Genomic DNA, 72,089 nt, shown 5'->3' with positions numbered 1-72,089 from the left:
AAATACCATCCCACCGGCGAGTATGTAAATCGCTGATGGGACAGCATACGCGGAGCCGCGATTTCCCCGAAATTGTGGAAGTTTCCTCTCAAGGCAACTTCGGCGATTTCGGGGAAATCGCAGCGCCACGTATGCATTTCGGGAGATTAGTCGCCTGCGACCAAGGAGATTTGTTGCAGGCAACTAATCTCCCCGTGGGCCACAGCTCTCTAAGCAGTTAGCAGCCAGTAACCAATTGGTGACTTGAGGGGGGTGGCATATGGGACATAACCCTAACGTCAGAGACTAACTAAGGTTAGAAAACTGAAAGTAGGAAGTAGTCTTCTGGCTTTTATGTTAGACAATATTTTTTATTTTGCGCAGTTTATCCATTTTACACAGTTTCACTTTTACACTGAACTGTTCCTTTAAGATAATCTTTAGTATGTTGAAGAATGCCCAGTTCTAAGCAACTTTTCAATTGGTCTTCATTATTTATTTTGTATAGTTTTGTAATTATTTTCCTTCTTCTGATTCTTTCCGGTTTTAAAATGGGGGTCACCGACCCCAGCAGTCAAAGAACTATTGCTCTGTGAGGCAACAATTTCATAACAGTTGCTGACATAGTTTGTTTATAAAATTGATATCTTCATGATGTTTGTACAGATTTCAAAAGAAAAGAGGACTCCACAAGTGCAGTGAGCAAAGTGGAAATTTGAGCAAAGTTGCTGTTTTTTACTCATAGAGCAGCAGTTTCCCCTAAAGTTGCGAGGAGGTGTTCTGTCCAGTTTGCCAATATTAACGCAACTGAACATGCACTTCAGCCCACAATTGAGCTGAAGTTTATCGCCCACCGTTTCTGGTGTTTGGCATGCAAGTGACGTCTGCACCGGAATCTTTAGGCACAAGCGCGCTTTGCCTTTTGATGCTGAAAGCAAAGGGAGCCCAAGGGCTACTGCCTGGTCTAGGGGTGGTGGGTTCCCCTGCATCAGTAGGTCCAACAGCACTTGGTTCAGAACAGAAGGCCACAAGGACTGAGTGGTGCAAAAAGCGCTTCATAGAATGGGGTTTAAGCGCAACTCACTGTGGGGAAAGTGCATCAGTGCTTGATGACCCCTAAGATCTTTTTCATTTTCCTTTATAAGAAGTATCACCCATAATTATTGGGTAATAATGTGTCCCTTGGGTAAAATAAACAGGGGGTAAAGACTGTGTAAAAAGCCTCAACTTGCATGTACCCCTTTCTTTAATAGCTGGAAAGCTCCTGAATTCCACACTTGGCACAGTTAAGCAACGCCTAAAACCGTGATCTCCAACCAACATGTTGCTCACCTACCCCATGGATGTTGCTCCCAGTGGCCTCAAAGTAGGTGCTCATTTTTTAATTCCTGGCTTGGAAGCAAGTTTTGGTTGCATAAAATCCAATGTAATGCCAAACAGAGCCTTCTGCAGGCTGCCAGTGCACATGGGGCCTATTAAATAGCCAATTATTGCTCTTATTGGCACCACCAGGAACCTTTTTTATGCTTGTGTTGCTTTGCAACACTTTTTCCATTTGAATTTGGCTCACAATAAACAATTACCTTTGATGGCAATTACAGTGTTAGGGTTATTATAATATGTACTATGGCTTTCTACACCAAGGATAAGTGGTGAAAGGTTTGGAAATTTTTCAGTATTCTGATTGACTTTTACCTGCTGCTTCCCGAATCAGCTTGAATTCCTCTTCCGTTTTATAACTTGCACCCAGCCCGACTCTCCGTTGATGGTGTTGTAGATGGGTGGGATCAGATGCCACATGGGAGGGGTTGACAAGATTACATCACAGAAGGGAGGGGCCCTGCTTCAACTTGCTTCCTGTAACTGACTAAAGGTGGCCATACATGGTAAGATTCGCTCATTTAAATTACAGAAAGACCCCCTTATTTTGAAAGCCTCAGTTACATCTCATTGTGAAAAACAGAAAACAGGTCCCATACCTGCATACTTTAATAATAGTGATTGTTGGCACTGACTAGTTTTCCAGAGTCGTGAATGGATCTTCCCATAACAGGGAAAACTCCCCTGTAATATCCGGCACAAAGAAATTCCGTGACTCTTGTTTGGTATTAGGCAATCATCTGCACTAAGCGCAGCTCAGCAGGAGAATGCTACTGGATTGTGTCTAGCTCGCTTGAAACAGCCATTTTGATCCCATAATTGCTGTACTTCAGACCGAATGGAAAGTAAAATCTTCTGTACTAGTTCTGTTGTTTAATAAAGCTGTAGATCCTTTTTTTATTTTCTCCAGGCAACGGCTGTACCTACTGCAGAGCTGCTCATTCTTTCTGTTTATAGAGAAAAGAAACAAATTGTAGCTGCCTTTGGGTGAATGAGATACTAAAATGTCATTACATCTGGCAGCCGCATTCCAAACGAAAAAAAAGATATTTAACAAATGGGAAGATGATGATGAATGCTGTTGGGCAGAAAGTAATCTATCAGCTCATTTTCTGTCTTGTATCCTGCATGAAATGTTCCCAGTGCAGGTTTCAGCCCTATTACTGATGGCACTTGGAGAATTAACTTTTCCTTTTTGTTATTTTATTCTTCATTAGGTTACTAGATTTGTTCTCTATTAGTGTATTCTGTTGAATAACGTATAAAGTCAGTAAAATACTTTCCTTCCCGTAGCAGATAATTACTAGAGATTGATTCTTGAGCATGACTGCAATCTGTTGGTCGCTGCTGTACATGTAGAATGTTTTGAGATTAAATGAAACTGGGTAAAATAGGCGATATAGTTAGTTAGGCTAAAATGAAATCTATAAAGGCTGGAGTGGGCAGATGTCTAACATAATAGCCAGAACACTACTTCCTCCTTTACAGCTCTCTAAGCAGTCAGTAACCAATCAGTGACTTGAGGGGGGCCATATGGGACATAACTGTTCGGTTAGTTTGCATTTGAACTGACCCCCAATTTGAAAGCTGGATACAAAGAAAAAATAATTAAAATACATTACAAATATCGATGAGTGAATTTTTTTGCTAGACATGGATTTGCAGCAAATTTTCGCATTTCACCATTGGCGAAACGTTTTGCAAAACTCCGCCGTAGAAGCTTGCACCTTATGAATATAAGCCTTGAGAAACAACTTAATCTTATCTATGCACTGACGCATGTTATACTCCTTGTGTCCTCCTTAAAATTCTTGTCCCGCATTAGCCATTTTTGAAGGCCATCCTTGAAGCTAATGAGGTTCTGCTCCATCTTATTATAATGATCTCTTTGTTACACAAGGGGTATAAAAGCCCTGATCACGTAAGAATAAACTGGACAAGTTTGAACTTCCATTGGAGTTGTGTCGTTCTTGTCCCCGTATACGTCTTGGTCCTGCCAGGAGGTCTCCCTTTGGATTACTAAATTTACAGTCGGCGGTCAGGAACCTTACAGAATTTGTCGCGCGTCAAAAAGTCACTGTTGCGTCAAAATAGGCACGGTCATGTCAAATTGGGCACAGTCGTGTCAAAAAAGACACACAACAAAAAAAGGACGCGGGCGCCAAAAAAAGTCACGCGAAAAACGTGTTTCATGGATTTTGCGCCGTTTCGCGAATTTTCTTGTTTCGGGAATTTTTCTGCGAATCAAAATGGGACAGATTCGCTCATCACTAATTACAAATAATTTCAATTTAATTGCTCATTCTGTAACACAATTAAAAGAGAACTACCCCTTTAAGGGATTAATTTAGCCAAGTACCCGCCCAGACTCTGAACTAAACTCTGGATTTAGTTCATACCTAGAATTTTACGTAAACTGGTCAGCATTAATTTAAAGGAGAACTAAACTGACTCACAACATACAGTTGTATAGAATATAAAAGGCATAATACAAGGCAGATTAGAAATGAATTGGCATTTACATTACATTATGGCAGCTTAGAAACCAGTGTAATTTGCGTCAGAATTTAATAACTGGCCCTGTAGCATCAGTTTCTATGAAATTCAAACCTTATTTTCTGCTTTTTTATATATTTTTTTTTAACAGCTGCCCAGGCCACTCTGAGCATGTGCAGTCACTGACACAAACTCCAAGATGGCAACCCCCATATGCACCAAAGGCCTGAATCATTAATGTTGTTGTAATGTTGTTAATTCTGAAACTTTAGACTGGTGCAGTAAGTTCACTATATAAAATACAGCATTTCTACCCATATTTGTTTTTAAGGTGTAGTTTTCCTTTAAAAATGCATACAAAATCAGAGAGGCTATTTTTTTAAAAAAGCAGATCTGTGGTGCATTTTGGCATCTACTAAAATGTATTTTAAATTACATCAGTATTCCAATTTTCTGTTGCAGTGGGAATAGCTCTCGGAGAATTATTTAAAAAGCAATTGGCGAAAGCCTTTTAATCTTACATTTCCATCATTCTGTCGTTTATATTTAATAAATTAGCATCACAAATAGTCTTCATTTGATCAGTTGCCCTTTATGAGATACGTTATATACTCTGCCAGCCTAGTATTTATTCCAAGAACTTACTGGGTTTTTTTTAGGGACGTTCCAATCAGTGACTTATCCTGGTATCAGCGTGTTGGACCGGGGAAGGCATTGAATGATGCTCTGTCAGACAGTTTTCCCCTGGGGCAGACTACTGATTCATTCTAATTACCGGGCAGTTAGTGCATTTCACCAAGTGAAATGAGTCAAGTTCTGGAAGCTTAATAATATAAATAAAACATTAGTCAAAAAGTAAACAAATAAAGACTTTTTTTCCCTAGTTTAGTGGGATTTGTATTGTTTCAACACTGGTTTCCAGCCTTAAGGTGGCCATACACAGGTTGATTGTAACTGCCGATATCATTCCCTTGGACCGATTCGCCATCTTATCGGCCCGTGTAGGGGCAGGAACGAGGGGCATGTCTGACCGATATCTGGCCTGAAATTGGCCAGGTACCGTATCAATCGGGCAGGTTAAAAGATTTAGTCGGATCGGGGACCACATCGGCTCGTTGATGCGGTCCACGGACCGGCTGCCCCATTGCCGCCTTCATAATTTGATCGTTTGGCCCCAGGGCCAAACAATCGAATTGGCCTACATGTTCCCCAATATTGCCCACCCGTAGGTGGGGATATTGGAAGAAGATCCGCTTGCTTGGCCACCTCGAGCGAGCGGATCTTCACTTGTAATGGGCACCATTACGCACTGTGCAGAGATTTACGATTCACTCCTTGCATATTTATATCCCTTTGGATAATTATGCACCCACAGCTATGTAATACTCTTTTATTATCCTCTAAACAGCGCATCTTTAATGCCTTTTATTCAGATTTCCAGAAGTTTAATTACCCTTTTCATCTCTATTAAATCTGCACTCGCGCTCCGTTGTATAATCTGCCATGCGTTCATTCCTTCGGTTTTATTTCATAAACATATGGAGAATGGAGATCAGGCGTATGCTGCACCCATTAAGAAAGGGAATAGCTGCCAAACGTATAAATGTGGATGGTTATACGTTTGACTTGTTTTATGTAGTTATAGGGAATCTATATGTTTGAACAAAACTGGCAGCAGTTAGTTTATACCTTAATATCAGATTGGCTTGATATGCATAGCAATGCGTATTTATATTTTTACCACCTCTTGGGATGCTCCCCATGCCTAAACTCGGAACATCTGCCAGTAATGCTCAAAAATTAAAAAATGGATGCTAACAGGAACAAGTATGGGGAATACTACGTATCCATTCATCGACTAATAAAGCCATGCAGGCATGATTGGCCTTGGTTTTTTTTTGTAAACCCTGTAGAGATCTGTGTCGGTCTGGCCAGTCCTACACACACTTTCATCTGATTCATTAAGAATTCTACTGCTTCATTAAATATGTTCCACAAGGAGTAAGTTTTTACCTGCAACTTGTTTGCTGGCCAGACCGGGGATGTAGTTGGCCAGCTTGAATATATTGCAATGTATGGACAAACAATCCCTGTTTTGTTTAAAGGGGATGGCATTTTTAGTAGCATAAAGGAGAAGAAAAGGTACTTTACTGCCAATAGATTCACCACATTAGTGCAAGCTAGAATGCTATATTTATTATACAGAAAGCTTTACCATACCTGAGTAAACAGCCCTAAAACCCCTCTGTTTGTTTAAGATAGCAGCTGCCATTTTAGCTCTGTCTTAGTAACTCCTGTGCTGCAGCTCTAGCTGCTGGTAGTTCAGATTGGGAGGGGGAGTAAATTCTTATGGGAGGGGGAGCAAAGACAGGGAGGGAGAGAGCTGCGCAGACTCGTGTCCTTGCATGAAGGAGAGTAAGTCTGATATGTAAGAACATGTTTACGCAAAAGAAGACAATAAATCCTGTGTTTCTTTTGATAGAGAACTCAGTACAGCTTGCTATTAATGAAGATTAAAGGAGAAGGAAAGTCATTTTGGCATTTTACTGCCAATAGATTTGCCACATTAGTGCCACCTAGAACAATATATTTATTCTGCAGAAACCATTACCATACCTGAGTAAACAGCTTTAGAAGCTTTCTCAGTTTGCTTAATATAGCAGTTGCCATTTTAAGTAGCTTTCTTCCTGCTTATAGCTCAGATCACACATTCCTAAGGGAGGGTGAAGGAATTTCTTAGCATTCTAGTGGGAGGGTAGCAGGAGAGGGGAGAGAGAAGAGAACTTTGCAGACTCTGGCCACGGGAATTAAGAGAGAGGAAGTCAGACACTGGAACATCATGTTTACAAAAAAAGAGACAAGAAATCCTATGTTTCTTTTGATAGAGGACTCAGTGCAGCAATTCTGTAAGTGCTTATGGCTGTATTTACCACTGGCTGCTTTACCACCTCTAGGGGGCATCTCTGGGGCATCCGGTTGAATAAATCATTTCTAACGTCTCTCCATTAGCATGTACTTAGCAAAACAAGAGAACACATAAGCAGCATGCTTTTTCATGCAAAAACTCTGTGTAGCTTTTATTCACTGCCTTTAACAAAGGGCTGAATACAGAATGAGATGGGAAAATGGCGAATAAAAACGTCTCGCTGGCAGAGCTTGTCAGGGTCACAGAGGGCTATTTTCCATGACGGAAGCAGGGCATTGTAGATACTGGCCCTGTTATTACATAGAGCCCCAATCAGGTCAAGGCTAACAGATTGTTTTTCCTTTCCTTTAGACTGTGGGTAAATGTGACACTCTGCTTTCACAGCAATTATAACAGTGTCTGTCATTTCGACTCTTTTCTGGGAATTTTGCTTTTTTTTTTGTATGTTTGGAGCTTATCTATTTTGTAACACATCTTCTCTAATATGTACCTTATTTTTTCATCTTTCTGGCTGACACCAATTTTCAGATCAGTTTCTGATTTCCATCTTTAAGGGTAAGGCGTACATCACAGGCCACCGAAACAAGTACATTAAAGAAAAATGACAAGGTGTTTTCTTTCTTGTCGTATTGTGGGACTGTATGGTAAAAAGAAAGCCATGTTTATGCACACTGAGTATGCAGGGACATATTATGTCTATTTATTGTTGGACCCCACTTTTATTCTGCATTAAGTGATGATTCATTTTAGTAGTAGTGTGGCCTACACTGCAACTAATCATTGGTAATTGCCATGAGTTAGGGATAACTATGAATATTGGATAGAATCATTCATTATTATTTGTCCAAACCAAGCATAAAACCCAGCCTATATGGTTAATAAAGAGATTTAGTATTCCATTGCCCTTTCCTCAGTCCCATTGCCTGGGGACTGATGTCTGACAGCCCATTGACATACCAAGAATTAACATACTTTCTCTTCAGCGCGGCTTCCTCTAATAGTTAGTGATTAATCTGAAAATTGGCATGCAGAATGGCACTTTAAATTATAATTCTTTGTAATATTCTCAAGTGGACATTTCCAGATTTGAAAAACTTGAATAAAACCATCTTGTCAGATAATCAAAGCCAATGTTCTATTGTATTTCCGTTAAAATAGATTCATTTTCTAAATGGATTTTACTTCTTTGTGGCCCCAGACCTAATGTGCATGAACTGTACAGTAACAAACCAACTTTTTGCTTCTAAGTTTGGCTATTTGGCTATTTACCCTACTGCTCATATGCACCTGGATTTGCTGTAAAGAGGATCTAGAACACGGGTGTCAAATTCAATCACATAAGGGGGCCAAAATCTAAAACACAGGCTAAGTCGTGGGCCAAATTTTTTATTAATATACTTAGTAAGATACTAAAGGGTATATTTATCACAATGTGTAAAAAGTGGAGTTAGACATTACCGGTGATGGTGCTCATAGCAGCCAATAGATGCTTTGCTACTGTTGAAAGCTGATTACTGATTGGATGCCTTGGGAACATTACTGGTAATGCTTCACTCCACTTTTTAAACAGCATGATAAATATACCCCTTAGTCTTAGTTACTATGTGAGGAAAATGGAAATTGATTAGGCTGGATGGTCAGACACACTAACCAAGGGCCACATAAAACAGCCAGGTGGGCCGGATTTGGTCCCCGGGCCTTGTGTTTGACATATATGATCTAGAAGGAGTAAGATGGCGGCATGTGGGTCCTGCAGGGCCTGGGGTCTCAATAAGTTCTTACAACCACTAGCGGTACCTAATATTTTTGCAGTCTCCCCAGTGATAATACCTCTCCTTTGAGTTTTAACAAGCCCCTTTCCTTACACAAATGATTTCTTCTAGCATAGAAAAGATTCTTTTTGAGCCATAAAACCCCCAACCCACTTAATGATTTGTTGGTGTGTTAGAGCTCCAAGTTCTAACACCCAAGGTCCATTGAGATTTCACAGTTGAAATTTTAAACAAATCTCTACCCAAAGCTTTTCAGTTTGAAAGAGCGTTGATAAGCAGCACCTTGGGTGATATGGATAGGAAAACATAAGCAGAAATGGCACACTCGGATAGTTACTGCAGAATATCGAAATCAGCCATTCGTGGGGAACAGTGTTTATTGCACACACAATATGGATCATCTCTATCCTACTGGCTCTTACTCTGCTATGCTCTGCTGGTTGAAACAGAAGGTATGAATAAGTTCTCAAGGCAAAGGGCTAAACATTATGTAGGAAATATTATACCCCCTGCTGTAAAATATAGGAAGAGGATATAAGCCATTGAGGAGTTCCATGAACATATAAAGGCTGCCAGTTCTGAGAGTACATTACTGTGCTTCTTGCAATACAGCTTTAAAGGAGACATATCATATAAAATTAAGAATGTACCAATGAATTATACTCCTATAAATATTATAAGGATTGTGCTTAAAAAAAGTTGTTTCAGACTGATTTATTAAGCAATTCCCCCCCCAAACCCCAACTAGTCCCGCCCATCTGTTCCACTTCCTGCTGGCTGAATGTGCAGGGGGGATGGCTCTTGTCACCCTGCACTGTAGGATAGGAACCAATCAGCAGCTAGGCTGACCTGATAGGGAACAAAAGCCTGTCTTTGTTTGTGTGACTGCAGGGCTGTGATTGGCTCTCTCCTCCTGCAGTGCTTCTGGCAGGGACTGTTAGGACACACCCACCCCTCATTTGAAACACAGACAGAGACCTGATAGGATCTATAGGGAGCTCCAATAAAGGGGCCATTTTTGCAGACAGTATTCAATTTTATCCCAAAGTGAAACCAGCACCATAAATTATTCATAATAGCCTACAGGATTAGGGTTTTTTTCCATTTATCCAACATGTCTCCTTTAAATAGGTCATGTGACACAAGTGACATCACTAAATATTTGTTTTTCAAGTTATTTGTGACATTTTTCTATGATATAGCTATGATAGAGCTGCCCTCCTCCTTGAATACTGCTCTACTGTAAGTTAGCAGGTCTGTATTTATAAGGGGGCGCTGAGGGGGGCATGTCAGTATCCTTACTCCTCCCCACTATCTAACATGCAATTAGCAATGGGTTTGGCTGGGGGAAAAGACAGGGCTGCCACACACCTCTCCTGCATGAGGTGCAGAAAGGACCCAGGTGTAGGTATCTACCAAACAATCGATGCTCTAGCACTTGCACCCAGATCATTTCTAAATGAAGCCTCCAATATTTGTGAATTTCTATATGCACCTAATGAAAGATACTGTATATAGCTTTTGATGTACACAGCATTAAAGGGGTGGTTCACCTATAAGTAAACTTTTTGTATATTATAGAATAGCCAATTTAAAAAATGTTTCAGTTGGTCTTCATTATTTTTTAGCATTTTTTAACTATTTGCCGCCTTTTAACTCTTGCAGCTTTCAAATGGGGATCACTGACCCCAGCACCCTATCATTGAAACCACTTCCTGGTTGCTAAGGTCATTTGGACCCTAGCAACCAGATAGCTGCTAAAACTCCCAACTGAAGAGCTGCTGAACAAAAAGGGAAATAACTAAAAAAATAAAAATGAAGACCAAATGCAAATTTCTACATACTAAAAGTGAACTCAAAGGCGAACAACCCCTTTAATGTGACTTTCTGCAACCCACTACTCACCTACAACATGTACATATTTCTGTGTTTGTGCGCTTAGGTCAATCTAGGGAGCAATCCGTATCTGTTTACGTTTGTGGCCACCCCGGAGCTGATGCCTTGCTTCGCCTTGCGACATGATGTGGACGCCCTTCTCTGGCAGCCCGTTTCCGAGCAGGCGGATAACCTTTGGGATCACATTGCAACATTCAATGCCCTAGGTAAGCAGAAATTATTAATGGTTACCACTGAAAGCGCGACGTTCTTCATATGCAGGCTTTCCAAGAAAACTGTTTGATGCAGCGTTAAACACAATCCTCAGTAGGCCAGCTGCCAGTTTAGGTTCCTGATCATGTAATAGCTATTTGGCAGTATCCTAGATCAGTGGGTATCATAATTATTTGATTTTTCACTAGAAATGCATCTGGCCTCTTTACTACTTCGCAATAGGGAACTTTATTACTTGATAGTCCTTATACCCTTTCTTGTTGTGATCGTGAAATATTCTGTAACCCCTATTTGGCTGTTGGTCAAAATGTCCAGCTAGGAGAGAGCACGGGGTACAAGTGACCCTGTTTCAACAGAATGGGTCTTTGCAATGTGGAAGTTGCTATATGAAGGGTGTTGTTTAACTAAGCTTATTTAGTAAGAGCAGTTTCTGGCTCCATCCAGGAGGATAGAGGATTAGTTCTCCTTTACAGGCACTGTTGCCTTATTGAGTTTAGATACAGGTCAGAGTAAATCCCTGAACCATCATCGGCCGTTTGGGATCCGGTCCAATAAGAGTGATATCCTAAGGATAAAGAACTACCTTCCCTAGACCTTCCACAGTGGTGCCAAATTGGTCTGCTATATTATCTATACCACCTGTCTTGCTCTAATACCTCATGGTCTGTGAGTATATCTGCTGAGCCCTGTTATTTTTGGATTTGTGTGTAAATAAACCTGTTCTTTAGTTCATAACTAAGAGCTCCTGGGTCCACCTGTTTAAATATTGCACTTCACACATACACGTGGCAGTGGGAGGTGTAGTTATACAACATCCTCCATATAGCACCTTCCACATTGCGAAGGCCCATCCTGTTGAAACAGAGTGACGTGTACCCAGTGCTCTATCCTAGCTGGACATTTTGACTAATACAGCCTAATAAGGGTTACGACTCAAAGAATACGAATGCCAAAAGCACCTTTGGTGCTCAACATCCTAACATAAGTCATGGGGATGCTAACCCCCATATGGAATTAAAGGCACTGAGTTTGCCAAGGAGCAGTAACCCATAACAGCCGATAAGATGTTCTCTTTGAAACAGGTGACCAGTAAATGCTACCTACTAATTGGTTGCTTATGGGTTACTGCTCCTGGGCAAACCTAGTGCCTGTTATTACACAACCCCCTAAGGGCAAAGACACATGGGGCAATTAGTTGCCCATAGACTCCAATGGACGTCACTGCGACCAATCGTGCACGCATTTTCGCTGCGTGGATTAGTCGCACCGACTAATCTCCCCGTGACTAATTGCCCCTAAGAGTTCTAGTCTAGTCTAGTAGAATATATGGTTGGATATCACTGTGATAGACATTTCAAGGGCTGATTGCTGTACTTGGAGCTGAAATGCTCTTTATGTTCATCATTCCTCTTTCTCAGATACTTTTCTGCCTTCTCTGTTTTAGGGTACATTATAGGGATCAAGTTGTCCCTTGTTATCAACTTTTGCTTTTCCCCCATAGTGTTTTGCACCTAAAACCATGTTCATTAAAGGTTCTTGCTTTAAAATGTGCTCTTCACACTTCTGTATAGTTGCACTCAGTGCTGCTCAGTCCTTTCTGCCTCCCTTTTCAAACCAGACACTGCTGTGCCCATTGGCGTAGCATGAGAGTGATGTTACACTACTCTTTTGGCACAAGTGTGCTGCCCCTATTGATGCAGGGCACTGACCGCTTGGTTAGGGGTGGCAGTAGTTCCAGGGTTCCCTCAGTGCTCTGCATCAATAGGGACAGCGCACACGTTACTCTCACAAAGAAGACTGGAAATGACGCCAGGCAGACATAACTGCGCCCCAGTTTGTGACGAAGCACACGTGCAGTTGCATCCATTTTGGCGAATCGGAAGCAACTGTGGTAGGCACTTTATGTGCCCTTATATGCCCTTATATCCGTGGGGAAGGGGTATGAAATTACTCAGTAAGGTCAGACATACTTGAGGAAATTATGTCACCAAAAGATATTCAAAATAAAGTTGTTTGTAATGCGGCGGGCCAGAGGACATATCAATACAAATTTTGATAAAAATCTGATTTCTGTTTTGCTACACATACCAACTCTACTAAAGGCATGAAAATAAATTGTGATATATATTATTTCTTCTTTTAGTCTGGGTACAGAGCTGGGCAGCTCAGTGGGACTAATTACTTGCTATGGTGCCACGTGGTTCAGTTCTATGAAATGCACTTCATGGCGTCCGCAGCACAAAAAGCCCATAGGTACTCACCCAAGCAGCTGCCCTAAAGCATCAAGCACATACGGAGGCCATTAGCATCATCATGCTTACACCATTCTCTGCGTAGTGTCTATAAGCCAGGGAGCCCCCCCCCCTTAGGTGCCAGAGGAAAAATGCAGGGTACTGTTGCTGGAGGAAGGATTTTGATGTTAAAAGCTTACAGTCCAGAAGAAGAGGGACCTGAGGATTTAAGAGGTGTTTCCATAGACTCTGGGTCCTACTGCTACGTACATTCCAGTTGTAATATTTAGAAGTGCAAATTGAGGATTTTTTTTTTTTTTTTTTGAGACATTCTTTTAGAAGAATTGCTACAAATCCGCACCCAGGAGCTAAGGATATTAATATACAAATGATGCATTTTCACAACTCGTTCTATTGCAGCTGAAAGGGAAATTGACATGCTTTTTAAAATGATCCGTATGTTATTATTTTGGTCCAACAGAGAGTGGGGTAAAACCAAGGTGGTGTTTCCTGTGAATAGCATGCAGATCATTTTGTTAAATACAGGTTTAGCAGAGATGGAGGTTGAGTTGTCACTGCATATTATCAACTCGCTGTGGTTGTCAGTGCAGCAACAGGGCGATGGGTTTTAGACGGGATCTGACTGAAAACCGCAGGCGGAGAGAAGTGGAGTAAACACTCCATGTAACTGGGGCCAAAGAGACAAGGAAATGCTTTATCACTGGCAGTGCCAATTGGTTAGGTTCCTACTACGCTTTTATAATCTGTAACTGGACCAGTACTCCACTAAAAAAAAACACCAACTCATGGTAGTATTCTAGTGAGCACCATGCCACCATTTTGTTTCCTGCCCTTGGGATCTTCACAGATGCTCTGGACTGGGAATAAGCTAGCGACACTCACTAGTTCCCTGGGCTGGATCATTTAATGGCAAAGAGGAGTGCAGGCACATAGGGCCCCTCATGATTAAACATTTACACAATATAAATAATGCTATAGGGCAGGGATCCACAACCTTTTTCTACTCATGAGCAACATTTAGATATAAAAAAACGTTGGGGAGCAACACAAGCATGAAAAAAAAGTTCCTAGGGGGTTCCCAAAAAGGGCTGCAATTGGTTATTTGGTAGCCCAATGTGGACTGGCAGTACACATGGTTTTATGCCTCCAAAATTTGCCTCCAAGCCAGAAATTTAAAAATGGACACCAGCTTTGAGGCCATTGGGAGCAACATCCAAGGGGTTGGTGAGCAACATGTTGTTCCTGAGCCACTGGTTGGGGATCACTGATATAGGGTCAGTAGCAGGAAAAACAAACTGCTCAGTGTAAACCTATTGATGAAATCTATAAATACAGTTGGTATCTGTAAACAGCTAATAGTATGGTCATACTTACACTTGCCAGTGTGTATTTTTTCTATAAGGCCCTGACCCCATGTTGTTATTTACAATACAATGGGGAATGTATAGGCCTGTCATTAAGAAGTTTCAAATGGGGACATTCTTACCATGGTGAGAACCTTGTCTCGGGCAGCGTTTAAATGGCTTGTTCACCTTCAAATTAACTTTTAGTGTGTTATAGAATTGCCTGTTAGCAACTTTTCAATTGGTCTTCATTTTTAATTTGTTATAGTGTGTGAATTATTTGCCTTCTGCCTCTTTACCAGCTTTGAGTTGGGGGGGGGAAGGTGTTCACTGAACCTGGCAGCCAAAAACAATTGCCCTGTGAGGTAACACTTTTTTTAGTTATTATTACTTTATGTTCCTATTTAGGCCCTCCTCAATTCATATTATATTCATAATTCATATCTGTCTCTCTTTCAAACCACTGCCTGGTTACTAGGTTAAATTTTACCCTAGCAACCAGATAGCTGCTGGAATTCCAAACTAGAGAGCTGCTGCACAGAACTAAATCATTCAAAAACTGCAAATAATAAAACATGAAGACCAATTGCAAATTGTCTCAATAGCATTCTCTACATCACATTAACCCCTTTAGGTGCCAAATTTCCATACCCCAGAAACTCCCCAATCCAGAATAGATAGGACTGGAACAACGCCATTGGTTTGTAGAATGTTTTCCTGTTGAATTTAAAGAGAAATTAGAGAGCGTGAGAGTGTTTGACCCACTTTTGACGCTTCCAAGCTATACAGTATATTGCTATTGAATAACGGTTCTTCCTTTCACTATAAAGCAACTTATTGTTAGTATAAACCTATAAAAGCCAATCTATTTGCTCGATGAAGTGGGTGTTGAGCTTTTTACACATATTGAAATTTGTATCATTCATTTCTGACAACCCATAGTTTCTCTGAACATTTGAGCTGACAGAATATTTTCCTTGAAACATTGGAAAAGCAATCGGATATTACTACTCTTTTTTTAATGTTTGCTTAACGAAGCTGCCTTGTCGCACTCATTATTACTGCAAATTAGGCTTCAGAAAAGTCATTACATGTGGCTCTGAGATACTGTGTATTGTGCCTTATGAAAAGAGACTAATGGAAGCCTGATTAGCACTCGGCATTACTTCTCTGCTTTCCCAGCCTTTCTAAGCTTTTGTGGAAAAATGTTTTATTGTATAGCGACTTTAATGCACACAGTGGATCAGAGAGGTGTGAAAGGACAAACACACCTGTTAGAATACGTTCCTTTAGGGTGAAGACACATGGAGCTACTAGTAGCAGCTACTTGTCTTGGCTACTAAAACAGACAATGCTGATCATTTACTGATAGTTGTCTCTACGTGTGCTTTAGCAGAGGCAATTCTCAATATTGTCTATGGCAGGGGATTTTCTGGAGTGTAGTAGCTGTGACAAGTAGCTGTGACAAGTAGCTGCTAAGTAGCTAAGAAGCTCCATGTGTCTTCACCCTAAAGGTGGAAAGCAAAAAAATTCACAGCTGCGCTCAATTTTCGGTGGTGCAAAGTCTCCTAGACGTATGGCAACGAAGGGAGGGGAATACAAAGGGGCCTAGGTACAAACAAAGCTTTACAGGTGGTAATCACAAGTGGTGCTCCAGTTTGAGTAATCCATACCAACCAATAAGAAGATGGTATTTACTGACTTACTGTATGCTGATTTTTCAACATCTTGGGTTTATTTATTGCACAAACCAGCCATGCTCAATCACATCCACCCTGTTAAGTAACAATTACTATATACTTAGTATGGCAGCTACGAGGAGAGCACACAGAGCAGGATTGCAGGATGGTACAAAGCAGGATGGCTGAGGTAGTCGGTTCCCCACTTTTAGAGGACCTGGCTGGATGAGAAGCCCAGGTGGGCTGAGACTATATAGCCTGGAAGAATGTAGCGCCCTCAACGGTTTCATTCCATCAGTTTAGAGTGTGCATTCTGCCCATTACAAATTCTTTAGCCTCCCCAAACTTGCTTGACAGTTAAATAAAATAAAAGGTAAAACAATGAAAACTATGAGGCAAACGTTTCTCACCCCCATCCAGAAGCCTGCTACTCTAAAGGATCTTTACCTAGAACTTCTGACAAGCAGCAGTTGAGAACTCTGCTCTGATTGGTGGGAGATTCAGTGCTTTGCTCACAGTAGCTGCTTATCAGAGGTTCTAGGCATTGGGCACAGCCTTCCAGATGGGGGCGAGTAAAATTATTTTAGGCTCCATCCACCTTTCCCTAATCTGCAGCTGTCGACATATATATTTATGAAGAGTTCACAGGGGGTCACGCTGAGTGTCCTTTATTAATTATTTGATTATTGAAACTTAGCAGTAGCCGCTGCATTTCCCCCCCTAGGCTTATACTCGAGTCAATAAGATTTTCCAGTTTTCTTAGGTAAAATTAGGTACCTCGGCTTATATTCGGATTGGCTTATACTCGAGTATATATGGTAATCCTTATTGGGGGCAAAACCGTCCTATTGGGTTTATTCAATATTTAAATGATTTTTAGCATACTTAATTTACGGAGATCCAAATTACGGAAAGATCCCTTATCCGGAAAACCCAGGTCCCGAGCATTCTGGATAAGATGTCCCATACCTGTACTTGATCCCAACTAAGATATAATTACCCCTTATTGGGGGCAGAACAGCCCTATTGGGTTTATTTCATGGTTAAATGATTCCCTTTTCTCTGTAATAATAAAACAGTACCTGTACTTGATCCCAACTAAGATATAATTACCCCTTATTGGGGGCAGAACAGTCCTATTGGGTTTATTTAATGGTTAAATGATTCCCTTTTCTCTGTAATAATAAAACAGTACCTGTACTTGATCCCAACTAAGATATAATTAATCCTTATTGGGGGCAGAACAGCCCTATTGGGTTTATTTAATGGTTAAATGATTCCCTTTTCTCTGTAATAATAAAACAGTACCTGTACTTGATCCCAACTAAGATATAATCAATCTTTATTGGAGGCAAAACAATCCTATTGGGTTTATTCAATATTTAAATGTTTTTTTTAGCAGACTTAAGATATGGAAATCGGAATTACGGAAAGATCCCTTATCCGGAAAACCCCAGGTCCCGAGCATTCTGGATAATAGGTCCCATACCTATACATAAATTTGTATTCAGTTACTTTTCTTTTACCTTCGAGGTGGCTGTGTTTTGTAACGACTGATTCGTTGTTTTGGTGTTTATACCCAATAAGTGAATAATAGAACCCAACTGAAAAGATTGATGTTTCTTATGATTATTTAATGTGTCTGTGTTTGTACTACAGGATACGTCCAGGCATCAAAGCAAGACAAGAAGTTCTTCACGTGTGCGCCCAATTTCTCCTATTCGGCTCTGTGCGAATGCGTGCGCAGAATATTCATCTATCGCCAGCCCACCCCCGTATCCACTGAGTTGTACAACCGGAAGGAGGGTAGGAGAGTCGGGCAGGTTGCTAAGCAGCAGGTAGCCAGCCTGGAAACCACAGATCCCATAGTAGGATTTCAAGCCTCCAATGAAAGGTTATTCGTTCTAACCACAAAGAAATTATCTGTAATAAAGGTAAACAGTACAGATTAATTAAAGAGTGCTGCTGACATATTGTCGCAGTTCAGTAAAACCGAACATTATGCTTCTTTTGTTTTTCTTAAAGAAAGAGACCATTTTTATTGAATGAATTCATTACCTACCTGCATTCCAATAAAATATGTCAAATATAAGTCCCTTGTTTTCTGTGCAATAAGGCAAAAGTGCTAAATATGTTCATAAGGAACCTGCTTATTTATTCTTTTCAAAGGGGGGTTCACCTTAAGTTAATTTTTAGTATGTTATAGAATAACCTATTTCTAGCAACTTTTCAGTTGGTCTTTATTATTTGAATTATGTGTTTTCTGCTTCTGACTCTTTCCCACTTTCAAATTGGAGTCACTGACCCCCGGTACCCACAAAACTGCTGCTCTGTGAGGCTACAATGTTGTTGTTACTTTGTATAGATTATTTTTCTATTCAGGTCCTCTCCTATTCATAAATCAGTCTCTCATTTAAACCTCATTCTGGTTACTAAGGTCATTTGGACCCTAGCAACCAGATAGCTGCTGAAACTCCAAACTGAAGTGAAATAATTAAAAAGTGAAATAATGAAAAAACTAAAGATATTAAAAAAATGAAGACCAGTTGTACAGTGTCTCATAATATTACTGCATCATACTAAAAGTTAACTCAAAGGTGAACAGCCCCTTTAACAGAACACTTAAGAGATCATTCTTAAGTTGATCATTCAAATCAGTCCCCAGTGTTGATTAAAAAGTTCCTATCATATTCACTCATTATGGTTAATTTCTTTAGGAGCTCTGGACACACATACTGTAGATACAGGGGTTAGAATTGAACTCGGGACCCCGGCCAAGCAAATGAGTAGTGCTTAGCACTGTGCCATCCTTGGCTGCTGTAGCAATTTGTACTCGTTTATTACTTATCCAGAATGCCCGGGACCTGGGTTTTCCAGATAAGGGGTCTCATAATTTGGATCTCCCTAACTTAAGTCTGCTAGAAATCATTTAAACCCAATAAGATTGTTTTGCTTCCAGTAAGGATTAATTATATCTTAGTTGGGATCAAGTACAGGTACTGTTTTATTATTACAGAGAAAAGGGAATCATTTAACCATTAAATAAACCCAATAGGGCTGTTCTGCCCCCAATAAGGGGTAATTATATCTTAGTTGGGATCAAGTACAGGTACTGTTTTATTATTACAGAGAAAAGGGAATCATTTAACCATGAAATAAACCCAATAGGGCTGTTCTGCCCCAATAAGGGGTAATTATATCTTAGTTAGGATCAAGTACAGGTACTGTTTTATTATTACAGAGAAAAGGGAATCATTTAACCATTAAATAAACCCAATAGGGCTGTTCTGCCCCCAATAGGGGGTAATTATATCTTAGTTGGGATCAAGTACAGGTACTGTTTTATTATTACAGAGAAAAGGGAATCATTTAACCATTAAATAAACCCAATAGGGCTGTTCTGCCCCAATAAGGGGTAATTATATCTTAGTTGGGATCAAGTACAGGTACTGTTTTATTATTACAGATAAAAAGGAAATCATTTTTAAAAATGTGAATTATTTGATTACAATGACGTCTATGGGACATGGCCTTCCTGTAATTTGGAGCTTTCTGGATAACAGGTTTCATATAACGGATCCTATACGTGTATGTGTCAAAAAAAGGTAAATCGTTTAAAGTAGTCTTCTAGTTACTTACTTCCTACCCCTGGTCGATTCCCCTCTTGCACCCTCTTAGGGAACTTTACCTGTAAGTGCTGTGTGCCACCTGTACTTGATCCCAACTAAGATATAATTACCCCTTATTGGGGGCAGAACAGCCCTATTGGGTTTATTTAATGGTTAAATGATTCCCTTTTCTCTGTAATAATAAAACAGTACCTGTACTTGATCCCAACTAAGATATAATTACCCCTTATTGGGGGCAGAACAGCCCTATTGGGTTTATTTAATGGTTAAATGATTCCCTTTTCTCTGTAATAATAAAACAGTACCTGTACTTGATCCCAACTAAGATTATCGTTATTGGAGGCAAAGCAATCCTATTTAAATGATTTTTAGCAAACTTAACGTAGGATATCCAAATTGCAGAAAGATCCCATATCCAAAAACCCCAGGTCCCAAGCATTCTGGATAACAGGTTCCATACCTGTACATAAAACATTATATAATATAATTAAGTACAGAAAAAAAGATATCAGATAACATTTTGACCTATAAATAGCTAGAGGAATTGCTGTCAAGTGCACAGCAATACAAGATATGATACACAAAATTATAACCTGAGAAAAGTTGCTCCATTAATATCACAATCTTGAATTTCATAGAAACAAAAGATAATAGCTGTGAAATGAACCATAATCAGACAAAAAAAAAGATCTGTTGATCTGTACAAATGATATATTCTTAGTTCATGAACAGCTTACAGGTATGTACAGATGAGACATACAGGGAGTATGACATTCCGCCCATGAGTGGTCTGTTCCAGAACCATGGTTATTCCAAGAAGATTGTCCGTAAAGCACTTGAGTAAGCAAAGAATAAAAGAAACCTGGGACAAAGTGACGGAAAAGGAAGATGAAAGGAGATTTTGATTTTAGTACATCAATCAAATTGTAATTCTCATTTATAGCTGGAAATGCGTCATTATGGCAACAGGCAGAGTGTGCGCACACAGAGCGGTGCGGATCGACGGTCGGCCTGGATAATGTTTGCTTTCGCGTTTTCAAGGCCAACCGCCAGAAACCTCGTTTTGTACGATATTTGGTGCGTGTATGGCAAGTCAGCGAGGCGACCAATATCGCAGAAGGTTGCGGATAACGGTCAACTTGCCAATCGGGCGGGTTAAAAGATTTTGATTGGGCCCCACTGAAGGCACCTGAGCAAAATCTACCTTCAGGGCTGAATCGGCAGAAGGAGGTAGAAATCCAATTGTTTCTACCTCCATATCTGACAATTCAGCCCTGAACGTCTGTGGAGGGTGGGAAAATCGCCATTTGTGTGGCCACCTTTACACTTTGTCTGCCCTTGCCTTAAAGCTTAACTAAAGTAGTAGTCTAGAAATGTTATACATTAGGGTTTGGGCTTCTGTACCAGCCCAAGGCACCCACAGGCCTTTAGCAGGGAAGATCTGTGCCCCCAAATATGCCCCAGTAGCCCCCCATCTTCTTTTCTGTTGATTCACTGCTCATGCTCTGTTCTGCTGTCACTTACCTGAGCTTAAGGACCCACTCACAATATACTGTATATATAGAATATAAATATGACAATATAAGGCTTATTAGTAAATAATACAGATCATTAGTACATGGCAGCTTAGAAACCAGTGCAATTAGCATCAGAATTAAATAATCAGCCCTGTAGCATCAGCTTATATGACAGACCAACCTCATTTTCTGCTTGATAATTTGCGACAACCCCTAAGCTCAGTTGCTCAGAGCCCACTGAGCATGTGCAGAGTCACTGACACTCTTAACAAAATCCAAGATGGGAGGGATCATTACTGTTATAGATACACTGAACTTTTAGGCTGGTGCAATAAGTTCAGTGTGTAAATTATGCCATTTCTAGCCATATTCATTCTCAGGGTTTAGTTCTCCTTTAAGGTTTAATCTGATATTTTGCACTGTATTCAGTTTCCGGCCTATTGCAGTGACGTCTAAATGCCTTATTTTCATATCACACCGGACTGCAGTTTCTAGAGCACTGAGTAAATACAAGGGTTCTGTCGGCTGAACCGAAATTGTTTAATCATTACCTAGGAAACAAAGGTTTTTGGATCATAGAACAGGACATATTAAGGAATAAATTGTGTCCATGGCCATCTCTACATTTAAATCCTAATGCATTCCTGCAGGCTCCTAGATGCCAAATCTATACACGTACTCATGTGCTGGAAGAGTGGAATACTTGCTGATAGGTTTTCCCTATTTGGGAATTGAACTTTCCAGAAAATGGTCAAAACAACGGTTCATTGTGGATGTAAAATGCAATAGTATGTATAGGAAATCTACTTATGCCCCTATTACAAGAAACTGCAAATGGCTTTGCTGGCTTCCCTTGCACAAATTGTAATTGTCAGGAATTGCAGTAATATGTCAAGGAAATAAACACCCACACGCTATTGCTTATACACACGCACTACTTTACTAAACAAAATGACTACCGACACAATGCTAAACAATACAGTGCTAAATATACTATAGAGAATGAAACCGTTAAACACTATACTTAGCTTTGTTTAGGTGGTAAAGTTTAACAGATGTTCCTGAAGAGCTGCAGTCTTTACATGAAGACTTGGGCCTTTGGTCAAAATGGCCATCTCCAGCGCAGGATTATTTGTCTTTCGATGTCCTAGGTGGGTTACTTCCACTGACATTAAAGACATAAGCTAGGTGACTTGTTTATTATTCTTGTTGTTTATTGTTGTGGAAAATTGTGCTGCATAAAAATGATATATATATTTATATATATATATATATATATATATAGTTGTAAAATATAATGATATTATAAGTAACCAAGGAGTTCTATGACCATAAAAAGCACAAGGCTGAGTGCTTTTACAAAGGCCATGGAAGGTGACTTCTAATATTCTCTTATGTTATAAAATGGAGTACAGGTATAGGACCCGTTATCCAGAATGCTTGGGATCTGGGGTTTTGCAGTTTAGGCATCTTTCCCTAATTCGGATCTCCTACCTTAAGTCTGCTAAAAAAAATATTTCAACACTAATTAAACCCAGTAAGGATTAATGATATCTTAGTTGGGATCCTATTGGGTTTATTTAATGTGTAAAGGATTTTTAGTAGGCTTAAGGTATGGGGATCCAAATTACAGAAAGATCCCTTATCCAGAAAACCCCAGGTCCCAAGCATTCTGGATAATAGATCCAATACTTGTAGTACCATTACCTACTTCAGATGTAAATGTAATGGTTGGGTGGCTTCTTCTATCAACTGGTGGAATCTATCCAGTCCCCCTTCCCAAACCACTAACAGTGATAATTCACAAGTATCACTACAACAAGAGTTGTCTCCCTTTTGTGTATGTGATTTTATTGCCTGTTCAAGTGTCCTTTGCCCACACCTTGCATTTCTCTTGCTTTCCATCCTCTCCTACACCCATAATTGGGCCCTCTACGCCTATAGTGTGGCCCTTTGTCTGTAGCTCGCTTCCCAACCTACTGCACTGTGTAACACACTGGTTCTTTATACAAACTTCCTAAGAATAGTGTTGTCCATTATGTTTACCTTTTTCAAAATGAACATTATCCCTGGCCAATGTATGCAGCCTGCACGTCTCCATGGCAACCAGTACACTTGGGTCAAACGCGTTACCTTCGGATTCAGCCGAGAGCATTCATTAGGAATTTTCTGCCCCATGAATAATTTCTAATGACGCTAGAAACGGAATACATCTGAACATTGTAATGATAATAATAGTCAGTGTGTTCAGCCTATCTCACAGATATACAATTCAGTCCGTCCGTGTATAAAGTGTAATATATAAAAACAATCCTAATCACGTAATGTGGAAAGGACCATATTTAGTGCAAGAAAATACAATTGTTAGGTGCAGGCAAGTCATCTGGATCTGTTTGGGGGGGGACATAAAAAAGCACCTTATATTTTGATCTAAAGGAAGCAAAAGGCAGAACTCTGTCCATTCATTGGCTGATGGGGGTCTAGCATGTATGTGTGCCTTGGCTTGTTTGTGTGCACTGTGAATCCTATGATCCCAGGGGGCGGCCCTTAATTCTTTAAATGGCAATTTTCTGTGTAGGATTACCCAATAGCACATACAGGTATAGGACCTGTTATCCAGAGGGCTCGGGACCTGGGGTTTTCCGGATAAGGGATCTTTCCGTAATTTGATCTCCATACCTTAAGTCTGCTAAAAATCATTTAAATAATGAATAAACCCAATAGGGCTGTTCTGCCCCCAATAAGGGGAAATTATATCTTAGTTGGGATCAAGTACAGGTACTGTTTTATTATTACAGAGAAAAGGGAATCATTTAACCATTAAATAAACCCAATAGGGCTGTTCTGCCCCCAATAAGGGGTAATTATATCTTAGTTGGGATCAAGTACAGGTACTGTTTTATTATTACAGAGAAAAGGGAATCATTTAACCATTAAATAAACCCAATAGGACAGTTCTGCCCCCAATAAGGGGTAATTATATCTTAGTTGGGATCAAGTACAGGTACTGTTTTATTATTACAGAGAAAAGGGAATCATTTAACCATTAAATAAACCCAATAGGACAGTTCTGCCCCCAATAAGGGGTAATTATATCTTAGTTGGGATCAAGTACAGGTACTGTTTTATTATTACAGAGAAAAGGGAATCATTTAACCATTAAATAAACCCAATAGGACAGTTCTGCCCCCAATAAGGGGTAATTATATCTTAGTTGGGATCAAGTACAGGTACTGTTTTATTATTACAGAGAAAAGGGAATCATTTAACCATTAAATAAATCCAATAGGGCTGTTCTGCCCCAATAAGGGGTAATTATATCTTAGTTGGGATCAAGTACAGGTACTGTTTTATTATTACAGAGAAAAGGGAATCATTTAACCATTAAATAAATCCAATAGGATTGTTTTGCCCCCAATAAGGGGTAATTATATCTTAGTTGGGATCAAGTACAGGTACTGTTTTATTATTACAGAGAAAAGGGAATTATTTAACCATTAAATAAACCCAATAGGGCTGTTCTGCCCCCAATAAGGGGTAATTATATCTTAGTTGGGATCAAGTACAGGTACTGTTTTATTATTACAGAGAAAAGGGAATCATTTAACCATTAAATAAATCCAATAGGATTGTTTTGCCCCCAATAAGGGGTAATTATATCTTAGTTGGGATCAAGTACAGGTACTGTTTTATTATTACAGAGAAAAGGGAATTATTTAACCATTAAATAAACCCAATAGGGCTGTTCTGCCCCCAATAAGGGGTAATTATATCTTAGTTGGGATCAAGTACAAGTACTGTTTTATTATTACAGGGAAAAAGGAAATTATTTTCAAAAATAATTATTTTGCTTATAATGGAGTCTATGGGAGACGGGCATTCTGTAATTCGGAACTTTCTGGATAACGGGTTCCAGATAAAGCATCCCATATCTGTACTACTAAAAAAAGTATATTTTTATGAAAATGGTTAATTTAGATGAAGCAGGGTTTTACACATGAGCTGGTCTGTGCTGGTCTGTTTGGGGGCATAGTTTTCCTTTATTTGAAAAAGAAGCACACACTGTACTTACAGTAGGGTTAGACATGGGGAGGCACATTTGTAGCTTGTGACAGATGATTATAAGAAATTACAGGTAAATATTTGATCTGTAGAGGACAGCACTATTGTACCCTGTGTAACTTGTAATTCACAGTGCGTTTCGCTCTCCCATAGACCTTTGTTCATTACACGGATCCCACGTAGATCCCCGCTGCGCGCTGAATACAGTGTCAGGCAGTAATAAGACGAGGGAACGTTTGCAGCGATTATGCAAAGTGTGAGTCCGTTCTCATTTTTGTGACATACTGCTCCCTGCCTTTCTTCCCATTTGTCACTTGAAAACAACATGTCACGGCGCTGAAAATTGTTCTCTCCAAATTACCTTCATTTGCACCCATTTAGCTTCGCTTGGTGTAGGTAAAAGTTGTCAAAACAATTAATGCCGTGAATAATATTGGTGAGAAGCTTTAACTGTGGATTCTTTTCTGTGTTTTTTTTTCCTCTTTTGGATTTAAAGCCATTTACATAATTACTTTATTATATATTTGTTATTTATACAATTTCCTTGACCTTCTATAGCATTCTGGGACACCTAATGATAGTATCAGCAGACCAGGACTTGCAAGGACTTTTTATAGGACATGTATTTATCTTGGGGGTGCCATAAATTAGCCACCTCCCAGTGAAAAAAAAATTCTGAAAAATCTGTCTATGCACCACCCCAGCATTTTACTTGCCTTTTTACCAGCATCCAGGGTCGGACTGGGCCGCCAGGATACCGAAAAAAAACCTGGTGGGCCCCAGCCTGCGCTGAAGGTAAGTTTCACTTACGCTGGATAGTGGGAGGGGGTTGGACTGGTGGTGGGGGCCCCTGCAATGGCGGTGTGCAGGCCGCTGTCGGGTCCCCTGAAGCAGTAGCCTCTGTGGGCCTTGCACCCCCAGTCCAACCCTGCCAGCAAAATATCCTGTTTGCATGGGCTCTTTAAACCCAGCAAGTTTAACTCTACTGCACATGGGCAATAGCCAAAGGAAAGAAGATATAAAGGTAAGGAGATGCCAGCACAGGAGTGATTTTCTGTGTGACAGTAACCTGTGACAGTTGGACTTACCAGCCAAAGAGGAGATTCATCTCAAACCATATACATTCTAGAAGCCGAGAATCCGAGTCACAGAACCGAAGCTTTACTTGAGAACCCAGGTGAGACCTGTTGTATTTACAAAGCTCTGTGCTTCCCCAGACTATAGGCAAGGGACAGCCCGATGACAAAGATGGATTTCAGAACAACACAGCCCCTAGCATTCTGAATCCCTGGATTTGTGTCTTGCTTATAATGAGCAGCCATTGCTAACTTGCTCTACTGTCTGAAAAGAGACAGAACTTTAACACTCACAAATATAGGGGCTCATAGAAATAGGGTTGAATTATTCAAATGTATAAGTGCTAATTATATTAATTATATGTATAAAAGAGCCAATATTGATAGTAATTAATAAGATCACTAATTACAAGGTGTAGCAAATGATAAAGCCGATATACTGGGTAACCCAGAGTATCCCCATAAATGGCAGAACAGAAACAGGGAGCCATGATAAGTGAATGCAAAGCTTTAATTAATAAGACATCTCTAAGTGCAAGGAAAACAAGTATAAATATAGAGGCCAGTGGTAGTAGTAATTGGCTGGTGAGGCAAGGTCCAGTTGTGGGCCAGAAGTCGGGACAGGCAGCAGTAAAGCGAAGTCCAGTATCAGACAAAAGGTTGGGCCAGGCAGCAGTAGACAAAGTCAAGCAACAGGCTGAAGGTCAAAACTAGGAGGTCACCAGAATAGGGCTAGGAATAGGGCACTGGAACTGGAACAAGGAGGGGGACTAGGAACCAGAAGGAATCTCAGGCACAGGGAAACATGGAACACAGGAGGGCTAGATTGTGGCAAACAACTTAATAATCAATCAAGGAGCAATGGCCAGGGGCAGGTTTAAAAAGGGTCTAAATTAATTAATGGACTGCACATGGAGATAACGAGAGGTGGAGAAAAGTAGCAAGAATACAAGAGGTACAATAACCAAACAGGACTACACAAAGGACCTCTCAGCAAGTAAATGCACCAGCGCTTTAGAGAACAATCCAGGGATAAAATCCCAGCAGGTCCTGACACATACATCTACTTCCCCCTCCTTACATATATTTTGCACGGTCCTGCTTCAGTCATGGGACTTAAGGTCCCCATATCAGTCCCTTCCATTTCGGCAGCTAATCATCCCATGTATGGGCACTTCCAACGGGCCTGCCCGACCAACATCTGGCCTGAAATCGGGCCAAACGATTGAATTAGCCTGGATTCATCGCCAAGCGAGCGGATCTGAAGGTGTATGGCCGCCTTTAAACATTTCCAGAAATAATATATTACCAGTCAGACTACCCTAAACAGGTAGGTTCTTATCTCTAGGTATGCTGATAGAGTTGACCTAGTTTACATACCCATCATGTTCTTATCAGACTGAGTTCGTACAAAACTTTGTTTAGACATCACTAGTTACAATATGAATGGTGCTTTAATCGGCGCCACTTAAACATGAATGAATGCAAATACATGAGCAGAAATAAATACTCTTTCAGCCATAATGATTAGGTTTAAACTACAGAAACACTAGGGTTCCAGCAGCGATTAGACCTTCCCGCTCTATATTGCGTTGCCCAGCTGATTGTGTTCTGCAGGTTCTACACTCACTGGATTTGCTTTTCTTTTCCAAGGTAAGAAATCACCGTGCGAGTTGTGCTAATTCCAGATAAACCAGAATGCAATTTGCAAGATTTTATTGATTTATTACAAAAGATAATAATAGGCACTTTGCTTAAAAGCTACAGAGTCAATAACAAGGTACAAGCTGTGTTAGTACTCGGTGTCCCAGTACCAAGGGGGAAAATGAACGTATGAAAGAAACTGTGTGGATGTAAAATTATGCCCCCCCCCCCCCCAGGCTGATTTATGTTTCCGCCTCCAACCTGTTTATTTAAAGTGGCGGTATCACCAAAGTAGCATTTGTACATGGCAACATGAGAACAGTTTTATTATCTCAGTTAGTGTTAGTTTCCCCTCAGTTGCCTATCGTTGTGTTAAGCCCATACACCAATCAATATCACGCTACCCTGGTCATAAAATAGCAATGGTCTGCCGCTATTGGCCTGTATGTGTGCATAGGTTTTGTCTGCTTTACATTCAGTTCAGTCCATTTCCAAACAAAATATACAGTCTGTTTTTGTGCACCGCAAATGATCGATTTGTATAGCTGGATTGTGTACCCAAACTGTTCATACAGGTCAGAGATATTCCATCAATCACCCCACAGAATGTTGTGCTGGATATTAGTGTAGAAAAGTAATGGCCTAATTGCTGGTTGGGCCAACTGGTTTTCATTTTAGCCAATTTAATGGCCAAATTGATTTATTTAAGGGCTACACACATGATCATGCAGTTTGTTGTAAGATGGCTGGGGTCCCTGTCTGATGCCAATAAATAAATTGGGGCTGTCCAGTCTGGACATACAGTGGCTGTTGTATACAACACTCTTTGTAAACAAGCCCTTCTAAAGCCCAAACTGATTGATTCAGTGATCATCATTGGTTACGAAAATCCAAAATCTGGCACACCCACCAGCCCACTGTGGGTAATCACTGATCTTGGGCAGAATAACAATTTATGGTAGTTGGCACAATAACATTTACCCTTGGCTCCTTTGGGACAATACTTTTAAGAATAGTATCAACAAGAGGCGATGGTATGGAAGGGCAGCTAACCAGGTTCTGTATAGTCAATGGTTGTTTTCATTTGTATTAGAACTTTCCAGGAATTGTTTCCTGCCTAAATGATCAGCATGTGATTTTCTCTCATGTAATATGAATTGCCTATTAAACTGCCTTCATGGAAATCACTTATATTTGTGACTTCTTGCCCCATGCTGTGTTGTAACAAGTGTTTTCCAGTTATACTGAGAGACAAACAGTGCTCTTCCCATCAAGAGAGTTTTCTTGTTTTTCATTTTTGAACCATTAGCTGTCGCTGAAATAATTTGTTTGTATATAATGTTATGTTTTCTATTTTTTCCTTAGATTTGAATAACTTCCATACGCACCAATTTGTTCTACTTCGATTGCTGGTAATGCCACCTTCTGGGTAGTGCAGATATTCTACAGACATTAGATAACTTCTTCTTCTATTAACCTTTTCTCGCCCCTTCACAATACCCATATTCATTAGAGAGACCTTCCATTTCAGCTTCAGTAACATTATCCAGATTTGTTTATCCCCTTTAAAGAAAGGAAAAAATATATAGATTGTACCATCAGTAGAATATACGATGTTTGATAACCCATGATACCAACGTAGATTGATAAACTAGTAAATAAACTGACCCTTGGAAAAATGAAAGGATCCGTCGTTGGTTTGCAAGGCTGCCACTGCCATTTTGGAAGATGGTCATCATTGGTAGAAATAGTTATATTGATGATATATTTATCATGTATCTGGACCCTAGATACTAAAAGACTAAAATGAAGGAAACGTTTGCAAGATGTCTATAATTTAATGCCTCATTTTATTTTCAGCCCAACATATTTAACTTCAGGGATCATTTTCCAGCCCTCTCAAGTCTACAGTTGAACTCTTTAATGAAAAACTTGATGTTTTTAAGTATTTTTATTCCAAAGACCTCTTTACCCATGATCCATATTTATTTAGTTCACCCTATATGGACCAGCAGCCTACAGGGGGCTCTATTTGGCAGTACACCTTCTTTTTGTGCAGCCAAAACTTGCCCCCAAGTCAGGAATTCAAAAATAACTCCCTGGTTTGGGGGCACTGAGAGCAACATCCAAGGGGTTGGGGAGCAACATGTTGCCCCTGAGCCACTGGTTGGGGATCACTGTTCAAAGGGTTAAAATAGCTCTGATTCTATGCATTTGGTTATATGATTTAAAAAATGAATATTGCAATATGTGATGAAACTATTTTTCCAAGGCAGGCTTATGAGAGTAACATTCAGTTCATGCAGTACTATTGACCTGAGGAAGGCTGGAAGGACAAAGTCCAAATAAGTGCAAGTGCCATTAAATACTGGAAGCTAAATAATGGCAACATCATCCTTTAGTCAGTATTGTTCCTGTGCCAAGCTACAGAATACAAAACTCAGTAAAAACTCCTTTTTTTTTTTTTGCTTACAATGAGTCAGAGCTGGAAAAGAACGTTGGCATGAAAATTGTTTTATTTGTGCTTTTGGGCCTTTGTCTTCAATCAAATAATAGAACAGTGTAATAATTTTAACATTCACAACACCTGCCATGGTCAGGTCACTCGGAATTTTGTTTTTTTTTTTAGTTTGCCAATGTCTAGTAACCCATAGAACCAGTCAGATGTTTATGTCTATGAAGATTCTCATTCATCCAGGTCATTTTCCCCCGGCGATCTACTTTTGACTCCTCCCCCTGTACGTACGCACTGCAGCGTACGTACAAATACCCAATGAACATACTGCACTTCCGCATTTCCCGGCTTAGACGCGGTCCACCAGAAATCCACAGGGGATCAACTGGTGGACCGTGATTGATGTTTTGGCCACCCCTAATATACAGTATCTAGATCAGGGGTGCCCAGACTTTCCCCCTCCATGGTCGACTTTTGGCCCCTCCCCGTGTATGTATGCGACACAGCGTGCGCCGCAATTCCGCATTTGCAGGTGTTGACGTGGTCCACCAGAAGTCCACGGGGGATCGACTGGTGGACCGCGATCCACGTTTTGGCCACCCCTGATCTAAATACTTAATATACAATAGTTCACTTCCAGTCATGTGAAGGATTAATCCCTGCATCAATGAGAATCATGGTACCATTGTGATTGGATCATACCTTCTTACACCTGTCAGTTTCAGATAACACCTAACTGAACAAGTTCAATGGAACCATTATGATTGGATGTCTGTGACTCTACTACCCTCAAGGGTTTAAATACCGGGGAATTCCCTACCAGTCATTTGAACTGAAGAAGCCACTCGGATGAGTGGTGAAACGTTTTCAAGAAAAAAGTCAGAAAAGTCCAGTTGTTTTAGACTTAATTCTACTAGATACTGTCAAATGTTTACAAACCATTGACCCCAATATACCATGTGAATGTGACAAGGGCCTCAAGGTGGCCATACACGCTAAGCAAACCTTTCTATCATATGCCCGCCTTGGGTGGAAAATATAGTGCTAATACGATCATTTGGCCCTAGGGCCAAGCAGTTGCATTACAGTGACAGAGATGCAGAGCAAAGACCGCATGAATGAGCTGATGTGGTTCTTGACCCTCGATTGATCCTGTTGGAGGGCCCCATACATAATCAGATAAACTTCCAAATCGGTCTGAAGGACCCAAATCGGCAGCTTAAATCTGACTGTGTATGGTCTTTAAAGGAGAAGGAAAGGTAAAAACTAATTAAGCTTTATCAGAAAGGTCTATATAAATACAGCCATAAGCACTCACAGAAACGCTGCACTGAGTCCTCTGTCAAAAGATTTGTTGTCTCTGTTTTCCTGTGCCAGAGACACGCAGCTCTCTTCTCTCTCCTGCTCCCCCCTCCCTCAAGAATGCTAAGAATGTGTGATCTGAGCCAATCAGCAGGAAGCTTCCTCAAAGTCTTACAAACTGAGCATGTACACCGGTCTTGTTCTTGGTGCAGGAGTGAGGCATTATGGGAACTTTCTTTACACAGCTCAGCGTTTTTTTCCTATAAGGCTTCTGATCATCTGAACGGGAGAAATATGGGGAGACTTAAGTGCACTATTGAGAGAACTGAAGGTATGCCTGCAGCTTGAGATTAACTCTTTATTAGTCTTTCCTTCGCCAGTCAGGCCGTATTGACATGTTCATTGACCAAACCAACAGATTCAGCCTGCGCTGCGGAACCAAACATTACCCAGGTTTACAGAGCAGCTAGAACAATAAGTCATTTATTAGCGGAGGAAAATGATTTATTCTTGGAAAGGATAATTACCTCGCAGAACTCATTCCATAATAACGTGACAAAAGCACTTATGCAGGTTTACTTTTAGAAGCAGCTAATTTAGATTTAACAGGATGAAATTACCCTTTATGTAATGACATTGTTTTAAGAAGTGTTCTGCTTCCCTTGCTAAACTAGAGGATTTCTAACCACTTAAAAGTTAAGTTAGATTGGATGTAAGAGCGTTGACAGTAAAGTAATTAATGTTTTAGCGTTTTTGTTGCATCTTGTAATGTAACTGGATCCAACATGCCTTTGGTTAACCCCTTGTTAGCATGTTGTACTGGTATTTACTCTTACAGATGTAAATATGCTCCGTGTAGTAACCGCAGGCACCTAAGCTTTTTAACATTTGTTTTTATTGTTTTAATCCTGTTGTTATGGGACTTTTTTCATTAAAGCCTTGGTGATTCATCAATGGCTCCAACAATATCTATAATAATTAAAGCTGTGCCTGTTTTTTGTTTTGTTTTTTTTGCACCATTAGGGATCGGCCTGTAGTCAAACCTGGAAGGTGTGTTTAATTGCTGGCTGCATTCCTCTGCTGAGCCATAGGAGGCTTTTGGTGCTTGTGCTGGCCAATAACCTTACCAGGAATCCATTATCTCTTCCTCCTTCTCTATTTCCATTTCCTACCTTTTTAAGACCAAGTGTCACCAGGTGTTTAGCTGTGATCCAGGCTGCTGCCTTGTTCCTAACTACCTGCCTAGTCCATGTGGTTCATGTTTAATATTTGTGCATACCCTGGTTCTGACATCCAGCCAGTATATAGGATTCTGCCTGCCCCGACCTCTGATTTGTATATTGCGCTCTACATTTTCCTTCTGCCTGCCCTGACCTCTGATTTTGTATATTGCACTCTACATTTTCCCTCTGCCTGCCCTGACCTCTGATTTGTATATTGTGCTCTACATTTTCCTTCTGCCTGCCCTGACCTCTGATTTTGTATATTGCACTCTAAATTTTCCCTCTGCCTGCCCTGACCTCTGATTTGTATACTGCACTCTACATTTTCCTTCTGCCTGCCCTGACCTCTGATTTTGTATATTGCACTTGGCTTTTGTCTTCCACCTGCTCTGACCTCTGACTCCACCCATTCATTCACCATGGACTTCAGCACTCCCTCCCGACAGCACCCTGCCTGTGTGTCAGGCTTACCGGGCAGGATCAAGTGCGTAGTTAGAGAGACCCACGAGCGCCCCACACAACCCCAAGCTCACCTGAGGATGGTACAGGGAGCTGAGAAAGTGACGGGTAGCCGGTGAGGCCAAAACGAAGTACAAGGAGGAGACGAAGGCTTGGTCAGGCAGATCCGGGTCGAGTCAGGCAGCAGAAGTTCATAAACGAGGAACAGGCCAAGATCAGGAGTGGAGAGAAGTCGGAAGGTCAAGCGGAGCAGGACCAAACAAAGTATTCAGGTGCAGGAACAGGCTAGGTATCCAGGATTAGACCGTGATAACCAGGCAATGATAGGCATAGTGATCAGCCTTATATAGGCCAGGGGGAATAGGCGTCAATACGCACGCACGCACTGGACGCGCGTCAAGACGCACGGCGCGTAGACGCTGAACGTGCGCGCGACACTTCGCTCGCGTGCGCTCGCGATAAGTCGCCCTGCATGCGCGCGCCTTGTCTCAATGTATGCGCGCGACTAAACGCGCACGCATCGAGACGTAGGCGCGAGGATGCGCACAATGCGACGCGACGTTTAGGTCGCGACACGCACTGAGCGCCGCAACCCATGCTGATGGCGGACCGAGCGGTGAACACAGTAAGTATCCTTACACCTGTGCATGATAAATGAGCAATTAGATTTCCTAAACTAGATTTATTTTATGTTTCCACCTAATGTGAAGATCGGGCTTCCATATCAGTCCAGCCTTAGAATGAAAGCCATCCCTTCTACTTATATTCACTTGTATTTACAATAGCTCTAATGTGGTACTGTGTAAGCCAGTAAATATCACACTTAGGAACTACTGTAAGGCTATTAGATACTATTTTCCCCTCTATACGGTATGTTTAAATCTGGGCACAGCTATATAAGCCAAATGACATCTTCTCAACTTGCAGTGTAAAAAAGTTCCAAGCAATATATATTTTCCCTTGTCGCTTTGTTTTGTTGGTACCTGTATATTGGCTTACTTCACAGTTAATGCATTCTTTAGAACCCATATTTAAATTTAACAGCTTTCTTTGCTTAAGATGTCTAGGCACCAGATTGTCTTCCCCTTTAGATTCTACAGAGACTTTAAGTGTCACTATCCTTCTCGGATCGACATCTGCTGTCAGAATGTGCCAGTGTGCATCAAACGATTCTGATAATCTTGTTCCATCTGCTGCCGGAGCTACCCACTATTTCAATATTCTCGGCTCCTCGGGAAGGTGTCACCTGTGCGACTGTACTCCTACATCAAACATCACCAAGACTATTCTTAACTCTTGCCTACTCCCAGAATGCCTTTTTGTACGAGCGTTGCATTCGCCAACTTCTGTTGTATCGCTCTTATCTGATATAAAGAGGAGGGATTAAAGGCAGCAGCTGTTTTGGAAGCTTTTATGGCATTTGCAAATCAGCGAGTATTTGCTGAATATATTAGATATGGCATTTGATAATCATGGACCTTGCCTTGTCTGAGAAAAGTGAATTTACTCTGTTTAGTAGTTGAAGTATTTTCTGTTTATTCACCCCCTCCCCTTTGAAGGCACTCTCAATAGTGCTCTGAACTTCTTCTCTCCATATTTACATGAATAGGAGATGCCCTATTATTAGCCTTGTATATTTACTGGAAAGGAGCGAAAGGTAGTCCCAGCCTCTACAGTAAATGAATATGTTTTTCTACATATTCCAATGCTTGAGTGAATATAAGAAAAAAACTAACACAGGAATTACAGAAGAATTACCTCTTAGGGACAGGATGCAGGAAAGTGGCCAGAAGCAATAAGGATCTATATTATTCAGGCTATTGCTATAGATGGTATAAAATTGACTCTTTTAACTCTGAATTTAAGGTTTTGTAACCAATTGACGTAATTCTATTTAAGAAAACTCTTAACGAGAAACAAGAAAGACAAAAAACAATACAAAACAACAAGAGAACCTAGAGCAAGAGCAAGAACCTCATGCCTAGGTGGCTAAAATGGCAAAAATCATTAAGCAAAGTATGACTTATTCTCATGACTTTGAAAGCCCTTCGTTCATTTGTCATCTCTCTACATCTCTTCTCTTGTGTCTCCATATATTTCTGGCCAACTCCTCCACTCCTCTCAGAACAACTGGCTGGTCCAACAACCAATTTTATACTGCTATTTCCATCTTTAAACCTTTCTGTCTTGCTGATCCTAATGTAGGGGACTGCTAGAATGGTTGCCCCTTTTGCCCTAGCAGTCCCCTGGTAATTTAGACAGCTAATTCGGTGCTTAGCCTAGAAGAAAAATAAGTCCCTTTCCTAGATCAACGTATGACCATTGCAGTTTACTAGTGGTATAGTATATAAGTTAGAGCAGGGGTGGCCAATACGGCAATCGCGGTCCACCAGTCAATCCCCCGAGGATTCCTGGTGGACCGCGATCAAGCCAGGGATGCAGAAGTGTTCCATGAATGTGTACGTACGCTGCGTCGCATTTGTACGTATGCATTTGTACATATGCCGCACTTCTGCTTTCCGCGTCGGTCCGAGTCTGGCCACCCTTGAGTTAGAGCATCCATGTGCTCTTGGGGCATTTTGAATCCCACCTGAGCAGGCAGGTTTAGGAAGAAGTGGAACCTAGGCCCTGAATGTAGCTGTATTTTTTATTTCTTTATCTGACCCAGACCAAAAACCTCTTGCCCTCCCCCATCACTCCCCCATTGCCCTTCCTCCCCCTATCACAGCTAAGGGAAGTATAAGGTGTGAGGGGGTAGAAGGGGCTGGCTGTGGGTGAGCGTGTTGGGGGTGGTGGGGGTCCCAGGGGGTGTGTGGATCCCTGGGGTAGCAGCCTCAGTGGGTATCTCGCAACCCTGTTGTAACAAGTTTTGCTCATCACTAGTTGCATTCAGTGGCACCCAAAATTAGGCACATCCTGTCCTATGCCCCACCCTCATATTTTCCTTGTGTTTCACCCTTTTCCTGTAACCAAAGCAGTTATTTAATATTACTATACAGTACATAATATATATTTCTGGCTGAGCAGAAGTTGTGATACATTTATGAAAGATAGGTTTGAATGATCTCAGTTAGCATAAATATATAATTGATTTCTGCCATATCTGCACCCATGACTTATTAAAATGTGACCTACTTTCATAAAAGTTTACTACTTCATATAAATATGTATAGGGATGTGAACATTCCACAAAAGAAGGGAAGACAACCTTAGGCGTTAACTCTCCTGTCGTTTTGTTTCAACATCAACGATATATTACATGGCTTCTTGGTTTGAAACTATGATAATGCTCTCTCTCTCGGCAGATTAGATATGTTAGACTGAACAGAGGAGGCCTTGAGATGAAGATAACTCAATGATGTCCAAAATCATAAAAGTCAAGAGATTTGTATAAAGAACATATGAAACTTATAGTATAATAACAGGTTATGGAACCTTCTTCTACTTGACAGTGTTGAGTATAAAGTTTCTAAGCTTCACATATGGTCTTTAGTGAGATATATTCTGCATACTTTTCATCATATATTCACAAAAGGACTTACAAATGGTTATCGCTCTGAGAAACACTAGGAGAACTTGTCAGAATTTAGCACTGATCCCTTCTTACGCTTTCATCAAACTTTGTCCTTGTGATTGTGAAGGTAGGAAATCCACCATGGAGCAACAGACCGTTGATACTCTGCAACTACTGGGCCAATGATCTTTCACGTCTGACTGGGCAGGTTACCCAGTGAGAACCTTAATGTTTCCTGAAACTGTAGGTCAAGGTCTCAGGTTGACTTTGAGGAACAATGGACCAGTTTTTCCTAAAGCTTGTGTTCTGACAGTTAAAGAAGCTTATTGTAGATACAGTTTGAATCAATTCATGGCACATCAAATGAATTTACTTGAAAGGTGACCCTTTGCTGCATGGCTAGCTAGCATTAGATGTGTGCTGAGCGATACACAGTTTCTACGAAGCGATTGCATTTAGTGATGAGCAAATTTTTTCAGCAGGCATGGATTCGCAGCGAATTTCCAAATTTTGCCATTGGCGAATTGTTTTGTGAAACTAACGTGAAAATTCGACGCAGAAAAATTCGTCGTTTAGAATTTTTTGCCGTGTGTCAAATTGGGCATGGTTGCATCAAATTGGGCGCGGTCACGTCAAAAAAGGCTCGGGCAACAAAAAATAGATGCGGGTGGCCAAAAAAATAGCCACTGGCAACAAAAAAGACGCGGGCGACAAAAAAATTGCGCAAAAATGCGTTTCATGAATTTTCTTGCCATTTTGCGAATTTTATGGCGAAGCGAAACGGGACAGATTCGCTCATCACTACTTGCATTCAATGTTCCTCTAATTTTATGAAGGCAATTTGCAAGTGATTGCTGCCACATTAGGGGCCCCACCCTAGTTGCAACCTCCTCCACACAAAGCCCAAGGCCATTGCCACCCCCCACTGTTTCCCTTCCTCCATATGGCTGCACTGATCAGGTGGGGAGCGCTTTCAGTTCCTGGCAGGGATCAGGTCTGGGTTGGCGGGGCCCACCAGGTTTTTTCTCCTGGTGTCCCATCAGCCCAGTCTGACCCTAGCTGCTATTGGTTTAAGTGGACAACTGCAGTCTGCAGCACACACCTAGAAGCTGAACACAAGAATATTATATGATTCTGGCTAAAAAGGGGGCTTCTGTGGCACCCTGCATGTATAAATGCTGATATTCTCTTTCATGAAAAATGCACTGTTAAGGAGAACGTAGCCAGAGTTATGGAGCTCCTTGAAGCTTATTCCTATTTATATATATGTTACGGAGAAACATCTGTGATATCAAAGACAGTCTTGGTGCCATAAAAACTTGGCCAACTGATATCAGTTATGAAGGACATGGATCTTTATGATCTTCAGCATGGCCAGATTTTTATCAAAGCTTGGACTCCATGCTTCACAGTCTAATCGGTTTATAATTTCCCATGGACCTATTGGATGGAAGTAGCTATATCTACACAGTGTTCCAGCAAAGAACAATACTTACAGGAGGCATGACTTGTTGCACAGCAGTTCTGATCATTCATCATTCATCCATCACTGACATTTATTGAGCAAAGGTTAAGAATAACTGATGTTCTCACTGAGAACAAAAGAAAATAGAAAACAACAGAATTTGTATAAAAGATTATAATACTTAATTAAGTGCCTTTGAATTAGTATTGTTAATTAACTGGCATGATTTTATTTTTTTCTTTGCTCTTTGCGGCATTGGGAATAAGAGAAGTTAAGGTAGGAGGAACAATCGAATCTTTAATAACATACCTGAACAAAGACTAGCAAAGCAAATAACATCATTCAAATGATTTGGAGAAATGTATTTCATGTTTTCTTTTTCAGCATATTTGAATGTCAAAAAGCTATTTTCAGCATTTTGACATTTGCTGACACTATATAATAATTTCACCCTGACAGGAACCTGTCCTAAAGAAGATCTAAAGCTGGCCATACACGTTAGGATTTTTTTTCTCCTTAACGGCTAATTTCAGTGCTGAAATCCAAATCCATCAACTTATCATAAGGTTAACTGGCACTGAAGGATAATACATCTAGCGATTTTTCATTCTATGTCAGTCATAAAATCGATTGGGCAGTTGTTTGCAGGACCAAGGAGGTAGTTTTCCTACCTTCAACTAGACGATATCAGTTGAAATGTTGGTATTTGTTGATGGATAAATTGTATGATTTTTCTGACACAACTGTAAGACCTCAAGCTTAGACTGTAAGCTCCCACATTGTTCACCTCAGACTGTATTAGCAGTGCCGGCATTCTTCCACTGTACGTGGCACAAAGGAGTGCTCATGAACAGTCACTTGCATATTCATCATAGGTATCATACTCTGCCTGCCCTACCCTGCCTGTGTGTGCCATACTCTGCCTGCTCTATGCTGCCTGTGTGTCCCATACTCTGCCTGCCCTACCCTGCCTTAGTGTGCCATACTCTGCCTGCTCTATGCTGCCTGTGTGTGCCATACTCTGCCTGCCCTATGCTGCCTTTGTGTGCCATACTCTGCCTGCCTTACCCTGCCTGTGTGTGCCATACTCTGCCTGCCCTATGCTGCCTGTGTGTGCGCCATACTCTGCCTGCCCTATGCTGCCTTTGTGTGCCATACTCTGCCTGCCCTACCCTGCCTGTGTGTGCCATACTCTGCCTGCCCTACCCAGCCTGTGTGTGCCATACTCTGACTGCTCTATGCTGTCTGTGTGTGCCATACCCTGTCTGCCCTACCTTGCCTGTGTGTGCCATACTCTGCCTGCCCTATGCTGCCTGTGTGTGCCATACTCTGCCTGCCCTATGCTGCTTGTGTGTGTCATACTGTGCCTGCCCTAAGCTGCCTGTGTGTGCCATACTTTGCCTGCCCTATGCTGCTTGTGTATGTCATACTGTGCCTGCCCTATGCTGCCTGTGTGTGCCATGCACTGCCTGCTCTACTCTACCCTGCCTGTGTGTGCCATACATTGGTTTGCTCTGGGTTTGTTAGAATCTGGAAATAGTTTTTAGGGGGTCCCTAAGATGTTTAATTATGTGCTGGTGGTTGATGTGCTACCCACAGGGAAGGAGAAGCGATATAAATGTAAGGGTAAGTCTTGGTTAACTTTTACATATAAGTGAAGGGTGATAAACCTGCAGTGAACACCAACCTTTGTCCTTTTGGTGTTCTACCACCATTAATGTCGATATGGTCTTAAAAACTCTTTTGATAACATGGGTGTGGTTGAATAAAGATAATGGTCAAAACTGTCTTCCATTACTGGCCCTCCATCGTGTAGGTCAGAAAAATTTTGGCCCTTGGTACCAGAGAAGTTGGACAGTATTGCCTTAGATCCTAGGCAATGAATTATGACCAGCTGGCTTGTAACAATGGAAAAATCATGGATAAAGAAACTGTAGGGACCTATAGAACAAACTTCCCTACTGGTCTGGGAGGTTTTCCCTCCTTTTTGGTTTAGGAAGCCCTGGTACCTGTAACCAGGATACCTGGGTAGGATGTGCTCCCAGTTCATATGGGTGGGTGGTGACCAATTCCTGTCGAGTTTGATATAGTAAGTGGGAGCAGATTGCTATTCATCTTTGGCCTTGGCCTGTGAAACAGGGTGGATATTTGCTGGGGAGCCTGGGGCACGAGGCCACAGTAAAGGTAGGCCATAAGGGGGTGAGCCCTTAGTGAAGTCAGGGAACAGGGACCACATGAATCAGGCATACAGATAATGGGTGTAGCTCCTGATGTATTATACTGTGAGATTATAGCTCACAGAAAAAATCACCCACTTTGTATTCATTCCTGTGGGATTTTTAAAAGTGTATTTATCACATGGTGATCTCTAACTTTCACCCATTGATAAATGTGCTTCTAAAAATCCCATAAGAATGAATAGAAATTGGGTGAATCTCACATTTTGATAAATCTGCCCCTAAAAGTGTAAGGCAGATAAGTGGAGATCAGTTTTGAGCTCCAACATAGGAGTGATAGGTTGGAGGCATCTCTCCCAGGTGATACTGCCTGTTAGTGTAGGGATCATATTGGATAGAGAATCAAGTTAGAGTATTTCCCTGGAGGTTCCACTGGAGGTGATGCAGGCCCACAATAGGGTGTCACAGAGAAAAGCTGAAATTCCTGTTTGACGGATCAGAGAGATATAGTTCTGCAACACCTTTCCCTTCCTCCACATATATATATATGAGGTCTAGAGAGAGTTGTACTGGGTGGTAAAATAAGGGTTATGGAACACTGGTGTTTTTCCAGAATAGTTGGCAACCTTAAGGAAAGAACGTATCTAGGTTACTTTCTGTAATGTGTTATGTGATGCCCGTGTCCAGTATATATTAATAAACTCGAAATGTAACAGCAGAAAATAATGCACTATTTAATATAATGAAAATAATGTGCGTACAGTTTAGAAGAATCATATCAATATATTCACAATATGCAATAAAATGAGTCTTTTTTCAACACAATATCCCATTTGGCACAATGCAAACAATAAATGCAAGATATAAAGCAATATATCCCATATTGCACAATACAAAAATATAAAGCATACTGTCTCCACAAAACTCATTGTAGCATTTTCCATCTAATCAGTAAATATTAACAACACAATCCCATTCGGCGGCTGCAAAACAACAATCCAAAGCATCGGCCGCTGGCGGGTATTCCATGGGCATCGGGGGAATGATTATGGTCACGCTGGTGCACAAAAGACTCTATTTAACACAATAAATACTGAGTAATATGAAGGAAACACCTCACAAATATTTAAAATATCAGTATTTCTATCCATATATAAATATATATATACACATATACAGAATTCTCTTGTATTTAATACAGTGATAAAGGTTTGTAGTCAGTCTAAGATGCCCTTAAGTCAGTTGAGAGATAACACTTGAGGGAGCTCATATATGAATGAAATCAATGCAGACAGTGTACATACTTCATTTTTAAAAATGTAATTGAACCTGATGTCATGATAGAAAAATATATACGTTTTTTAATACAAAAATAATGCGAAAAGCCACAGACACAGCAAAATCATCCAACACTGAACAATGAGTGGTCTATCACTTTGAAATATTAATTATAGATAGGGTTGCCATCTCTGCCGGCTTTCTTAGCTGGGCAGGGGTGATATCATGGGGGGTGGGGGATCAGGTGGGGCCGTGACATTGTGGGACGGGAAGAGGCGGGGCTGTGACTTCACACGGGCGGGGCTATGATGTAGTGATTGGGAAACCGGGCAGGAGGTTTTGACCCAGACAGTCCTTCCAAAAACCGGGCTGTCCAGGTCAAAAATGGACAGGTGGCGATCCTATTCATAGAGGTTGTTTTTATTTTTACAATATCTTTCTTTAGTCCATTATTTTATGGTTGTGGGGGTCGACAACAACAAAATCCCAATTTAAAAGAATAAGACGTTCTTTTTTCCCCATCACACTCTCCCTGTATCTGATTTCCCATCTCAGTGTCAGGCTATAATCATCAGGGTTCCATTGATATACAGATGTTTTATTTGTATTTATTTTTCCATAGCTTGCTGGGCTATAAATCAATGGAGCTCTGATGCCCGCACAACGCTGCTGAAAAAAAAACCTGAAGAAGATATCCTGAAGGCATCCTGAAGAAGGTACTGAGATCTCAAAGGAGGAGGGAATTGTAGAAATAATAACAAATATATCACAAATAGTTCCTGTGTTTATTTAACTTTTTACCATGATTCAAGTTTTTTTGCACTAAAACTCACAAACTGGAATTAGAACTTCAAATCAAGTATTTATTAAGCTAAAAAAAACTTGAAAAATGTATATTTAAAACTTTGGCATCTAAAAGCTTGCAAGGTCAAGTAAAAAAAATCAGTGGGAGTTGTCCTAGATAAAATTTCAACTATTTATTCAATTTGAGTTTTTTGGGGGTTTTTTTTAAAGCTTGTAACTCGCAAATTTGAGATATTCAAGTTTTTTTTCCATGATTTTATTAAATCGAGTTTTTTAAATTCTGATTTTTTAATAAATAAGCTAACATTTTAGTTTTTTCAATTGTGAGTTTATTCGTAGAAGTAGAAAAAAGCTCTAAAGTCTCACAAATTCAAATTTTGATTAATAGGGATCCCCGAGGCCAAGTTATTCATTTTGCCAGAATTTTTGGAACAAATCTCCACGGTTTTTCCAAAATTTAGAAGCTTCTCGAATCAGATTCTTTTCCTTTGATCACTAGCATACAGTATATATGGGAAAACTTGAATGGCTTAATTGCTGTTAAAAAATGAATGATGGCAAAAATCCCCAGATACAGGTATTTTGAAAATCTCAAAATGTGAACATTATCTTTCTTGAATGATTTAGATACACCCCCATGACTTCTACAGAGTGTAGAAGAACACTTTTTAAGTGGTAAATAGTGATGGGTGAAATAATTCGCCTGGCATTGATTCGCATTTACGCATTTCGCCATTGGCGGATTATTTCGCAAAATTCTCCACTGGAAAATTCACTGTGTGACGAAAAATTGTTGCCCACGTAAAAAAAATTCTCGCCCGTGTCAAAAAAATGATGTTGCGCGTGCGACAAATTGTTTTGACGAACAACATTTTCGCCGTTTCCCAAATTTTTCACCCTTTCTCGAATCTTTTGAAGGATTCGCAAAGTTTTTGGCAAAGCGAAACAGGAGAGATTCGCTCATCGCTAGTGGTAAAGTTTTTCATTCAAGTTTTCAGTTGAATAAATCATGAAAATTTGGAAAAAATTGAATCTCACATATAGATCCATGTTGCCCCTGGTGGTAAATTTGAAATAAATTATATTCACAGAGGTGGTTTCTCAGAGAAGGGGGTAATTGTAAACCAGAACTGGGACCAATCAGCAATTGGTTCAGAATGGTCACCTCCAGTAAGAATAAGGGAATGAAAACTGTGGTTGCTTCAGGTTACTGCTCCATAGTAAACCCTACACCATTTTTTTTTTTGAACCACCCCATCCCCTTCCCCCAAAATGGCTGCTGAATGTCATCATTGGAAGGAATAATTCATGTTATTTCAGTAATATATGTTCCCAATATTTTACATCTCAAAACCTCTGAGTGTCTTTATTCTGTCGAAAGTTACCTAAGTGGGCAAACACGTGTCATCAAAGGACATTTTTGATGTAGACAAATAGGTATCTGTTACTGTGATGTCCTCCAGCTCGGTGCTAAAGTGATCGGGGCTCCCTCCATTGGACGACTCCTTAATGACGCTGTAATTCAGCGCCACGCCATAGTTGGCCGGCTTCTCCGATCTCTTCTTCTTACACTTGCAGAGTTTCCGGAATGCGGCTCTGAATTTCTGAGACATGAGATTGTAGATGACAGGGTTGATGGCGCTGTTTAAGTAAATACAAATTCGACAGAATAACACAAACCAAGTCTGAAGGTAAGGGCGGGACAGGAAAGAATTCACGACGACCAGAGTCCTGTAGGGCATCCACAAAAAGGCAAACAGAATGACCACAACCGCCAACATTTTGGTCACCTGTGAAAAAAGAAGAGAAGACATTGGAAGAACAGTAAATCTCGGTAAATAAATATTGTATAAATATTGTGTTGTACTAAAGCCAATCAATGCCGACCGACAGCAAACTACCTATCAGATTTAGTTTAATGTCAGGTTTAATTTAATACTCTAAATCAGGGGTGCCCAGACTTTTTCCCCCCCAGGGTCGGCTTTTGGCTCCTCCCCACGTACGTACGTACGTACGTACGTACGTACGTACGTACGCATACCCAATAAAAGCAAGGAACCGCCGCCCCATCTACATTTCCCGGCTTTGACGCGGTCCACCAGAAATCCAAGGGGATCGACTGGTGGACTGCGATCAACGTTTTGGCCACCCCTGCTCTAAATTATCTGCTCACACTGCAATTCAATGTAAACGTATGGGATCCATAATCCTGAATGCTTGGGACCTGGGGTTGGGGGGTATTTTATAAAACTTTTTTTTCAAAATATTTATTTTTAATAAACCATGAATTAACTTGTTACCACGGATGGCAGTCATTTATCAAAAGAACTGAACTGAAAAAGCACGAACACGAAAAAGCCACAAAAAACCACAACTTTTTCAACTTGACAACCACAATTTTTTTGCCAGCATCAAAAACACCTAAAAACCTCGAAAAATACAAAAGATCTTCCAATAGTAAAAGTAACATCTGCCGACTTCTGCGTGATCTTTACAGGTTTTGACTGTTGTATTTTCGAATTTGGAATTTGTTGCACAATAAATCTTGGAAAAGTTGTGCTATTTTTTCTTCAACAAATTTGGTTTGTCAGTGACAAAACGCCAGACCCAAAAAAGTAAATGTCTCCTTAAATAAACCCAGCAGGACTGTTTTGCCACCAATATGGATGGCATAGAGAAAAATGTCATATTTTTTAAGAATTAAATTAAAAACTGCTAGAGATTGGCGATAGATGTTTCTGGATATTGGGTTTTCGGACATGCCATTCATGTATAACTACTGGATGTATATTGGATACTATGTGGATCAGTAGTCTTTTAGTTTATCAGTAATTGGTAGTAATAAGTGAATTTTTTCCCCAGGCATGGAATAGCAACAAATTTTCCGCATTTCGCCATTGGCGAAACTTCCGTGAAATTTCACCATGGAAAAATTTGTTGCGCGGGAATTTTTTTGTCTTGCGTCAAATTGGGCACAGTCGCATCAAAAAAGGGCGTGGTTACGTAAAAAAAAGGCGCGGTAGCATCAAAAAAGTGTGGGTGACAAAAAAGACATGGGCGACAAATGCATTTCATGAATTTTTCAGACAGATTCGCTCATCACTAGTAATTGGTATTATTGCATTGTGCAGTAAGAATTCAGACACTCTTCAAAAATAAATCTGTTAAACTACTCAAACTAGTCTTACGTTGCATGTAAGTGCATTAATAAATTCTTGACAGTTAGGAATGTATTGCTAAAGGAGATGGAAACCCTTCCTCTCCATCAAGGGTCCCTTCCAGTTCCTCCCCCTACATTCTCTGTTGTTGTTGTTGTTCTTCCAAAAGCACCCAAGGCAGAAAGAGAAGGTACCCGCCAACACGTACCAGCCCCCAGAACATGGCATTTTTAAAGAAGATACATATAGTGATCCCCAAACAGTGGCTCGGGGGCAACATGTTGCTCAACACTCCCTTTGATATTGCTCCCAGTGGCCCCAGTGTAAGTGCCCATTTTTAATTTCTGGCTTGAAGGCAAATTTTGGAGGCATAAAGACACAGCTTTCTGCAGGCTAGCAGCCCACTTGTGCCACCATTTAGCCAATCACAGTCCTTATTTAGTATCCCCAAGGAATTTTTTCCATGCTTGTGTAGCTTACCAACAGTTTTTACATGGGTTCATGGGTAAAAAAAGTTGGGGACCCCTGATGGCAAGAGTGAGTGGGGAGGGGTTTGTGGGGGGAAACCTAGTGTGGTAAAGAGGGTTTTAATCTCTGTTATATAGATACAGAGTATTCTGCACAGGCAGCAACCTTTCTATTTTACATTTAGCTGTAATTACATTAGGATTGGGCCTAAAAAATAGGGCTCAATTATGTGCACAATTGTGGTCTTGCAAAAAAATTGGCACAGTTATGCACATTGACTCCATTTATTATTATCCTGCATATTTGTGCCAAGCGTCAGCTGTCCAACCCGTTTGTATAAACCACGTGCCAGTAAGCCTATTAATGCATGGAAACCCTGGAGCTTCCACTGAGTCGAAAATCATGGTGAGTCCAGGGTTCCCATTGCAGGTTTGTTCAACTGGCACAGGAAACTTGCGGCCAATTTGTTTCATTGGGCACAAATGCCTTAGGTGCCAATTATGCTGGAATTACATGAGAGATACTGCATTGTGAATGGTTTTGCTCTGTTCAAACTGATGCAAATTTCTGCAGCTGAATTATTATAGAGAAACGAACGTATTAGGAAATGGTGCCAAAATTGTTCTTATGATTAAAGAGGCTTTTAATAAAGGAATATGAAATAACTTTACGCAGGTACAACCCAGATCAAAGGGTCTTCAAAACCATAAAAGGGAATTATTTTGTATAGAAGAACAGATGGAAATCTTTCCAGACACATATACAGAGTTTTCAGGGACTTGCTGTAACTCAAAAGATTGATTTTAATATTGGAAAATATTAGAAAATATGATTATGGCTGCTGCAATCCTCAACAACAGGGAATCAGAATCTCAGTGAGACAATAGTAGCAAGCCCAGTTATTTGCCTTTTGGCTGTCTATAGTATATCAATAGTCAAAGATTTTTTTTACTTTCCTTTGGATAAACATGGCCAGGGCAATATAAAAGTTTAATGTTATTGGTATTTTTTATACTATCCCTACTATTTTACTAAAGAATTATCCATCATGACGGAGACATGTGGGTATCATGGTAACGGTTGAAGTACAATTTTACACAGTGAATGCTTTAGACTATTGTTTAGCAGGGCGTCTACATGAGATGCTGAAATGAAGGGAACCACTTATATAATCTTCTCTGGAAGAATCTTGGCGCTGTCATAGAAACATAGCACCCATTACGTAACCGCGAGCCTTCAATGGCGCCATATGGGAGTCAGCTTCTATTATACAATAACACAATAATCATTTTTGACAGGTAAAGTTTGAAGGGACATAACCAAAGCTATAAATAAAAACACAAGCTATAAACAGGCAAAGTCTGTACTGCAAGAAAAAGTTTAAATTCTAATATATGAGTTGTTTGTTAGAGTGGACCCCAGGGCTCAGTGTCTGAGTTGACAGTTTGCTGTTCTTGTACGGACTCCAATCTGCCTGTCCTAAGCAGCCAACTCTGTTGAGTTCACTGTCCCTATAAATAGGCATTGTCTTCTTGCTGGGATGGTTGTATGGTCCCATACAGCTCCCCCTCCTCCTTTTGGCAAAGGAACCCTCTTTATCAACAGAGTGATTTACAGCTCTAACAAAATGACTATAAAATTGCTCATAGATCTACTCTAAGCACTTTTAAAATGTACTGTTTATTGCCAAATGATTAGCCACAATAGTGCCACCTAGAACACTATATTTATTCTGTAGAAAGCTTTACCATACCCGAGTAAACAGCCCTAGATAGCAGCTGCCATTTTAGCTTGGTCTCAGTACCTTCTGTGCTGCAGCTCTGGCTGCTAGTAGCTCAGATTACAGCACAGTTGGGAGGGGGAGAGATGATGGGAGTTGGAGGGGGAGAGAAGCAAACTGAGCAGACTCCTGCCGTGCAGGAAGTCTGACACAGAAGAACACGTGTATACTATTGTATACTAGATGAGCGAATCTGTCCTGTTTCCCTTTGACGAAACTTGGAAAAAAATTGCAAAACAGCGAAAACTTTGTGAAATGCGGCAAAAAAAATTGCCTCTTTTCATTAGCAGTGGGGGCAATGACCCATCTCATCGCTGACCCCCAAAGCACAGGGGGGGCATGGTGGCCGACCGGGTTGCCTAGGGTGCCCGGTTGGCTTGGCCCGCCCCTGTTAGCAAGTATTCAAATTAATATCCTATTAATGTACAAAATTACCACTGTTTTTGCAAATCTATCTACAGTATCTGGGCCCTACTTCCATCTACCGACCTTCTTTTTATTATCTATCTTTTTATTATCTAACAAACTATCTCTTCTGCTCTGCTCTTTCGTAACCACTATATCTATTAAAACGACTCAACAAATCTCTGATCTATCTGTATCTATATAGATATTTAGTATTTTCGAGCTGCGCACTGCTCATTTACTGCCTAATTAGGATCTCTGATGGAGGGAAACAAACAGTAGTAGAGGACATTTAAGGCAACCGGAAGCAGAGAAAGCTTTTACACATGTAATCGGCACATAATGTCCCTAAATAATGTCCCTAAATTATTATCATTTCAGCTTGTGAACAGCATAAAATTAGCCATCCCAGAGTGGACCTCGCGAGCCTCAGCATTACACGCGGTGGCCTCATTATATGCAACTAGCATAAGTGATAGAGGTGCTTTATATACTCCAGTTCCACATTATTTGGGGATAATCATCACATTTAAAAAAAATATAATAATTTGCCGTTTCCATTTTCTGGTATTTCTGATTCCATTAGCAAAGTTGTTGATATTTTAAAACATTCATATAAATGCATGACTTTTCTTCAATAGGGTTTGTTTGTTGAAGTTCCTTATAGTAGGAGCTCAAAACCAGTGGAACTTGTGCAGCAAAGGAAGAAGTCTATCCCAGTAAAGGGGTAAATTACTATAAGGTCTAGTAACCCATAGCAACTAGCAGGTATCATATGCAATTTGTTGCTATGGCTGGACAGCTAGGAAATATCAGCAGTGGGCTCCATTACTGTTATAATAGAAATCTTTTTCAGCTTCACTTGGTGTGGCTGCTTCATATTCCCCCCTATGTTTACTAGGAATGGAGATAAATATCACCGGTAAAGTTGCCTGTAGCAACCAATTAGGTCTTTGCTTTGATTTCTAACTTCTAGGTGACTGTTCAAATCTTATTGCTGATTGGTTGCTATGGGCAACATCACCAGAGATATTTATCTCCAATCTTAGTAAACACGCCCCATTTTCATTTGATATATGAATATTTCTGCACAATGTAGTAAATGACCAGAAAGTAAGAGGGGGAATAGACACCCCATAACTTTCCCTCAGCACCCACTCAGATCAACGTTAGATGAAGCTAAAATAAATAACGGTTACCAGTACCAGCTCAAATCTATTAATATAGCCAATCACAGGAGTGCTTTAGAATTTCCCAGTCCCTGCCCCAGTGGAGCTTACAATATACTGTTCCTATCACATTCACACCTTCGGCAGTTTTACCAGGAACCAATCAACCTGCCTGTATGTTTTTGGGGGGTAGAAGATACAAGCACCTTGCATATAATGCTTTGGCTGGAATTGAACCAAAGACGCCAGCAGTGCAAAGCAGCAGTTATTATTAGCGATCAGCGAATCTGTCCATTTCGCTTCGATGAAAACTTTGCAAACCTTTGAAAAGATTCGCTTAATGGCGAAAAATTCAAGAAACCCCCGAAAATGCAGTGCGTCAAAAAATTTCCACGTGTGTCAAAAAATGCCGCGGGCAACAATTTTTTTTGGACGGAGGCAACAATTTTTTGTTGCGCAGTGAATTTTTCTGCAGAAAATGTTTGTGCCCATTTCACGTATAAATCCATGGCTGGCAAATAATTACACTCATGACTAGTTACTATGACACATACACATGGATTCTGAAGTTCGAAACAAGTTCAATGCAACTCATTGTTGGAACATCTACGCTCTTGGTTGTGTCTACTAGGCACATTTTCTGGCAGGCCCATCCCACTTTCTCTACTCTATGGGGGGAATTCACAAAAGTGGAGGTAGCCCTTTTTTGGAGTAAAAGTGGTGGAAAACACTTTCTCCAGATTCACAAACAGAAATCCGCCAAAAATCCGACTCAACCGCCACTTTTCCGTTTTTGGTGAAAGAAAGACAGTTTACAGACACTTTTGTGAATTTGACGTTTAAACGACATTTATACGTCGTTTTAACGACATTTTTTCCCGACATTTTCCCCCGACATTTTCAAAATGGCGTAAAGCTCAGTGTAACTCTGTCAGACCAATTCTAAGATCTTCTGTTTGGTTTGGTTTCACCCAGTCTCCATTTCACACTTAAGGTAGGGGCCCCATTGGGGGATCATTAACATATTAATGGGGATTAGCAGACTATTGTTAGGGGACAAGTTTCTGTCTAACCCTAGAACAATAGGTGCAAAAAGCCTCATTAACATTTTATAAACAAGTAAAACACTGATTAAAAAAAGTTTAATTTATATCTTATATAAAAAGTTTTTACCTCACATTTGCATTGCTATGCTAGTTTTAGCTTAATCAATGAGGCAATAATAACTTTTTGTGTGAATATATTGTAAATATTTACCCCTCAGGAAATGCCCCAAAGTGAAATGACAAATGGCAAATGAAATGCAAAATCCTGCTGGTAATCCCCCTTACCCCAAAGCTCATGTAGCTGTGGGACTGGGTTTGATGGCACCGACAGATTTACTAACAGCTAAAGGCAAATTCATAAAAAAAATGTCTGGAAAATGACAAAATCTGAAAACTGTCTGTTTAAAAGACAAATTCACAAAAGTGGAGATAGAGGTTTGTGAATTAGGTGGAAAATCCGACAAATCTATCTCCACTTTTATTGTGTCAGAATATCACCACTTTTGTGAATTCCCCCCTATATGATGGGTAGTTCTAATGAAGCCATTGCTGCTTTGCTTTTCTGGTTCCTGTCCTGTATGTTTCTTGCCTTATTTTTCATTCATGCCTTGTCTATTGTGTATCCCTGGCATCTGACCTTAGCTATTGTTCCTTTTACCTCTAATATTGTTTTTCTGATTGAAGTTTCCAACCTTACTCTCGCACTACATTATTATAGTTATATCCTTCTGGCCTGATACTCAGCTAACGGGAATTGTTTTCCATCCCATTCATGAAAGTGATTTGTATTTATTTCATTGAATTCAATGGCAAGTCAACCCGCTATGGCAAGTAAATACGTATGTGTCCCACAGTATATATGGAGTTGAAATCAGATGCCTCAGTGTAGTGGGAGAAAAGTGTAAAGGTTGTAATTCAAAAACAAGTTACCATGGAAATCCCAGTCTCCTTTCCCTTTGTGGTAATAAAAAAATATTTATAGCGCTTGTACTCATCTTCCATAACATACAATGAGTTTTTAAACAAGGTTAAGATCCTAAACCTGTAATGAGATTCCCCCTATCCAAATGATTCCGGCTGCACTGACATTGGTGGTAGCTGCAGTTCTACATTGTGTGAGTGTGTCTGGTCATTGTATGACAAGGCAAATAAAAGAAAATATGTGGAAAACAGTTAAATTTGGTTCTGATTATAATGAAGGGATAATGGGTTTCTTGTCTGTGTACTGGAACGGTGAAATCTCCCTTTCATAGAAGTGTGGGTATGATTAACCAATAATGGCCTCCCAAATAACAACGTACAGAATAATATGAAGAATGTGCTTGGAAGCTTTAGGGTTACTATTGTAGTATATATAAAATAGTTTGAATGCTTTAGAAGGAAAAAAGTTCCAGCAATAACCATGTTGCTGCTTTTTACAACCTTCTGGTGCCCCACATTGTGCGTAGGAGGAGTCGCAAACTTTCCTATACCAAGTGCTTCCGTCTTCAGCACCCCCAGCAACTAAATGTGAACTTAAGGGCTGTGACAGACGGGGAGATTAGTCGTTAGTCGCTGTGCGACAAATCTCCCTTGTCGCGGGTGCCTAGTCTCCCCAAAATGCCATCCCACCAGCTAGTATGTGAATCGCCAGTGGGATGGCATATGCGGTGCCGCGATTTCCCGAAATCGTGGAAGTTGCCTTGAGAGGAAAGTTCGCCTATTTTGGGAAACCGCGGCGCCATGTATGCCATCCCACCGGTGATTTACATTCTAGCCGGTGGGATGGCATTTTGGGGAGATTAGTCGCTCGTGACAAGGGAGACTTGTCACGCGGCGACTAATCTCCATGTCTGCCATGGCCCTAAGTTATGACGCTATATGTGGAAAAACCTCACAAGCTTTTGGGAAGAAACCCTTCATAAGGCAAATAAAGAGGTCCTTCCCGAAAGCTTTTCCCTGCCATCGCCTAATTAATAGAGCAAGGCTCTGTCTGGCCCATCAAAGATTCTGTGTGTCCCCCCCCCCGTCTTTACACTACAGTGGACTTCAGCTTTAGGAAGCTTGCAAATGTGGTGGAAAGTATAATATGGCAAACTTAACTGCAAATGGAGCCCCCTCCTAATTGGCCATAATTAGCATCTTGCCCCTCAAGAAATAAACTGCCCGGCTGGATAACAAGTGCATATTCTAAAACCACTGGGTGATTTCAGTAGGTGCTAGCCACCTAAAGCAGGAGAGATAATATAGTGTATAGCACTGTACTTTTAGATTGTTGAGCTAAAGAGTAGAAAACCAGTATCTCAATTTAATTTGTGTCTCCAGCTTTCATAGAGGCAATAAAACCATGTTCCTAGCCAACAGACAGCAGGGAGAGATGGGTAAAATATAAAAATAATCAGTAGGTAGAAGCAGCGGAGATAGTAATCACAGTGAAGCATAGAAACACATGGGAAAATGGTAAGTGTAACATAGAGGTAAGTAGAACAGTCAGCAAGGGGAGGTGTAGAAAACTGTAATATGGGAAATAACTAAAATACAGACAGTGGAGGAAATAGAAAAGGAAAAGAAAAATAGGAAAAAAAAAAGTAATAGAAAAGTAGATACCATTTGGTAAAAAAAGCAGAAAATGATGGAAGTCGGTACAAATTCAGCAAAAGAAACTGGGGAAAATAAATATAACTCAGTTGAACTGAGTGGATAGGGAAGGAAAAATATGGTATATGAGGAAAGAAGATGGGAAAACTGTGGCTAAGTATTGGCTACATCAGTGAAAGAGGTTGTGTGCTACTTAAAAGGCAGTGCCCTACCTACATTATCATGGGACCAAACAGTATTTGTTGAATTTGCATTGTTGTATAGGAGTGCCCTAAGGTAAGTAGGGTATTGTGCTGGCACGCTGGTCATGTCTGTGAAACATCCTGCCCTTCCCTTTAGGTCTCCATAAGACTCCTTTGGGTCCTGTCCAGCCAACCAGAGACTCTGACTAGAGATAATTTATCATTATTAATGGGGACATTCCCTGGCTGAAAGGGGAGATGCCTTACATGAGATGATAAAAGATGCCTGGATTACAATATAGACGTTTATAGTAGGGGCTTTACTGCTTTTTTTGAGTACAGTAACTCTACTATAATAAATTTGCCAGGTCTGTACATTTGTACTGTGGGAGCTCGCCTATCTATTTCTGTGTTCCTTTGGTGGCCTGAGCTGCTGTTAGTTACATTCCCCCTGCCAGGATAAAGATAATTTAGCTTTTGGGCTGGAGTTTTAGTAAATATATCATTAAGTGGAAGTGGGTAGAAGGTGGAGTGGGTTGGATTATAGCAGAAACAAGGTTAGTGGCTAGCACAAAGCAAATAGCAGCTCAAGTGACCAATCAGGCCATGGTCCACATACTAAAGGACATTTCTCAAGATACTATGTCATCAAGTTGAAGTTCTTGGTTCACAATTAACATTTTGTTGCCTAACTGATGTTTAGTGTGGTCCCCATAGTGGAGCCCCAAAGACTTTGTATGTTTACCTGTCTCCTAGATGCTATTGTGTTATTGGAGCATCTACTTGACATCTTTGAATTAAAGGCTTTATTTTGATGAGTAACATCATTTTTCCAGGTCTTCGAGTTTTCTTTAGGATCTGATGGAATGGGATTTAAGAAGAGAATTCTCGCAATAAGTCCATATAGGACCGTTGCTAGTGTCATAGGCACAGCATAGAATATACCAAAATCAATTAAGTAGATTGGAGAATAGAAGCTTCTTGGGACTCTGTAGCCACAGTTGACCACAGTAGCATCTTTGTAGATGGTCGTGTTAAGGTCCAGCAGGAAAAACCACATGAGGCAATACAGAGATGTGAATGCCCACACAAAAACAATGATCTTTTTAGCTCTGGATATGGTACATAAGAACTGTGCTTTAATTGGATGGCATATAGCCAGGTATCGTTCAACTGTGAATGCTGTGATGGAACAGGACGAAGCATTAATGCCCAGATACTGAAGGTATGTAATGCAGAGGCATCCGATATATCCATACACCCACGAGCCATAGACACTTTCAGTAATATTGGGAAGTCCAGCTGCCACCAACACAATCAGATCTGCAATGGCAAGGCTCACGAGGTAACAGTTAGTTGGGGTTCTCATGTGTTTGGTCTGAAGAACCACTAAAACCACCATGATGTTACCAACAATACCAAGTCCACATATTAAAACCACCAAGAAAACAGTGACCACTTGGTATTCCAGACCATGCCATTCTCTCTTCTGGAGCACAGTTCCATTAAGTTCTGAGAAGGTTGTGTTATCCATTATAGTGTGAAAACCGCGACAGAGAAGGTGAACATCCTTTGCAAGAAACTTTCAAGTTCTCTTAAATGAGTGGCCCTCCTGCAGGAGAAGGTTTCAGTCTTACAAGTGATAGTGGGCTGACTTAAAGCTGAAGAACCTCATATAGGTAACAAAAATGGTGGAGCAAAATCTGTAATATAAGGCATTAATTACTTTATTACAATAATAAAACACATTGAATATAATATAGTATGACTATATAGCATAAATTATATTAGTATTTAATGCATAGATTGCATGATTGTACAGATATGGGACCTGTTATCCAGAATGCTTGGGACCTGGGGTTTTCTGGATAAGGGATCTTTCCAATAAGGATTAATTAAATTTTAGTTGGGATCAAGTACAGGGTGCAGGTATAGCATCCCCTATCCGGAAACCCGTTATCCAGAAAGTTACGAATTACGGAAATGCCATCTCCCATAGACTCCATTATAAGCAAATAATTCTAATTTTATAAATTATTTCCTTTTTCTCTGTAATAATAAAACAGTACCTGTACTTGATCCCAACTAAGATATAATTACCCCTTATTGGGGGCAGAACAAGCCTATTGGGTTTATTCAATATTTAAATGATTTTTGGTAGACTTAAGTTATGGAGATCCAAATTACAGAAAGATCCCTTATCCGGAAAACCCCAGGTCCCGAGCATTCTGGATAACAGGTCCCATACTTGTACTGTTTTATTATTACAGAGAAAAAGGAAATCATTTTACAAAAATTTTAATTATTTGCTTATACAGGTATGGGATCCATTATCCGGAAAACCGATATCCAGAAAGCTCCGAATTACGGAAAGCCTGTCTCCCATAGACTCCATTTTAATCAAATAATTCAGATTTTTAAAACTGATTTCCCTTTTCTCTGTAATAATAAAACAGTACCTGTACTTGATCCCAACTAAGATATAATTACCCCTTATTGGGGGCAGAACAGCCCTATTGGGTTTATTTAATGGTTAAATGATTCCCTTTTCTCTGTAATAATAAAACAGTACCTGTACTTGATCCCAACTAAGATATAATTACCCCTTATTGGGGGCAGAACAGCCCTATTGGGTTTATTTAATGGTTAAATGATTCCCTTTTCTCTGTAATAATAAAACAGTACCTGTACTTGATCCCAACTAAGATATAATTACCCCTTATTGGGGGCAGAACAGCCCTATTGGGTTTATTTCATGGTTAAATGATTCCCTTTTCTCTGTAATAATAAAACAGTACCTGTACTTGATCCCAACTAAGATATAATTACCCCTTATTGGGGGCAGAACAGCCCTATTGGGTTTATTTAATGGTTAAATGATTCCCTTTTCTCTGTAATAATAAAACAGTACCTGTACTTGATCCCAACTAAGATATAATTACCCCTTATTGGGGCAGAACAGCCCTATTGGGTTTATTTCATGGTTAAATGATTCCCTTTTCTCTGTAATAATAAAACAGTACCTGTACTTGATCCCAACTAAGATATAATTACCCCTTATTGGGACAGAACAGCCCTATTGGGTTTATTTCATGGTTAAATGATTCCCTTTTCTCTGTAATAATAAAACAGTACCTGTATTTGATCCCAACTAAGATTTAAGTAAACCTTGCTGGATGTAAAACAATCCCATTGGGTTTAATTAATATTTTATTGATTTCTTAGTAGACTTAAGGTATGAAGATCCAATTAGGGAAAGACCCCTTATCCGGAATATCCATGGTCCTGAGCATTCTGGATAATGGGTCCTATACCTGTAATGGAGTCTATGGGAGTTGGCCTTTTCATAATTCGGAACTTTCTGGATAATGGGTTTCTGGATAAGGGATCCCATACCTGTATTGCTTCTTTGCATCACAAAATACACTTGGAAAAAATCTGTACGTAAATTGCATTGTCTTGTTGTAGAAAAATACTGGAAAATAATATAGAAAATTACAAGACGTTTACCAAATACGAAATACCATTTTCATACTAAATAAATGCCCCCTTATTAATTAAACTGCACACAGGATTTACACCTCCTCAGAATTAAGTAAAGTCCATCTGCTATTGCATTTAAGAAGAATTTAAACAAAGAAATCATTAAAAAAAAATGTGTAATTCTTATAGTATGAAGTTGCCCCTTACCTTTTATGTAGCTTTCAGGGTTGCTCTGCTTTCAGAACTCTCTATGGGAATCAGCTTTCTGACCGTTGCCGCTGAGATTGTATTTGTTCCTAGGTGAGCATTATTGGTGTTATGTCGGGAGTTGGAGAAATAGTCTGATATTCTTTAATTGTGTTCCAATGCCAGAGGATCAGAAATACTTTACAGAATAACTACAGATGGAAAAAAAAATCTCTCAAAATGATCTTGCAGCCTCCTATTTAAGCTCCAGCAAAATGGATTAAAATTTACCCTTTTAGCTGTGACTTGCAGCCACGGCAGCTATCTGATGGAGGGAGGCTTTGCTGCACATCTTAAAAAGCTTGGCAATTTATTTGATCACTATAGAGGCCAAAGGAAACAAACCTCATTGGCAAACGGCTGACAGTTAGATGACTCCCACCTCACCAACCCTCATTCAGCATTCACCAGTCAACTGAAACTGAGGAATAAATGGAGAGAGAGAGGTAAGAATGGAATGGAACAGCATGAAGCACTATCGTTACTTCATTCTCTGCAAGAAAATGTTTGTAACGCATTAATAGTACTTATTAGGGCATCCAACTGTTTATATGCTGCTTGGATAAGAAAAAAAAATATATATATATAGCATGTTTCTTTTAAATCAAGAGAAAAGAAAAGGATAAACACTCCATTATCTCTTATATTCTAGATGATATTTCTAGGTATGAATATTCACTGAGGATGTTTGACATTTATCTAACTGACCTTATTTCTGTGTAAATGACCCTAAATAAAGGACCCAGCTATTGGTTATACATTCCCATATCACCCAAGTAATAATTACTCTATATACTTGAGTATAAGCCAATCCGAATATAAGCCAAGGTACCTAATTTTACCTAAGAAAATGAGTATAAGACTACAGTGGGTAATGCAGCAGCTACTGTTAAGTTTCAATAATCAAAATAAATACCAATAAAATGACATTAATTGGGCGTACGATATCCTGGCTAATTCGAATTAGAACGACAGGAATAGGCGTCCATCGGTTCAGGGGCCGAATCAACGAGCAGATGCGGCCCCTGATCCGACTAATTTTCAAACCTGCCCGCCCATACACAGGCCGATAAGCTGCCGAATCTGTCTCAGGGACCGATATCAGCAGCTAGAATCAGCCCGTGTATGGGGACCTTTACATATTTTCAATTTGGCGATTGTGCGTTCACGCTCAAAACCTATATCATACTTGAGTAGACCTCAGTACATGTGAGTGCTGACTGAGTGTGAGTGTACTGAGCCCTGTGCTTTGGATTTGCCCTGCTGTGAATGTATAACAAACAGACATAGAATATCAAATTGGGGAGCATTTTTCCCAGTTATCCCCATCTGACCATTCCCAAAACTTGTCTGATCCCTGTAGGCAGGATATTGCCAATCATTACACACAGGTTGGCGCCAATGTATAAGTATGGAGCTGAAATACAGCACTGCTGCTTCCAATACACGTGACTTCCACCCCTCGTTCTTCGCTTTATAAAACCGTCTCAGATATAAATGACTAATTTGATTGCCGACGGAGATCTGCTAATTTTCAGTAAATTAAACTATACAAGTTGCTGCACAAGAAGCGGTAATCATGCTAATTGCTTAAGTAGCATCCATGCCTTATTAGAAAGACAATTATATTTAAATACGCTAACAACACGGACGCAATTTACATTTATAGCATTGTCGATTATTTTCCGGCAACCTTTCTGCCAGCAGAATACATCCAGCAACGTTAATACTTCTCCTGGAAACAAGTGTTGGTTGATTCTTTACAGATGATTAGAGAGGTCCATGGAGAGGAAGAGAAGGAAGTCGATATAGAAAACACTCAGCGAATGAGTACACAAGAACACTTATGTGTAAATGAACGGGCAGAGGTTATTCTGCACAAAGAAACTTTTATCTACACGTTTGTGTTTCTCAGTATGTTTGGGAGCTGCAATACTGGTTGGTCTAGTGAGGAAAAACAATCATTTAAAAAACTGGGCACATTATTTTGAGAAAGAGTAGAATGTTTGATAGACATATAAGCAACATGCATCATGGGAATGAGAGGCCACTGTAAATTAAAGGAACTTCCATTTGAAGCAGCGTAGGGGGTTTTCATATTGAGGGCAGTGAGGTTGGGGAATGCCCTTCCTAGTGATTTTGTAATGGCAGATTCTGTTAATGCCTATAAGAGGGGCCTGGATGAGTTCTTGAACAAGCAGAATATCCAAGGCTTTTGTGATACTAATATCTAAAATTAGTAGAGTACAGGTAGTAGTCAGTTAATGCTTGTGTATATAGTTTATGTATGTGAGTGTATAGATAGGTCAGTGTGGGTCTGTATGTGAGTGGATAGATAGGTCAGTGTGGGTCTGTATGTGAGTGGATAGATAGGTCAGTATGGGTCTGTATGTGAGTGGATAGATAGGTCAGTATGGGTCTGTATGTGAGTGGATAGATAGGTCAGTGTGGGTCTGTATGTGAGTGTATAGATAGGTCAGTATGGGTCTGTATGTGAGTGGATAGATAGGTCAGTGTGGGTCTGTATGTGAGTGGATAGATAGGTCAGTATGGGTCTGTATGTGAGTGGATAGATAGGTCAGTATGGGTCTGTATGTGAGTGGATAGATAGGTCAGTATGGGTCTGAATGTGAGTGGATAGATAGGTCAGTGTGGGTCTGTATGTGAGTGGATAGATAGGTAAGTATAGGTTTGTATGTGAGTGGATAGATAGGTTAGTGTGGGTCTGTGTGTGAGTGTATAGATAGGTCAGTATGGGTCTGTATGTGAGTGTATAGATAGGTCAGTGTGGGTCTGTATGTGAGTGGATAGATAGGTCAGTATGGGTCTGTATGTGAGTGGATAGATAGGTCAGTGTGGGTCTGTATGTGAGTGGATAGATAGGTCAGTATGGGTCTGTATGTGAGTGGATAGATAGGTAAGTATAGGTTTGTATGTGAGTGGATAGATAGGTTAGTGTGGGTCTGTGTGTGAGTGTATAGATAGGTCAGTATGGGTCTGTGTGTGAGTGTATAGATAGGTCAGTATGGGTCTGTGTGTGAGTGTATAGATAGGTCAGTATGGGTCTGTATGTGAGTGGATAGATAGGTCAGTACGGGTCTGTATGTGAGTGGATAGATAGGTCAGTGTGGGTCTGTATGTGAGTGGATAGATAGGTCAGTGTGGGTCTGTATGTGAGTGGATAGATAGGTCAGTATGGGTCTGTATGTGAGTGGATAGATAGGTCAGTATGGGTCTGTATGTGAGTGGATAGATAGGTCAGTATGGGTCTGTATGTGAGTGGATAGATAGGTCAGTGTGGGTCTGTATGTGAGTGGATAGATAGGTCAGTGTGGGTCTGTATGTGAGTGGATAGATAGGTCAGTGTGGGTCTGTATGTGAGTGGATAGATAGGTCAGTGTGGGTCTGTATGTGAGTGGATAGATAGGTCAGTGTGGGTCTGTATGTGAGTGGATAGATAGGTCAGTATGGGTCTGTATGTGAGTGTATAGATAGGTCAGTGTGGGTCTGTATGTGAGTGGATAGATAGGTCAGTGTGGGTCTGTATGTGAGTGTATAGATAGGTCAGTGTGGGTCTGTATGTGAGTGGATAGATAGGTCAGTGTGGGTCTGTATGTGAGTGGATAGATAGGTCAGTGTGGGTCTGTATGTGAGTGGATAGATAGGTCAGTGTGGGTCTGTATGTGAGTGGATAGATAGGTCAGTGTGGGTCTGTATGTGAGTGGATAGATAGGTCAGTATGGGTCTGTATGTGAGTGGATAGATAGGTCAGTATGGGTCTGTATGTGAGTGGATAGATAGGTCAGTATGGGTCTGTATGTGAGTGGATAGATAGGTCAGTATGGGTCTGTATGTGAGTGGATAGATAGGTCAGTGTGGGTCTGTATGTGAGTGGATAGATAGGTCAGTATGGGTCTGTATGTGAGTGGATAGATAGGTCAGTGTGGGTCTGTATGTGAGTGTATAGATAGGTCAGTGTGGGTCTGTATGTGAGTGGATAGATAGGTCAGTGTGGGTCTGTATGTGAGTGGATAGATAGGTCAGTGTGGGTCTGTATGTGAGTGGATAGATAGGTCAGTATGGGTCTGTATGTGAGTGTATAGATAGGTCAGTGTGGGTCTGTATGTGAGTGGATAGATAGGTCAGTGTGGGTCTGTATGTGAGTGGATAGATAGGTCAGTGTGGGTCTGTATGTGAGTGTATAGATAGGTCAGTGTGGGTCTGTATGTGAGTGGATAGATAGGTCAGTATGGGTCTGTATGTGAGTGGATAGATAGGTCAGTATGGGTCTGTATGTGAGTGGATAGATAGGTCAGTATGGGTCTGTATGTGAGTGGATAGATAGGTCAGTGTGGGTCTGTATGTGAGTGGATAGATAGGTCAGTGTGGGTCTGTATGTGAGTGGATAGATAGGTCAGTATGGGTCTGTATGTGAGTGGATAGATAGGTCAGTATGGGTCTGTATGTGAGTGTATAGATAGGTCAGTATGGGTCTGTATGTGAGTGGATAGGTCAGTATGGGTCTGTATGTGAGTGTATAGATAGGTCAGTATGGGTCTGTATGTGAGTGGATAGGTCAGTATGGGTCTGTATGTGAGTGTATAGATAGGTCAGTGTGGGTCTGTATGTGAGTGGATAGATAGGTCAGTATGGGTCTGTATGTGAGTGGATAGATAGGTCAGTGTGGGTCTGTATGTGAGTGAATAGATAGGTCAGTATGGGTCTGTATGTGAGTGGATAGATAGGTCAGTATGGGTCTGTATGTGAGTGGATAGATAGGTCAGTGTGGGTCTGTATGTGAGTGGATAGATAGGTCAGTGTGGGTCTGTATGTGAGTGGATAGATAGGTCAGTGTGGGTCTGTATGTGAGTGGATAGATAGGTCAGTGTGGGTCTGTATGTGGGTGGATAGATAGGTCAGTGTGGGTCTGTATGTGAGTGGATAGATAGGTCAGTATGGGTCTGTATGTGAGTGGATAGATAGGTCAGTATGGGTCTGTATGTGAGTGGATAGATAGGTCAGTGTGGGTCTGTATGTGAGTGTATAGATAGGTCAGTGTGGGTCTGTATGTGAGTGGATAGGTCAGTATGGGTCTGTATGTGAGTGGATAGATAGGTCAGTATGGGTCTGTATGTGAGTGGATAGGTCAGTATGGGTCTGTATGTGAGTGGATAGATAGGTCAGTGTGGGTCTATGTGGGTGCTGGGTTCGCTTGGAAAAGTTGAACTTTGGTCTTTTTTTCAAGCCTATGTAACTATGTAACTTCATGCAGTTATAATAGATCATATATATATATTTGTGGTTGGTAAATTACTGGCTTAATCCTTACTCAGAGTCATCCTGCTGAGGGACTTGCACAGAACAAACCAAAGCCTCTCCGTGCTGCATTCTAACCCGAATGTATTTACCCCAGCAGCCCTTAAAGCACAGTGCTCTTCTAGGACAATGGACATTTATCTGCAACAGTTGGCTAAGCTTCTATAAGGCCTAGAGGTTAAGGGATGAGCCTTTGGGATCTCATGCTAGAGACCCTGGTTTGATTCCCTGTGGTCACTCTTTGTGACCCAAAAAAGTCACCTAATCTCCTAAAGTCCCATCATACCTAGTGCCCCTATAATGGCCTCCTTGCTTGGGCTCGCTCCCATCGTGTAAGATTGTACCAGCAAGCACTCTGCAACCCTTGAAAAAATTGGGACACGATTATTTCTGCATAGGGTTATCCATAATACCATCTAGTGCCTCTTTTTTATACATACAACTTTTGCTGTAAAAACTGCTATGAGTCCCATTGGAGAAAGGCACTATGACATGATACTCTTACCCCCTTGGATACAGTGATATCTCTAAAGGTCCGAAAGACAAGTTGAAGGTAGAAATATATGTAGGGGGTTCAGAGAACCCTTCCCTATGTTCTGCCTGTGACATAGTTCAGCCCGGTTACAGGCAGAACAATAATCCAGTGTGCTGGAAGCCCCAGTGCACTTCTGGGAGAAAAAGAGTATCCAGGAAGTGCCTGGCTTTGGAGCCAAAACCAAAGGTGCGGCCAGCAGGTTAAAGTAGGGCCCCAGATCCAGCCAGAACCAGTGTGATAGAGACTGTACAGGAGATCAGACAGGCTGCATCTTCATCCTGTGAGGAGCTTGGCCCGGAGAAGCCTTGAGACTCGGCTGTAGGAGGAGAGCCCATCCTGCCAAGCTGCTAGAGATCCAAGAGGGGACCGGTGCCAATGTGGAAAGTGTCTGCGCTGCAGAGCAGCCTGTGACCTCCAGTGTGTCTGCCCCTGAGAGCCCCCCGTTAAGTGACACTCCCAGTTCCCAGTACCATTCATGCAAAGGAGACCAGGCTACTGGATTCCAAATTACAGTAACAACCCAGAAAAAAGGTTACATATGGGTGGAGATGTGCAACAAAATTATTCTTTGGGTCTCACTGCATTTTACTGAGCCTTGTCTGTGCCCCATGTTGCCCTGTGAGCCATATCTACCTTATCCCCAGCCACACTCCACTGTTACATTCTTACTCTTATCCGATTATGGTATTTTCTAAAATATTATTGGAAATATCAAGAAGAGGTTAATGGTAACTGTGGGATGCTCAGCGCTCTATAGAAGCCCTACTTATACAACATACTTTGACTTTTTTGGCCTTGGGTTTTTTGCAGTGAGGAGCCCCTAGTGGTAAGCCTAGCCAACTGTATGGTTCTCTCCATGGTATTCCTGGGGTTTAATAGATGCCACTACAACTGCAGCTTCTGCCTACACGTTTATTGACTGTTCCACGGAAATAAAGGTTCTAAAAACAATAACTGTTGTTAATTTGCTACACCTAAACCGACATAATATGCTATTAACCTTCCATCCCCCTCTACTGGAGTAGCCTTGGATAAAGGAGTCCCCACCTGTACCAAGAGCTATAGGAGGCACAATGAAGTAAAGGTTGCCTCTAAATCATGGAATTTCCTCTGCACTGATATCAGCAATTAGAGAATTCACATGGCCAGACATGACTATTAATAATAAGACTGGACATAGGTGCTGCTTCATGAACCCTGAGGGAGAAAAGGAAAGTAGATATATTAGCAGCCCGCTCAGCGCATTGTGTTTAATGGATCACACAGAAAGCTTTGCATGCAATAACTTAATAAAGAAACGAAATAACCATATTTTATCAGTTCTGCAGCAGTTTCCTTGGTTATGGTGTTGCACTATTTTAACATCTTTAATTATATTTTTCTGCTTCAATTTAGTTTCCAAAACTCACAAGCTTTACTTTTTTCTTTCAGTTTAGTTTCCAAAACTTACTTTTTTCTGTTTGTATGGGGAACTGTACGTCGCAGGAATAAAATGGGACCACTACATGTTTTGGACCACATGGGTCCTTCCTCTGCTCTTCCTTCAAAATGCACCAGAGGAAGGACCCATGTGGTCCAAAACATGTAGTACTGTGCATCTCTAAATAACGTTCCCACTTGTTTGCACAGACGTGAGCTCTCGGGTAGGTTCCTTTCACATTTTGATTATACTTATCTAGCTGATATCATATTAGTGACTCCACAGTCAATAACATTATCATCTGCCTATCATGAAGCATGGAGCGCATCGCCTTGCCTTTGGGGGAAAGCATGAGTAGCCAAAGATGGCCGGTCTAGAAACCAGAATCATGGTCAAAACCTATAACATCTTGTACAGTAAATGTTAAACCCATCTGCGACCTGTATCCAGTTACTTTCCAGGAGTCCCCATCCATCCCCAGGTCATACACAGGACTTGCCACATATTTTCAGGCACGTCTAACACTAAGGTGCACAACTGTTTAGTGGGTAGCAAATAGAGGGCACCCAAAACATACAATTAAGTTATAACTCCTTTAGCCTCCTACAGTATCAAGCCTTGAACTTTTCAGTAGCCTTTTTTACTCTGTTGACACTTAGAGGGTCAATATACTGTCAAATATACTTGCAGATGTGAGCTAAGCAATATATATGTATTATATAGAAAACATTTATATTTCTTCCTTCATTGAGATGATTTCCCAGCTTCTCTCTTTTTCCCTTTCCTTTTGTTGTTTCCTCTAGAAAGGAGAGAATAAACAAGGCCACATATCCAAGCGATTTGACACATAAGACTATGTTTATTCACTGGCGTATGATGACTTAGGGCAGCATTTCTACACAGGTTTATATCAAAGCGCAGGGACAAGTAGCTAAGTACAGAGGAAAAACCTAAGCATTTTCTTGTTCATGCCACTTAATGCAGAAGGCCAGAGATATAAACATAATAAAATAGCAGAGTGGGAGAGAAATGAATGTTAAACTTAGAGCCAAGCAAGCAATGCCACAGCACTTACTATCAAAGTCTTCATATTTTTATTGACCTTTCTGCTAAGTCTGACACTGTCAAACACCCACTCTTATTATTAGCTGTGTCTTGGCTTTTCTTCTGATCTTTCAGACTCCTACAGTGGCCCTTTCTGCCATATTATTATTAATATTCAGTATTTATATAGGGCAGACATATACCGCAGAGATTAATATTATGCACATCAGTTGCTGCCCCAGTGGAGCTTACAGTCTATGCTGTGTAACACGAAAAAAACACTCATTAACACATCTGAGTTCTTTTAAATTACTTACCCGTTAAAGACATTCGTTTTTTTTTAAAAAACATATCACTTAATAGTGCTCTTCCATCAGAATCCTGCGTTGAAATCCATATTTCAAAACACAGTCCATCTCAGCCAAGTCATGACTCAGTTACATGGGAGTGGGATTAACAATAGGTTACCTGAAAGCAGTTCTAATGTGTAGCACTGGCTCCTTCTGAGCTCAGACTCAGGCACACTTTACTGCTGCGCTGCAAGTTGGAGTGATATCCCAGTGATATCCCCCCCCCCTCACCCCCAGCAGCCGATCAGCAAAACAATGGGAAGGGAGCAAGATAGCAGCTCCCAGTAGGTATCAGAATAGCATTCAATAGTAAGAAATCCAAGTCCGGCTTAGGACTCCTCCAGTTACATGGGAGTAGGAGAGACAATAGGTTAGCTGAAAGCAGTTCTAATGTGTAGCGCTGGCTCCTTCTGAAAGCTCAGACTCAGGCACAATGCACTGAGATGGCGCCTACACACTAATAATACATCTAAAAAAAAAATAAATGTATTGGTTCAAGAATTAATGGCGGGATCAGTTATTTGCAACTTGAACAATGTAATATATTAATAAAAACTATACTATAAAAATCATGACAAAATCACTTGAAGGCTTTGGCTTCTAAATGAATCTAACACCACTATGCACACTATTGAAAAACATACTGCTCAAATTGGTATACTTTTGTACATTTTTCTATTGCAGAAAAACACAATACCCTATCTAAAAGAATGTACGGACTGTACAATAACAGGGAATGCAGTGTGACTTTAAGGCTTTCAACCATGTCAGAAGACTTTAAAATTACAATGATTTGGAAGCCAATGGATAGAGACTCGAAAATAGCAGAATAAGAAATATATGACATATTTTCTAATACAAACCTTGGCAACAAAGCACCAAGAGTTGCTGTTTGTGAAGGCTTTAATATACAGTGACATGGTTAAATAAGGGCAAATACACAACTGACTTGTATATATTCAGCTGGATATTTCTAAGTGCTCCAAAACCCTACCAGGCCTGATTTGTTATTATATATATTACATGCATCGTGTATAGTATTGGTTATAATCATAGCAGAGTGCCCTCATTTCAAGTAGGATGGTATATATTTATACTGTATATACATATTTCTGACCAATAGGCACAGCCTTCGGGCCTTCTAGGTTCCAGCCCCAACAATTTACCAACCAGTGAACCAAGGTTTGAGATGATAAGAATACTTTGTCATATCAGTCATCTTGTTATTGTCCCAACAGCCATTCAGTGCAACTGACCTTCAAAGTGGTCATCGAGGAATATCTGTAGAGTGCACACCCGCATTCATTCTTAGCCTATTTGGAATTTAGGATAGGTCGACCTATTCAACCCGTGCACCTGCGCTCGGCAGATAGAAGATGCGTTCTAAGGCTTAGAACAAGTCTTCTATCCACCGAGCACAGGCCACGCCCCCCGTTATTTTTTTTTTTTTTTTTTAAAGATTTGGCAGCGAGCCAGATGCAGCCATCAAAAGAGCCACATCTGGCTCCCGAGCCATAGGTTCCCTTCCCCTGCTGTAGGGGAAACCCAATAAAGAAAACAATGGAAATGTCTTTCATAATTCAATTATGAATGGTCGATGATAACACACTGAATCTTTCCAACTCAGAGCTGACATTAAAACCAACAACTTTCAGATATTTCCCAGTGTCTTCACAAAATCTGACCAATAGCCTGCCTACGGAACGGTTGCGTTGTGCAACCCAAGTGATCCCTACTCTCTTCATCCTCTTCCATCTGTTGTACCAGTTATTACACCATGCATATACACCGAGACATCTCCAACCCTACTAAATACAGTGCTCCCTTCATGCATCACTGAGTGCATTAATGACCCCCTACAAATGTCTTCCAACAGCTTCTGGGTGTCAAAATCAGTCACAATGTAGCCCAGAAGTGGAAGGTTAAGTAAGATGGAAAGGTTAAGTAAGTTGCCAATTACTATAATAATGAAGAAAAGTTCTGCCATTTAGGCTGCTCCGGGAGGGATTACGGCAGTGGCTGCTGCTGATAAGAGAGTTTCTTCCCAATTAATGGAAATGGATTGAAGGTCAAAGAAAATGGAAAGAAGGATAAAAAGGGACGTTGCATTAGAAGAGCCTGGATCTAGATCTGTTCTGATATTATAAACTGGCTTAATAGCCATTGATGGATTAATATTTGTGTCACACTTTGAAGAAGAAAGGAAGCAGCGGCCATATATAGGCCTTTAGCCCTGAATATTACCTTTATATCTTCTGTATGATAATTTCCCCGGCTCTTTGAACACATGGCGGGGAATAAAACATGAATTTATGCATGTGGACACAACGTATCCCCCCCCCCCCAATCTCTATGAACTCACCTTTCATGCTCCTTCAGGCTGATTATGCACCGGCTACACAATAAATGAGCTAAAGATACTGAATAAATTACTGTACATCAAACGTGAAACAATGAAACACAGACGGAGTCATATGTTCCTGAACCCCCCATAGCCACAAACCCAGACCGCTGGTTACACAGCTGCAATTTGTATCCTTCTGCTTTGGTTATTCTTAGGCTGCCAAGGGTAAGGGTAATGTTTTTACCCTCTGTATCTATATCTTCCCGTTATCTCACCCTCCATAGGTAGTGAAGTATGTTATGTTCTGGGAACAGAAAATTATTTTTCTCTCTGTTTGTATGAATGAGAGCTGCCATGGGAGAGGCATTTTTCATAGACTAACATTAAGGCAATATAAATAGTGATGGGTGAAATTTTTCGCCAGGCATGGAATCGCAGCGAATTTCCACGTTTTGCCATTGGCTGATTGTTTCGCGAAGCGGGTGAAAAAAATTGGTGTGGAAAAATTCGCTGCACATCCAAAAATTGTCGCAAGAATAGTCGCGCGTCCAAAAATTGTCACAAGAATAATCACGGGCATCAAAGCAATAGTCGCACGTCCAAAAATTGTTGCAAGAATAGTCGCGGGCATCAAAGGAATAGTCGCGCGTCCAAAAATTGTAACAAGAATAATCACCAGCATCAAAGGAATAGTCGCGCGTCCAAAAATTGTTGCAAGAATAGTCACGGGCATCAAAGGAATAGTCGCGCGTCCAAAAATTGTCACAAGAATAATCACGCCCATCAAAGGAATAGTCGCGCGTCCAAAAATTGTTGCAAGAATAGTCGCGGGCATCAAAGGAATAGTCGCACGTCCAAAAATTGTCGCAAGAATAATCATGGGCATCAAAGGAATAGTCGCGCGTCCAAAAATTGTCACAAGAATAATCACGGCCATCAAAGGAATAGTCGCGCATCACTAAATATAAGTATTAAGCTGGCCATACACCCACCGATAAAATCATACAAAACCTAGTTTTGTACAATTTTAGGACCATGTGTGGATTTAGAATAATTTTTGTACCATGGCGATCGGTTGTTTAATTGATTGGACAGGTTAGAAAATCTTGGTTGGACAACCATAAAATCTGTGCATGTATTGTGTATCTGCCGATATCCTTGGGGGCCTACAATGGAAGTCACTTTCGTACCATTGGTGCCTGCCAATTATTTCATGTTCAGAACATCCTCCAGTTTGTTATTTTTAGGGCTTTATCCTACAATTTCAGTCTGAATGTTAGTTTTAGATCATTGCATTTAAATTTACAGCCGATATCAGAAAGTTTGTTGGAAGAAGACTAAAATCTGACCGTGTATGGCCGGCTTTAGAGGCATATACTATGGCAGTTATATGTATTAATGCAAATGGAGTGTTCTGCAGACACAGTAGGCTATTCTGACCCTTATGTTATGGTATTTTTTGAGTTAAAAGGCATGTGACGTGAAGTTTCTGTGCCATTGCATACATGTAGCTCTCTCCTCTCTCCATTCCTACTAGAGAGCCAGTCCAAAGGAGCTGCATTTCACAGCATAGGATTCTCCCCTACTATACACCAACTCACTTCAGTCTCCACACATAGGGGGCTTTTAGATTTTTCTCTCCCAGACTTCCACTTTAACTCCAGGGTTTCTCTTACCTGAGGACCTTACCTTTGGCTCCCAGCACTCTCAATGAGTGGGTTCCAAAAAGACTGAAAATGTCTTCTACCCTACCTTTTAAACCTATAGGGGATATCACCTGAAATATACAGGACAATGGGTTATGCCCACGCCACCTCTCCAAGTGCAGTAGATAGGAAATACTTGCTCCCATGATAGAAACAATTTGCACAACACCAGCAAAGTGGCACTACTGGATGTCAGGTTTACTCCACATGCAATTGCTATATTGTGCTGGTTTTAAGCCAATTGTTCCCATCACATATTGGGACCAGGCTGACTGTCCAAACCAAGCACCAGACTTCTCCTTGGAATGTTTTCATGTATCCTGGGACTTTTTTCTAGGAGGACCACTTCCTCACACCCATAACTAGCACAGACCCCCACCCTCCCTTTAGACCTATTAATGAAATGGGAGCTAAAACAGTAAGGAAGAATCCCTACTAACTTGCATTTCTATTCCTTTTTTCCCTCTTATCCCAAAGGAAGTAAAAAATAACATCACACCATGGACCTATTCTTGACTATTCTACAGCTTTCTGATTTGGCTTCTTGTCCTTGGTTCAAACCCAGCCTCTTCTAATAACCTTTTCAAATCAGATGAATTGACAATAATTCCCCGTGCTACACCCGGAGTCTAGTTCTCCGTATGCCAGCCATATCTACTCATCTGTCTCAAGCATAACGACAAGTATAACAACATTCTCTTTATTACATCTCTAGGGCTCATTGGCACATTACTTTGTATATATATTTGCAAAATCAGTTTCTAAGTTATAGTTGTAGTATCTAACTGGGTTTTCCAACATCCATCCCTTCAGCTACTCTTGAACTCACATAGCAAACCTGTGTATAAGGAATTATGAAAGGAGATCTCACTATCTAAGACTTTCGCAACCTCTAAGGCACCGTTCTGGGCTTCAGCTGCTGATCCTCTGTCTCTTCATGGCAGTCAGGCACGAAATACATCAGACAGACATCTGCCTCGAGCTACATGGTCGTAGTCTTACAAAGTTAAAAAGCATTGCTACTACTGATCAGAACAGACACTTTATGTTGCAAGCATGTTTGATTTAAGGAACTAGATTTCGTATATGAATGTTATAATGTTCCAAGAATATATTTTGCATTTAGAGATCAGCAGTGTTGAATTAATCATTTGTTAATGGAAAATGATTCTAGCAATTTAAAGGTTTTATTCCGCTAGTCTAATGCAATAATTATTCTAAAAAGTTTTAAGGTTCTATTCCTCTATTTTAATGAAACATTTATACTATCAGTGTATAGGTTCTTACCAGATTGTAGGCTCCGTTTTACTATTCTCATGCAATAATCATTCTAGCCATTTGTAGATTCTCTTCAGCTATTTCCATGCAATATTCATTCTATCTGATTGAAGGTTCTATTCTGCTATTCTCAAGCAATGATTCTAGCAGTTTTTAAGAAGCAGATATTGCAAATAGTTTATCATATGTAGAGTGTAGTGTTATTTTCAGTCCTGTCACCAGGTGGCGCTGATGAGTTAGGGAATCACACAAGAAATACTATATAAGGCAGTGATCCCCAACCAGTGGCTCAGGGGCACCAACCCCTTGGATGTTGGATGTTGCTCTCAGTGCCCCCAAACCAGGTAGTTATTTTGAATTCCTCACTTGGGGGCAAGTTTTGGTTGAATAAAAACAAAATTTCCTACCAAATAAAGCCCCTGTAAGCTGATAGTGTGCATAGAGGCTGCCTAATAGCCAATCTTAGCCCTTATTTGGCTCCTCCATGAACTTTTATGGTGCTTGTGTTGCTCCCCAACCCCTTGGATGTTGCTCTCAGTGCCCCCAAACCAGGGAGTTATTTTTGAATTCCTGGCCTGGGGGCAAATACTGGTTGCATAAAAACCAAGTATAATGCCAAACAGAGCCTCCTGTAGGCTGCCAGTCCACATAGGGGCTACTAAATAGCCAATCACAGCCCTTATTTGGCACCCCCTGGAATTGTTTTTATGTTTGTGTTGCACCCCAATTCTTTTTACATTTGATAGTGGCTCATGGGTTAAAAATGGTTGGAAATCCCTAATATAAGGGAAAGGGCAGTAGGCTACTTCTTTTTTGGCTGAAGAGAAGAAGAAATGAATGATATCAGGAAGCCCAAGGTTACCACCTCAGAGAGGCACTAAGGAGAGTAATTAAGTTAAATAGTAATAGGTTAGTTTCATGGAGCTCACTGTAGGCTGTGAGAGAGATCAGCCAGTTACTTGAGCAACTGAGGCTTCAACAAAGAGATAAATATGGGTCAGCGCCTCAGCAGTACCTTGCCTAGATAGGAACCCAGTGGAA

At 40.6% G+C, this 72,089-nt stretch overlaps 2 protein-coding genes across 3 annotated transcripts in view; one reads left to right on the top strand and one right to left on the bottom strand.

Annotated features, from left to right (window-relative positions):
- Positions 1-18,028, top strand: part of nudcd1 (NudC domain containing 1) — a 121,271-nt gene extending 103,243 nt beyond the window's left edge. For both annotated transcript variants that reach the window (XM_031903384.1, NM_001016621.2), the window contains 2 exon segments: positions 10,496-10,655; positions 17,596-18,028. In XM_031903384.1, the coding sequence (XP_031759244.1) occupies positions 10,496-10,655; positions 17,596-17,888 (453 nt within the window). In that variant the 3' untranslated portion in view covers positions 17,889-18,028.
- A 24,765-nt stretch (positions 18,029-42,793) lies between these two features.
- On the bottom strand, positions 42,794-57,396 carry trhr (thyrotropin releasing hormone receptor). The gene is made up of 3 exons (XM_002938912.5): positions 57,017-57,396; positions 54,072-55,029; positions 42,794-44,331 (listed from the first exon to the last, which is right to left on the bottom strand). Exons 2-3 carry the CDS (start codon positions 54,858-54,860, stop codon positions 43,927-43,929), a joined length of 1,194 nt encoding a protein of 397 aa, XP_002938958.3. The 5' UTR covers positions 54,861-55,029; positions 57,017-57,396; the 3' UTR covers positions 42,794-43,926.
- Between the last annotated feature and the right edge of the window lie 14,693 nt (positions 57,397-72,089).

Source organism: Xenopus tropicalis, chromosome 6 (genome assembly GCF_000004195.4).
Source record: "Xenopus tropicalis strain Nigerian chromosome 6, UCB_Xtro_10.0, whole genome shotgun sequence".
Lineage (NCBI taxonomy): Eukaryota > Metazoa > Chordata > Amphibia > Anura > Pipidae > Xenopus > Xenopus tropicalis.
The sequence above is the reverse complement of the archived record's forward strand: the minus strand, read 5'-3'. Positions and strand labels throughout refer to the sequence as shown.

Excerpts from the sequence above, each read along its gene's own strand:
- trhr (XM_002938912.5), bottom strand. The coding sequence starts at position 54,860 with ATGGATAACACAACCTTCTCAGAACTTAATGGAACTGTGCTCCAGAAG. Across the intron at positions 44,332-54,071 it reads CAATAGCATCTAGGAGACAG|GTGACCAAAATGTTGGCGGT; the intron begins GTAAACATACAA and ends CTTTTTTCACAG.